The 68,972-nt window shown below is 48.1% G+C and overlaps 7 protein-coding genes across 13 annotated transcripts in view; 2 read left to right on the top strand and 5 right to left on the bottom strand.

The window, feature by feature from the left end:
- LOC120694500 (vacuolar protein sorting-associated protein 27-like) overlaps positions 1–2,306 on the bottom strand; it is a 3,019-nt gene extending 713 nt beyond the window's left edge. Inside the window, exons 1-8 of the mRNA XM_039977640.1 lie at positions 2,034–2,306; positions 1,812–1,868; positions 1,638–1,708; positions 1,305–1,509; positions 1,126–1,229; positions 772–847; positions 602–661; positions 489–539 (exon numbers count right to left, since the gene is read on the bottom strand). Coding sequence (XP_039833574.1) covers positions 489–539; positions 602–661; positions 772–847; positions 1,126–1,229; positions 1,305–1,509; positions 1,638–1,708; positions 1,812–1,868; positions 2,034–2,111 — 702 coding nt within the window. The 5' untranslated portion in view covers positions 2,112–2,306. The remainder of the gene's footprint in view (positions 1–488; positions 540–601; positions 662–771; positions 848–1,125; positions 1,230–1,304; positions 1,510–1,637; positions 1,709–1,811; positions 1,869–2,033) is intronic.
- Positions 2,307–2,698: 392 nt separating this feature from the next.
- LOC120694499 (folate synthesis bifunctional protein, mitochondrial-like) lies at positions 2,699–6,634 on the bottom strand. Of its 4 annotated transcripts, XM_039977638.1 has the most exons (4): positions 6,392–6,634; positions 6,170–6,318; positions 5,147–5,325; positions 2,699–5,063 (listed from the first exon to the last, which is right to left on the bottom strand). In XM_039977638.1, the coding sequence occupies exons 3-4, from the start codon at positions 5,235–5,237 to the stop codon at positions 3,547–3,549; spliced, it is 1,608 nt and encodes a 535-aa protein (XP_039833572.1). In that variant the 5' UTR covers positions 5,238–5,325; positions 6,170–6,318; positions 6,392–6,634; the 3' UTR covers positions 2,699–3,546. The 4 variants fall into 4 exon arrangements, with proteins under 4 accessions (XP_039833572.1, XP_039833570.1, XP_039833573.1 ...); XM_039977636.1 differs by lacking the exon at positions 6,170–6,318; XM_039977639.1 differs by lacking the exon at positions 6,392–6,634 and having other exon boundaries at positions 6,156–6,382.
- A 5,025-nt stretch (positions 6,635–11,659) lies between these two features.
- On the bottom strand, positions 11,660–14,412 carry LOC120694498 (folate synthesis bifunctional protein, mitochondrial-like). Of its 2 annotated transcripts, none has more exons than XM_039977634.1 (3): positions 14,207–14,412; positions 13,381–13,543; positions 11,660–13,292 (listed from the first exon to the last, which is right to left on the bottom strand). In XM_039977634.1, exons 2-3 carry the CDS (start codon positions 13,469–13,471, stop codon positions 11,773–11,775), a joined length of 1,611 nt encoding a protein of 536 aa, XP_039833568.1. In that variant the 5' UTR covers positions 13,472–13,543; positions 14,207–14,412; the 3' UTR covers positions 11,660–11,772. The 2 variants fall into 2 exon arrangements, with proteins under 2 accessions (XP_039833568.1, XP_039833569.1); XM_039977635.1 differs by having other exon boundaries at positions 13,381–13,459; positions 14,207–14,410.
- A 228-nt stretch (positions 14,413–14,640) lies between these two features.
- LOC120694497 (protein STRUBBELIG-RECEPTOR FAMILY 7-like) lies at positions 14,641–19,671 on the bottom strand. 3 transcript variants are annotated; one of them, XM_039977630.1, is made up of 16 exons: positions 19,373–19,671; positions 18,711–18,843; positions 18,545–18,616; positions 18,383–18,451; positions 18,230–18,301; positions 18,073–18,141; positions 17,901–17,972; positions 17,739–17,804; positions 17,599–17,664; positions 17,180–17,514; positions 16,731–17,023; positions 16,150–16,421; positions 15,924–16,059; positions 15,359–15,489; positions 15,047–15,203; positions 14,641–14,952 (listed from the first exon to the last, which is right to left on the bottom strand). In XM_039977630.1, exons 1-16 carry the CDS (start codon positions 19,455–19,457, stop codon positions 14,815–14,817), a joined length of 2,166 nt encoding a protein of 721 aa, XP_039833564.1. In that variant the 5' UTR covers positions 19,458–19,671; the 3' UTR covers positions 14,641–14,814. The 3 variants fall into 3 exon arrangements, with proteins under 3 accessions (XP_039833564.1, XP_039833566.1, XP_039833567.1); XM_039977632.1 differs by having other exon boundaries at positions 17,192–17,514; positions 19,373–19,669; XM_039977633.1 differs by having other exon boundaries at positions 17,192–17,514; positions 18,711–19,136; positions 19,237–19,668.
- Positions 19,672–28,667: 8,996 nt separating this feature from the next.
- On the top strand, positions 28,668–30,033 carry LOC120694496 (E3 ubiquitin-protein ligase EL5-like). Its single transcript, XM_039977629.1, has one exon. The coding sequence runs from the start codon at positions 28,965–28,967 to the stop codon at positions 29,784–29,786; it is 822 nt and encodes a 273-aa protein (XP_039833563.1). The 5' UTR covers positions 28,668–28,964; the 3' UTR covers positions 29,787–30,033.
- A 5,547-nt stretch (positions 30,034–35,580) lies between these two features.
- LOC120694494 (alanine aminotransferase 2-like) lies at positions 35,581–48,110 on the top strand. The gene is made up of 15 exons (XM_039977627.1): positions 35,581–35,925; positions 36,303–36,353; positions 36,606–36,656; positions 36,750–36,815; positions 36,912–36,973; positions 43,499–43,577; positions 43,662–43,766; positions 43,850–43,960; positions 44,204–44,341; positions 46,344–46,418; positions 46,534–46,654; positions 46,750–46,904; positions 46,979–47,053; positions 47,334–47,537; positions 47,652–48,110. The coding sequence occupies exons 1-15, from the start codon at positions 35,707–35,709 to the stop codon at positions 47,766–47,768; spliced, it is 1,629 nt and encodes a 542-aa protein (XP_039833561.1). The 5' UTR covers positions 35,581–35,706; the 3' UTR covers positions 47,769–48,110.
- Positions 48,111–50,635: 2,525 nt separating this feature from the next.
- LOC120694495 (F-box only protein 13-like) lies at positions 50,636–52,438 on the bottom strand. The gene has a single exon (XM_039977628.1). The coding sequence runs from the start codon at positions 52,039–52,041 to the stop codon at positions 50,800–50,802; it is 1,242 nt and encodes a 413-aa protein (XP_039833562.1). The 5' UTR covers positions 52,042–52,438; the 3' UTR covers positions 50,636–50,799.
- Between the last annotated feature and the right edge of the window lie 16,534 nt (positions 52,439–68,972).

Raw genomic sequence — 68,972 nt, 5'->3', positions numbered from 1 at the left:
CAAGGAAGTTGGGGTACGCTACAGTTAAAACCCAACAAGCCACTAATCAAGGTTCAGGCACGAAACACAAACAGAATTGCTTGTTTGTACTTTGTACTCATATGTACGTGGAAGACATGAAACACAAAGGAGCTTGTATTGCACAAACTGCTCATGTTGACAAGCAAACAGGTCCTTAAATAGTACGGAGGCGTATAACCTCAATGCCTGACAAATAAGTAAACAATTAAACCACAGACAACGACTGGTTTCCCTTGTTTGTGCTCTTTTGGATATTTCGTAGATATTCAGATTTCTTCAGTGATATAGTGCACATATATAATGTATACTATTCTAGTGCATCTTCAGGTGTTGTAGTCCTTTCAGTGCAAATGTGTAACTTCAATAATCTTGTATGATCAGACATTTGTACACAAACTATCAAGAAAATCATACAAAAATGCATGAATATAACTCAACCAAAAACAATATATCAAAGGGACACATACCAAATGTAGCAACGTAAATCCTTGTTTGTCACAGTAGTTAGAATCCACTCCCTGGACAATGTTAAATGTAAGAATCATGCTGGCTAAGATGAGATGAAAAAGAGAAATTATACCTGGCTAAGAAGTTTCTTTACACCATTAACATCCCCACTTTTAATTGCTTCTCTCAGTCCCTATAAGAAGTAAAGACTAGGTTACATAAAATTTTACTTTTCCAAACCAGGTGAATGATTGAAAAGAAAATGAGAATATTTGAGTTCTTCTACAGAAGAAAAGAACCTACCTCCCCACTGACTTCGTAGTCAGAAAGACCCTTATCATTGCTATCGTTTGTCATCAAGCCAATATTCAAGAATGAGCTTCAACAACAACAATGAGGACAAGAGGAGATCAAATGATCAGTTCAAAAATCAAACATTTGGTTAATGGTGCTTACTGCAGATACATTCAATCTATATATTGCATAAGTACAAAAGATAAGGGAGTAAGTTAATGGCCAAACTTCAAGTATAGTTTAAGTTCTTGCTGGAAAAAGTTGGCTCATAAATACTACAACAAAAATGCGTACAGGTAATAGATATGACCAAAAGGTTAAGCATTCCTCTTTAAACAGCAGGAAGTGAGAAGTCCAACCAACCTTGAGTTGCTACTAGAAGTAGCTGAAGCCTTCTGTTGGCTGCTAGCAGACTTCTTGGGTTTTGGGTTTGATTGTGTGGTCGAGATGGGAATGGTGCTGATATTCTGTAGCCTAGGATCATTAGATTGATGCAAACATCAACAAATTGTCGATTATAATTAAAATGGATTGCCACCTACCTTTACAGGCGCAGGCTCCGGTTTCGGTGCTTCGCATATACACAAAGGCATCCCACATTTGCACTCAATAACGGGTGCTGAACTCTGAAATGTTGAATTCTTCGTAGGCGACGAAGCATCCTCCTTACCCAAACTTAGCCCTGAAAAAGAATCAGCTGCTCCAGAAATGCTCCCAGCCGATCCCGAATTACCAGCTCCTCCTTGGCTGCAACATCACAGGACAATGCCAGTTATGTATGTACCCAAACCAAGCTGCGTGCTTCTAAATAACATAAGTGACTGCGAGTATAAAGCCAAATTCCACCACAAGATAACTGCTAAGAGGATGGATACCTCGAGGATTTTTTGCTGAAGCAACTGTAGCAGACTCTGACGTCAGTATATATCCCATACTGCGGTAGAGCCTGAAACAAGTTGAAGCTCAGGGTCAAACAGGCACTTCCAGTCTGCCAGAGCTAGACTAGGCATAGTTTTGATATGAAGAACCCATGATCTCGGGTTCCTTACCATGTAGTACGAAGAATGCTCGTGACAGAGCGTCCTTCCGCAGCTGCGGCAATGATGCTGTTAGGGGGGAAAAAAGTCAGTCATTCATGGTGTCTTCAGTCTACTGCTACAATTAGCTGCGGACGATACATGATCCGATTCGTAGCAACAGAGCGGAGAAATTTACAGAAGAACGAGATCGATTCAGGGGTTAGAGACAGATGTGGAGGATGGGATTCGTACACGGCAGCGGAAGGTGCTGAAGGTGCAGCGGCAGATGTCGCAGTGGGCCGACTCCTGGAAAGGCGGCGGCGTCTCCATGGCCTTCCGCTTCGGATGCGGCGGCGGATCTGGTCCCGAGCTGCTCCTGCTTATCTCGCTTCGCCGATCTGACGCGCAGGGATCCGATTGATTTTGGAGCTTGCGAGACCGGGAGGGACAGGGGGAATCGGTGAGGAACGGGGGATCCTCTCAGGCATCGACGTCAGGGTTGCAGACCACCACCGTCTCGGCCGTCCGAGCGAGATCGAACGGCTCAATGGCTTGCGTCGTTTCACGGCGTATTGCCTGAGTTTTTTTTTGAAATACACTATACTTACCGTCTTGTCACTGTTGCGATTTTGCCCGTCCTTTTTTCCCTCAAAAAACTTTATAAATACCTGAAACTTTCACATTACTGGATTTGTCATGAAACTTTCACCCATCTTTTGAGTATTTGTAGCATTTTTTTAGAAAACAGATTGTCAAATTTGCTGCAGTAAAAAGGCTCGTCATCTCCAAAACCAAGGAGGATGGCTTTCTCGTGATCTTTACTGTTTGTACGACTCGAACAAACACTGTCGCCTCCGCAGATGAACCTATTTCCCCGAGCACAAACTCCAGTGTGCCAAGTGCAACAGACAAGAATAAATCACATGAGGTTTTGTATATACTCAAATGTTTTGCACAGACGTGAGCGAGAAGAAAAATCCAGAGAGAGGTCCTCCCAAACTGAGTTGATATCATGGACAAATAACCATCTTGATCACAGTTTAATCATCCTGCACCTGCAGTTCTCATAATTTCATTAGTGGACAGAGATAGCAAAGTTTAGGAAGCACCAACAGAGTTTCTTAGAGCTAAAATTGCAATCAACAGCAGCTCAAAATGAAAATAAATCCATAGGAGAGATGTCCGAAAATTGTTTAGCAGCGAACAATTTGGCTTTCATAATTGGATGGTAGAAAAACCCTCAGAAACCAAGGCAAATCATAAACCAAGTCTTGAAACTTGGCACCTCATACGGCACTTGCAATACATAAGGTTTCCTCATCGGGTATACCAAGATCCAAAATGTGAAGTTACATGGAGACACAGGCGAGCAGCCGAGCAGGTGTAACTCCAATATATACAATAGATTCGAACTAGTAGAAAAAGTTACAAAAAGAAATCAAACTTGAAAACAACTTGAATTACCAAAAGGCCAAAAAATCCTTCTTATGTAGTTTTATTGGAAAAAAATTGACCTGGAATTATGTAAGATGGAACCTAAAGGTTAACTACCTGCAACTTACAAGCAGCTTTCAAAACCTCATTCTTGGCTATTCTTTCAGAGTCGTCCGACTTCAACCAATGCTTCATTGAAGATTTTAGAAAGGAAATAACATAAGAAAAGCTCATCTCTATTCTCTGGGTTAATACAACAATGATACTCAACCGATGGTGTAGCTACCCTATATCACAAAAGTGGAATTTTGTATCTGTTCGATCAGCCAGTTCAGTTTTCCCATCTTCTGCGCTTATGCAGGGCATCACAAACCTTTGCAGCATCTGCACAATATCCAGCATTATGGACCCTTACTATGTTAGCACCATTCAAAATCCCAATGGTCACAGCTGCAACAGTAGCAGCATCTAAATCAACTGGATTGGCACGATCACATATTTCACGCAGAAAACTTTTCCTTGAGGGTCCCAGTAATATTGGCACACGTGAAGCACCTATACTCATTTTACTCATCTCTCTCCTAATGGATTTCAATCCAGCAATTAATTCAAAGTTATCCCCAGATTTCTTGGAGAACCCAATGCCAGGATCAAGAACTATCCTCCATAATGGAATCCCAGATAGCTCTGCTTCTCTCAACTGTGTATATAGCTCAGAAGCAATTTCCTGGCAGACATCACCATACTGTAAATTCTTTTCACTTTGCATAGTTGATGGATCGCCCCTCATATGCATTATAACATATGGAACTCCCAGTTCAGCTGCAACTTTAAGAATTCTTGGGTCAAGCTGTCCACCTGATACATCATTGATCATGTGAACTCCTCTCTTCACAGCTTCAGCGGCAACTTCCGCGTAGAATGTATCCACTGAGAGCAACTTGCCCTCTATCTCGGGAATTTTTGTGATCTCATCCAGGATAGGAATCAACCTCTCAAGCTCCTCCTTTGGAGATAGTCTCTTTGCATATGGCCTGGTTGATTGAGCACCAATGTCAATGATATCTGCACCTTGTGAGATTAATAACTTGGCCTGAGAAATGGCAGCTTCCACTTGTTGAAACTTACCCCCATCGCTAAAGCTGTCTGGTGTCACATTAAGGATCCCCATGATTAGGGCTCTCTCGCACCAATCAAGCAGACGATTCCCAACTGGCAGTACCCTTTTAATACCTTCTGTTCCAATTGTGGATTCACCCCCAAGTTTATTCCATAATTCAAAGAACCCCCCACTGCACTTTGACAGCGAGTGCCAACTTGTTTCAATACCATCATCACGGGATGTACCCAGAAGGTCGACAAGAGGTGCTAAGACAAATGGCCTCTCATGAATGCGTTCATGCGGCACAATTAGAGTCTCACTATGGATCTGGGAATCACCATACAGAAGTATGTCTAGATCGATTGGTCTCGGGCCATACCTTATTCCACCAGTGCGTCCGATATCCTTCTCGATTTCCTTTAGTTTCTTAAGCAACTCGTAAGGTCCCAGCCTGGTCGTACCACGAATGGCAGAGTTCAGGAACCGTGGCTGATCAGTCACATAAGCAGGAGCAGTCTCATACAGACAGGCATGCCTAGTGATGTTCACGCCTGAGCTTTTCATCATCTGTAGCGCCCTATCAAATGTACTGACTCTATCACCCACGTTGCTTCCCATAGCAATCACAATCTCTTGGTCCGCAGAACTGCCCCCACATGAAAATTGCGACAATGAACGAGCCTTGGATGGAATAAAATGTCTGGAAGCTTCAATGGAGGAGCCGAGAGAATGCCTAAGACCATATGCTGTCAAACAAAATATACATGGGGGTGGAGTTGGAGTTAGTCTCGATTGGGAAATAGATAATCTGAAAAGTGAGTCGGAATACCTGAAAGTGAATATGATTGCACCAGGCCTCCATAGTAGCCCGTAGCAGCTGAAAGCATCTTCCTAAGGGACTCCTTAGCCTTGAGGAGCATTGTTCAGCATAGAGAATCAATAAAGGCAATGGCTGAAACCAATTTATAAGCTTGTTGGATCTTTCATGGGCGCATCAATCCTTCAAATCTGGTCAGTAACAGATAAAGTTTGAGAAGAGATATTAAGGTGGAGGAAAAGGACCTCTTCAATTATACGTGGGTCTTTATATAAGGTTGTAAAGATGAATTATACTTAAATATGCAACCTTCTTTTTGTAGTTGATGTATTGTTATTTGGCTACGGAATAGAGAGCTTACTTTGTAGTTCTCTAGTTATCATAAACTTGACAAATGCATATTTTTTTCTATTTGGAACAAAGACACATGTTTCTGTAATTGGCAAGTTAGGTGTTTGGAGGGTAATCTCCAGCTACATGACTTATATATGCAAGCCTCATAAATATTGTCAAATGAAATATGCATTGTGCTCTTTTTGCATGACAGGGTCAAATACGGTGCCTTGGAGTGTATTATACATTTCTTGAACCAACTTTGAAACTATACATTTCTTGAACCAACTTTGAAATTGAACATATACATGAATGTTCCCATTTCATGAATGATGGTATATGAGAAGATATGAAGCCAAAAGGTTGGATTATTTTCGTTTCTAAAGTAGCACATGCATTTAAATCCTGAATATTGATTTGGGTGGGTGTGGGGGTGTCTCTGCATATGAAGAGGCCATGAGTGTTCCCATATCTGCCTATACAATTGGTTTCAAAAGGTAATCGATTGAACTCTGAAACAATGGGATTCATCTTTTGTATCATAACTAACTCATTTTGCACAAATTCTACTCAGCTCCATGGCAATTGAAAAAAAAAAATCCCCATTCCCAAACCGTACATCTTGGTGACCTTAAAATCTATTGAAGGAGGGAGAGGAGAATGTATCTAGCCATCTAGGGGGCATTACAGAGGAGACCGCACCACCCATGGGATTGCTTGCAATGGAGTTGTAGCACCCCCTTCCGATCTTCCTGTGCGAGAGAGGGTAGGAGCAGTAGGTGTGCCGCGTTTGTTGAGAAGGAACAGAAAGGACCGCCCATGGGATTGGTTGGAACGGAGCTGTAGCTGATCTGCTTTGTACGAGAGAGGGAAGGATGGGCAGCTGTGCTGCATCAATTGAGGAAGAAAGAAGAGGCGCCTTACCGACGACCGACGACGTGGACCTCGGTGGTGCGGAAATTAGAGGGGCCCTTGCTCGCGGCGGTCAAGGAGCCGCTGCCAGATTAGCCCAGGGTGAGGATAGCAGCGGCATGCCAATGATGACATGCGGAGGGGGGTGTGGGCGGCGTAGTAGGCGGCGGACGGCTCGGCCTCACACGGCGGCGGCGGCGGCTTCCGTGCTGGCTTCTTCTGTTCGTCTCTGATGGCTGCGATGGCCGGGAGGCGGTTTTTATCTTTTTTTTTCTTTTTTTTTAAGGACAAGCGGTAGGTGGATGTCCGCGCGTCCCGCCGACCGGGCCGAGCGAGAAGGAGATCAGGTCTGGGCCGGGGCCGTTCTATAGGGTGACACCCTACTTGCGGGCCGAAAGCCATCGTGCGGGGCTAATGTGCCTGGGCCTTGGCTGACGAGCGTGCGGGTGCGGGTGCGGTGGGCGGCCTCACCGAACTTGGCGTTTTTTTTATTTTTATATTTTTCAAAAAAAATTACAAAAATATATTTTTGGTTTTAGAGAAATATATTTTTGGTTTTAGATTTTACAGTTCTGTACCCCGGCAGGGGGGCGGCAGGGTGCCTACCGCCCGGCAGGGGGCGGTAGGGACCTATATGTAAATAAAAATAAATTTTGTTTGCGTAGAGGTCTTTGGCGGGGGCCTGCCGCCCGGCAGGGGGCGGCAGGCTCCCGCCCCAAATATAAAACTCCGCCCCTTCCCTCTGCGCCCTCATTTTCTGCCCACGAGATCCAGAGAGGAGAGAGGGAGAGAGGAGGGGTGGGGGAGGTAATTCCAACGGCGAAGCCCTGCCGTATTTTGGATCCGAACCGCAGGTAACCAATATTTCTCAACTATTATATACTTGTTTCTAAAATAATTATGAATTAGAATAGATTTAGTTTTTGGATAGTGAAATATAGAATAGTAAACTTAGAATGACAGTACCTTATTGTTATTGCAGCATAAGACAATGGCTGTCTCCAATTCTGTTGGATTTTCATGGACCGAAGAAAAATCTAGTATATTTCTTGAGATCATGACACATCTTGTAATCAGTAAGAAGTTGGATCCATTAGCGGATGGTACGATAGAGATGGTGTTGTCCAAATTAGTTGAGTTTAAAGATTTGACATTGTTTCGAGGTATTACAATGCAAGATTTAAAGGAACACCTGCTAAAACATCGGAAGATATACATGAGGGTATGTGAACTAGCGAATCATCCTTATGTTATTGGATTCTTACAAACTACTTATAAGATATGGATGCGGTCAGAGGTGTATGAGATGTACATTAAGATAACTCTTATTCAGTTCTAATCTCGTTCGTCATTTGTAATTCATATTTACAAAATAGTAAAATTATTGTGTAATTATATGCTATGATTACCCCGAGGACACGGAGTTGATTAACAAATTGATACCAAATTTTCGTAAATTGGTATGTATCTTCGGTGGAGTTATGCCGCAAACTAGACGAAGAAGGTGGAAAAGATCTTCGGGTGATAGTTCTTGGCCTCCGCAAGAACAGATGACCGGAGGTTCGTCAAGTCATGCTGCACCACCTCGAGCACCTAGTTGTGTTAACTGGGATGAAGATATGTATGACTTCATGCCCCCCAAATCATGGCCTCGAACACCTGATGTTCCTCCCCCTGTACATGAACCTAGAACCAGAAAAAAGAGAAAAGGAAAGTCGAGAGGTTCGTCAAGTAATGGTGCACCACCTACAGCACCACCATCTGTCAACTGGGATGACGACTTAGATGATTTCATGACATTATCTGTAACATATGATGGACATCGGTTTTAGATTGTGATGTAAATTGTGACGGGACGCCTGTACCTTTAATTGCAATACTTATATGTTGGCTATGTTTGATTGTAATGATTATATTTATGATACAATACCACATAAGATACAATGAACGAAATATAAATAGAACGTTAAATAAAATACCACATAACATATTACATTGAAGGTTTCATTCGTTACAACCAAATTCGAGACAAATACATAATATACTTAGTTTCGTACACACAAATACATTGCAAGCTGTTACGTGCACAACTAGATGCGGCGAATTCTTGTAGGTGGAGCTGATCCATCCGTCGGATTCCCGGAAGGTCCAGCCTCGGCAGCAGCAGTAGGTACTGAAAGCTGTTGGCACTTCTTGTATGTGTGACCGTCCGCTCCACACAAGTTGCAACGTTTTTTCTTCTTTCTAGCCTCGGACTCGTTCATTCAGTTCCGGATACGACGTGTCTGCCGTCGGCCTATGCCCCGCTTCGTAGCTGCAGCAGGGATGAGCATTGGATGGAGATTTTTTTTGAGTGAATGGGCCTAGAATACCGATGTCGTATATCTCATGACACCAAGTCTATGCTGCGGCTTCTTTTGTAAAATATTGAGAAACATATGACGCAGCATCTAACCCAAATACAGAACAAGCCGCGATGACATAGGAGCATGGTAAGTGATGCACCTTTGGCTTCTGACATCGGCAGAACACCTCCCGTCAATGGTTATCAAAACTTCTTGAATTACCCTTTGTATGCGGACACCCTGTCCGGTCCTGTCCCTGTATGATACCTCAAATCTTTGCTCCTTTGTGCCCATCGATATGACTGAGTGAAATCGAGCCTTTTCAAAAAAATTTCTCCATGTACTCATTGACCCTTCTGCAAAAATGCACTCCTGGATCATTAAGTAAGGAAGCGGCTGATGCGTATCGCTCCCTAAAATACCTTATACATCCATACATGATGAACTCAACAATGCCAACAAGATGAAATCCACGAACACGACGCATTACCATATTGTAACATTCAGCATGGTTGGTTGTCTCGATCCCATAACGTCTCCCATCTGTGTCATACAGAAGTGACCACTTCTCTTTAGTCGCACCATCAATCCACTGTGAAAATGGCTTAGCATGTCCAACTAATGAATCTGTAGAACATCTCCTGCTGGATGATGAGGCCTGACTCTTAAGCAATTCAACGCTCATGTCATCAATTATACCCCACAAAGCAACGAACTTTCTCTGCTGATTCTGAGTGCACAATCGCTTGAACAAATTCATCAGATTCTTATTCTTGAACCGCTCATAAAAGTTAGCAGCCATATGTCTCACACACACCTATTGACAACATCTGGCCATATAGGAGGTGAAAATTGACTACCTTCTTGGAGTTGCCTTATAGCTGCAAGTAGACATGCATGCCTATCACTGATAAGGCAAACATTAGGCCTTCCAGCAACAACGTGAATCTTCAGACGTTCAAGAAACCAGTACCAGCTTTCTGTGTTCTCATTCTCAACAAAGGCAAAGGCGATGGGAACTATCTGTTTGTTGCAATCAATTCCGATTGCCGTCAATATTGTTCCCTTATATTTCCCTGTCAGGAAAGTGCCGTCAATACACAGAACAGGAAGGCAGTAAATGAATGCCCTCACACATGCTCCAATGCAGAAGAAAGCTCGCAACAGAATGCTTGGCCCCCCTGACAAGCTCGGTACCCTGTATGTATCAAAAGCACTTCCAGGATTTCTGTGCAAAATTGCTTCAAGCATACGAGGTAGGTTGTCATATGATGCTTCATAAGTGCCAAACCCCATCTCAAATACTTTTTGTTTAGCCCGCCAAGCCTTTGCATAGCTGATCACATACTGAAAATTCTGTTCAATGTCCCTAATTATCAATGCAGGCTCATAATCCATTTTGTCAAGAATCACCCCATACATCTTCTTAGCCACGAAAGTTGATGTGATATTACGATGATGTCCCACAACACCTGTCAATCTACAAGTATGTGGTGTAACAATTGAACATTCCCAGTGTGTCTTGAACTTTCCCTTGTATGCATGCACTCGCCATGTACAGTCTCTATCTGCACACCTCACCTCGTATTCTTTGCTGCTAGACTTCAGTACTCTGAATTCCTTTCTCAGAGATACAGCCCAGAGCTTCACAGCATCCTTCACATCCTCAATGGTACGATACTTTGCCCCTTATACAACCTCATTCACTCTGTATTTAAACTCCGAACTCAAATATCTTATACCACTGGATTCCCAAAACCCTCTTCACGCCATTCACCTAGCACTGGGAAGCGCTCATCGTCCTCATCGTCTGATGAGTCCCCACATTGCTCCATTATTCGCGCATCTTGGTCTTCTTTCTCCATTTCCTCCACAATTCCAGGTATCCGCTCGCCTTCATCTGCCAAACCTTGTGGTTCTGGTTCTGGTTCTGGAGCTTGCATGTTCTCTTCTTATTTATGCTCTTCCATCTCTTCATTGCAGTCAGATGTTGTGTGTGTTGACCCTTCACCTAAATCACCGGTTTTCTGGTGAATCTGAATTACCATTGCGAGAGGACACCCACTTTCAAGAGTTGCGTGCATGTAATGTTGTCATTCTTCCGTACTATTTATATGCGTCAACTCCCAGAAATCCCCATTAGTTTCCCAGAAAGTCAAGGTATGAACCGTAAACAAATGAGTCTTTGGATTCACATTGAACATCCTGTGAAGACATTTTCGTATGGACTCAAAACTCCTCTCTAGGGGTTTATCTAGACTGCACTATCTTCTTTCCAATGCTGATAGATTTACTCCATAGGAATTATGAGTAATTCTATAGAAGTCACCGTAATGAACTTGAAACGCCACTTTGCTCGACATATCTGGCCATGCAAAGACTTCATTTTAATTAATCTAATATATAGAAATATGCTATGGCTTTAATTATAACCACTAATCCGAACCCTAAGTGCTTACAATAATAAAAAATAATAATCATAAAATTAAACATACAAAAATTCTGGAATGACAAAGTTGAGAAATATTGGTTACCTGCGGTTCGGATCCAAAATCCGGCAGGGCTTCGCCGTTGGAATTACCTCTCTCTCCTCTCTGGATCTCGTGGGCAGAAAATAAAGGCGCAGAGGAAAGGAGCGGAGTTTTATATTTGGGGCGGGAGCCTGCCGGGCGGCAGGCCCCTGCCAAGGACCTCTGCGCAAACAAAATTTATTTTTATTTACATATAGGTCCCTACCGCCCCCCTGCCGGGTGGTAGGCACCCTGCCGCCCCCCTGCCGGGTGGTAGGGGTATAGAACTGTAAATTCTAAAACCAAAAATATATTTCTGTAAATTTTTTTTGAAAAATATAAAAATAAAAAAAACGCCCGAACTTGCAGTCGTGCGGACGACGTCACGTCCGTCCACCGGCACGGTGACGCCATGGCACGGTAAGTCGGTAACAATGATTTTCTTTTTATATTAAGGCAAAGCCGGCCTCTACAAGTCGGTAACAATGATACTGAGAAATAATTCAAAGAAAAAAAACAATGATACTGAGAATTCCACTCATGCTTGTACAAATCCAGAGCTTTTACGGAATGCATCACCAAGTTTTGCACCATCTGCACCATACCTAGCATTATGGACCCTTACTATGTTAGCACCACACCAAACCCCAACTGTAACACATCCAAGAGTAACATGATCTCTCTCAGCTGGATTAGCATGATGGCATATATCACCCAAGAAACTTTTCCTCGAGGTCCCCAGTAAAATTGGCGCATGTGAAGCGCCTATACTCGTTTTACCCATCCCTCTCCTGATGGATCTCAATCCAGCAATTACTTCAAGGTTATCTCCAGATTTCTTGGAGAACCCAATGCCAGGATCAACAATGATTCTCCACAATGGAATCCCGGATAATTCTGCTTCTCTCACCTTTGTATACAGCTCAGAAGCAATTTCGCTGAAGAGATCAACATACTGTAAATTTTCCTCACTTTGCATAGTTGATGGATCTCCCCTCGTGTGCATTACAACATACGGAACTCCCAGCTCAGCTACAACTTTAAGAATTCTCGGATCAAGCTGTCCACCTGATACATCGTTGATCATGTGAACTCCTCTTTTCACAGCTTCAGTGGCGACTTCCGCATAGAATGTATCCACTGAGAGCAACTTGCCCTCTATCTCTGGAATTTTTGTGACCTCATCCAGAACAGGAATCAACCTCGCAAGCTCTTCATTTGGAGATAATCTCTTTGCAAAGGGCTTGGTAGATTGAGCACCAATATCAATGATATCTGCACCTTGTGAGATTAATAACTTGGCCTGAGAAATGGCAGCTTCCACTTGTTGAAACTTACCCCCATCGCTAAAGCTGTCTGGTGTCACATTAAGGATCCCCATGATTAGGGCTCTCTCGCACCAATCAAGCAGACGATTCCCAACTGGCAGTACCCTTTTAATACCTTCTGTTCCAATTAAAGATTCACCCCCAAGTTTATTCCATAATTCAAAGAAACCACCACTGCACTTTGAGAGCGACTGCCAACTTGTTTCAATACCATCATCACGGGATGTACCCAGAAGGTCGACAAGAGGTGCTAAGACAAATGGCCTCTCATGAATGCGTTCATGAGGCACAATTAGAGTCTCACTATGGATCTGGGAATTACCATACAGAAGTATGTCTAGATCGATTGGTCTCGGGCCATACCTTATTCCACCAGTGCGTCCGATATCCTTCTCGATTTCCTTTAGTTTCTTAAGCAACTCGTAAGGTCCCAGCCTGGTCGTACCACGAATGGCAGAGTTCAGGAACCGTGGTTGATCAGTCACATAAGCAGGGGCAGTCTCATACAGACAGGCATGCCTAGTGATGTTCACGCCTGAGCTTTTCATCATCTGCAGCGCCCTATCAAAAGTACTGACTCTATCACCCACGTTGCTTCCCATAGCAATCACAATCTCTTGGTCTGCAGAACTGCCCCCACACGAAAATTGCGACAATGAACGAGCCTTGCATGGAATAACACATTTGGAAGTTTTGTTATAGGAGCTGAGATAATGCCTAAGATCAAATGCTGTCAAAGAGAACATAAAAGGGGGTGGAGTTAGAGTCAGTCTTGATTGAGAAATAGATGACCTGAAAACCGCAAGTTGCAACAGTACCTGAAGGTGCATGTGATTGCACTAGTCCTCCATAGTAGCTCGTACCAGCTGAAAACATCTTCCCAAGTGACTCTTTAGCCTGGAGGAGCATGAAGAAAGGAAGTGATGGAAACCATATAAGCTTACTGGATGTTTCATGGTGGCCTTAATCCTTTAAAACTGGCTGGTAACAGATAAAGGACAAATATGAGGCCTCGGTGCGTAACCAAAGTTAAAAATAACAAATGAGCTAATGTATGCAATATGCACATAAAGCCGTCAAGGACACATTCTAAACAAAAAGTAGGTATCATACAGGGACGGGGAAAAGCAAAAAGATGCCAGATATCACAATATGTACATGACTATCAAAGCTTCGGCACCAAATGTCCACTACACAAAAAAGTAAGATAAAAATATGTGCATTAATCCAAACACTGCAATCCTAAGTACAAAATTTGGCGTTGAAAAATCATGAAAGGTTCCACTAAAGAATGGTGCTTATCACGCCTACGACAGAACTCATCAAGTACTCCAAACAGCTCTCCTGTCAGACCAAAATCTCCTCATACAAAATAGCTACCAATGCCCAAATTTAGACTAAGAAAATTAATTCACACAGTACTCAAATTAGCACATCTCTCTCATGCATGAATATCAACTCTCCATGTTAAATTTGTCACACGCAATATGCAGAACACATTTATCTCAATGAGTCAACTCGCGTCTCACTTTATCCGCCTTATATAATTGAACCGAGAACATGAAACACAGCTATAGCTGTACAGGGATATAAATCCGAATTGGCAACGCTCTATCTCCCCGGCTCGGTTGGAAGGACGCGTACCCGGCGACGTCGTCGGTGCCCGTGCCGGTCCGCCCAGAACAGCGGTGGAAGGACGAGCCGACGAGGTGCGGTGCGGTGTTGCTGCGGGCTTGCTCGCTCGTGAGCAGGGAGAGGAGGAGGAGGGCGGCGGCGGCGGCGGGTTCCGCGCTGATACGATGCGAGAGGAGGTGATCAGCTTTTGGGCCGGGCCCTCTCTATCGGGTGCAGTGGGCCGTGGGCTGTGGGCCGAGGCGCCTTAACGAACGTGCGGACGAGGACGACGGGGCGCGCCTCTCGGCGGCGTGGCGTGACGGTTCCCAGCCGCCGCCGCCGTCCCTTCCGGGTCCGGCCGCCGGCACGGTGGCACGGGCGCACTGTCCACATGCCGACATGCGAGAGGCGAATGCAAGGTGCGCAGCTCTCTCCAAATTATCGCACGATAGAGAAGACCAGGATGGACGCAGTTTGATCTCTCTCTTCCAACTGCGATCAACGCGAAGCAGTAGGCGGCGATGCCGTTCCGAAACACCACAGGATTTACAGCAACGCCGCCGGTGAAGCACGGTCGGCACGGCAGAGAATGTTCTCTCCGAATACGTTTTGCCTTTCACACTACAATTCCGCCTCGCTCAAAACTCGTAGTCCCCGCCGGACTCGCCGTGGCGCCGCGGGTGGCCCTCGTGCGCCCTCGCCAGGCCCGCCCTCTGCACGAGCCGCACCAGCGACTGCACGACCTCCGACATTGGCGGCCGGAACTCCGGCTCGGGCTGCGTCGAGGTAGCATTTCAGCAGCGTCAGAAACGTTCTAGCACATCTGTTGGGGGCAGTGAGAGAGCTGCATGAACTGAAGGCGATTTTCACCTGGACACACAGGGCGATGGCGTCGGCGAAGCGGGAGAGGGATTTCGACGGGTACAGCCCCTGCAGCGCGGGGTCGACCATCTGGTCCAGCGCGTCGATGTCGTGAAGCTGCGGCGTGGCCCACCGGACCAGCGACTGCTCGGGCCGCGGCCGAGTCCTGCAGTAAGTTCAGAGGGCAGGTGCTGGTTCAGAATTCAGATGACTGGCTATGTGTGTGCGCTGCAACAATTAGTTGTCTCAGAATGTTCTTGTGGAAGTTGAGAACATATGTGAGAGAAAATAGTGTACTGCAGTGCCTTCATCTATCTTCACCTGTCAAACGGTTTCCGACCAGTCAGGAGCTCCAGCATGACGACTCCGAAGCTGTACACATCACTCTTCAGGGAGTACTGCCCAGACATGGACACCTCAGGTGCCCTGTATCCTGAGTTCTCATCTGATTCCTGAAATTGTTGGTTTTGTAAGTACTTCTGGGCAGGAAATCTCCAGGCTGATGTTTTTACTAATTTGAGTTTGCAATATAAAATACATAGAGCAAAGCTTTGTGTCATGTAGGTTGTTGATCAAATTGTAGTTTTCATCTAGCTGCGGAGTACTACTGTGCTAGTTGTCTGATCCTGACTCGCTTGGATTTGTCACTAATGATAATTCACGCTTCCTGTTCAGACTTCTTGATGACTTGATGTAACATTTGGTAATTCAATACTATGCACTTCATACATATCACTAAAAAACACTAGGTGCTTTCACAAAGAAAATAATAGCCCAAAGCATTTCAGCTGTAGAAAAGGCACGAGCTCCAAGTCATGTTTGATCACAGATGTGTTAAAAAATTTCTTGAAAATGGTTGGACAGAAGCGGAATTCTTATGCCCTACCTGGAATTCCTGGTTGGGAATAAGGTCTGTAAACCCAGAATCAGAAAGGTGAGGGTTCAGCTCACTGTCCAATAAGATGTTGGATGACTTGAAGTTCTTGTGGACCATGGATGGCGAACAAGTTTCATGTAGGTACCTGAAAATTCATTGGGTTGCCTTGTCGGTCCAAAAAGAAAGGTTGACTAGCCTGCTTGATATTCATTGAAAAAAAGGATGCTTCACTTACTCTAATGCCCTTGCAGATCCAAGGGCAATCTTCACACGATTGTTCCAAGACAATGGTTTGCTGTGCTCATCCTTCATGTGAAGAAAGTCATGCAGAGAACCATTCTGGTAGAATTCATATACCAGCAAGCACTGACCATGCTCTGAGCAGTAACCAGCTAGCTCAGCAAGGTTTGGATGATTTAGGCTTGAAATGTTTGCCACCAACTCAATGAACACATCTGAAGGATGGCTTGAAAATGCGGAAAAATTGATTTTCTTTAAGGCCCGGACCTGAAATTTGCAACCATAAAACGATAATAACTAAATAGTATGGAATATGGATAATAACTGGAAAACAATGAAAGGAGAAAATTAGTTTTTTGAACCTACTGCACATGCTCCAATGAAGGATATCATCAAGATATTAGCCAAATATCTTGACATGTTCAAACTTTAGTATATCCACTTAAAATGAAAAAAAACTAATACTGATGATTTGTGTTGCCAACAACACATTTCAAATATGGATGATGCTGGATTCATATATATGATGATGCTGCATGCGGGAGATAAAAAGATATCTTATAATTAGGTAAGCACCTTCTGATCACTGAATTTTGCCCGGTAAACACGACCAAACGATCCCTCACCAACAAGGCTGTCAGGATTGAAGCTGCCTGTTGCCACCTGAAGATCCGCCACTGTGTATACAGGTATTGTGATGGAAGTCAAACTTACTTTCCTTGTAATAGACTTGCTACTAGTATCACTTTCATCAAAGGACTTGTGCAGGTCAATTTTCGTTGGAGGCTTCAAACTCATTGAAACGGTCTTCTGCAATTCTTCCTTGCCGATTGTCGATACGATCTTAATAGATTTAATAGATTTCATCTCTGAAATACAGTTTTGAGAAAGAAAGCACATTATTTAGCCATCTTCCACGTTGATATGTCATACAGAAGAAAGAAGCAGCACAATTGCCTGTAGAAAAGAAGAGCTTGCAATTCTTTCCTACAACAGCAGCAATATTAAGGTGAAAACATAACTACCTTGAACCTTACGTTTAAGTCCAGAAGCAAGAGGGCTGAGAGGTTCATTCTGTTCAGGGTCTTGTCCCCTTGACAATCTCCATGATTTCCTTTTGATCACAAGGAATGCAACTAACGCGCCAACAACCAGCAAACATATTACAATTCCTGCTACAGCACCACCTCCCAGTTTAGAGTGTTTGCCTTTGCCAGCGTCTTCAGCTGGGCTATTGTTACCATTGGTACTTGGAACAGGAGCCTGCTGAGAAGCTGGTGATGGTGGCGGTGTGTATGATGACGATGGTGATGGTGGCGGTGGTGGAGCGGGACCATTGTTAAATGAGTTTCCACTTGTCCTGTAAAAGGAGGGCTAAATTATTGAATCCATCCCATATGCCAACAATTGCAATCACCGCAACAGTTGCAATAAAATTACTTACTGGAGATTGTTGATTCCCTTTAGTTTATCAGGTACCCAACCGGTGAATTGGTTGTTTTCAACATTTCTGTAAGGATTGTTAAATATTACATTAAGAAGCTCAACTTGTAATTAGAGTGGGTGATAAATATTTCAACTTACAAGTCAGTAAGAGGAAGCTCGGCAAGAACATCTATTGTGCCACTAAATTCGTTGTTCTGAAGATAACTGACAAGAGGATAAATTGGATTTGTAAGTAACCATGTGACCTTTTATCACTGATAAAATGAAGTGAAACAGAGCGTATGGAAAATGAACACTCACAGTGCTTTCAAACTTGTCAAGGAGTCAAAGCTCTGTGGAAGATTACCAGAAAAGTTGTTTTGTGACAAATCCCTGGGAAATTGAAATTTTGTTCAGGTTCACTGCTGGTTTTGTGGAACAATGAAGGCAACAAACAAGCATAAGCAGTAGGGGAGGACGGGAAATCACTCACAATGTTGTTAAATTTGTGAGCTGATTGAACATATCATTGATGTTTGAGAGCTGATTATGACCAAGATTTCTACAACAAAGAGACAATTACAATTTGGTCAAATCTCATCAAAGTGCTCGAGCAAAACAGCATGGACAAAACTCTGAAGGCCACGTACAAATTCTTAAATGCAACCATCTGGGAGATGGAGTAAGGTACAGTCCCAGTGAAGTTATTGCTGGCAAGATTTCTGCATGCCAAAGGTGTATATAAGACCTAAAATTATTTTATACATAAATCAGAAGGATGATCTACAAGAGGCGTGACTCACAAACTCTCGAGATTTGGAGGAAGATTGTAAGGGATGTCACTGCCTCCAAGATTGTTGTTGCTCATATCGCTGCAGAAAATTAAGTTAGATCACATAAATAATCACTTGTTCAGTTTAACCATTGGTGCACTGAGAGTCGAGAGCATGAAGGATCTCACTAACAGTTGAACTAGTGCAGTTAGTTGATTCATGTTGTACCCCAAGGTCCCATTAAGCCGCATTCCAGATAACTTTCTGCCAAGGATTCAGGAGAAAGAAAAATCAGATGATATGGATAAGTTGCTCTGATGCAGAAACACAGCCCTTCTAAAGGTTTCAGCTAGCTTACATTGTTGTCACTCTGGAACCGGAGCATGTGACCCCAAGCCACGACTCTCCACAGGGATCCCCATTTTGGGACACCCAGTTCGTCAGCTGGGGTGGCGAATTCATGGTTGTGTAGAAGACATTGAGGGCGTTTACTGCATACGCAAGAACAGAGATTTGGGGTAAATCAGTAACAATGGAGGAATAATTTTTCAGGTACCATAATGTTTCGTTTATACTTCGCTGTTATAGAGAAAACTAAGATGTTCGCATGCAGCAAACTGGAGGAATAGCATTCCCTTGGTCAACTTAACTGATAATAACAAGGAAAAGTTCCTATACAGTTCTGGATACAATACATGCATCTAAACCGAAATTTCAGAAATCAGCCATTTATACAAACCGAAACTTCAGAACTCATGCTTAATGCTTCGCAATTGCGCCACTCCTCCGCCGCCCCAAAAAAAATGAAAAGAAAAACTCATGCTTCTGCAATCGAAATGAACTGACGGGAACGAGAGGGAAACGCCACAAGAACAAGAACACACCTCCCGCATCCCTTTACGGCTGCGCAAACCAAACTGAAAACGAAGAAGTTGCATCGTTTTTTGACGTGCGGAAGCGAAACATATGCTTCGAGAATCGAGATAATAGAACCGACTAAAAGGAGCAGAACTCACTCACCATCGTTCGAGTCGGTGTTGGCATTAGCCCCAAATGGAGCTGCAGCCAAGAACAGGACCACCACCCCAATGGCCGCCCCAGCCATGTCTGCGCCAGACTGCGGCTTCAGCAGCTCCTCCCCTCCTAACCCTCCCCCTTCGTGCCTCCCTTTCACCGCTGCACCATTTCTCTGCAGGCTCCAAGAAACAGACCAGCTTATATGGCAAGAGAATTTTTTTTTAAAAAAAAGAGGGGTCTCCTTTCTTGTTCCACTCTTTTTGTATGCTAGTATAGCTGCTTTTCTCTCTCTGGTGTCAGCAAGCTAGAAATTAGAAGTGGGAAAAGAGTGTCTATTAAATATCTTACTGACTGCTTTTTTTTTCTTTCGTGTATCAAACTAAAGGCAAATTTTTGATGGTTGATGATGATTGTGAGGTTGTTAGGGCAGCTTAATTAGAGTCGTAATCTTCTAGATAATTGAGATTTGCCTCCAGTTTTTTTAGCAAAGAGGAAATGCACTACACTGAAAAAATGTTTAATGAAAAGGATCAGTAGTTCAGTACGGAATACATGAATAAGTATTTAACCTAAAGCCTCTCAAACAATTCCAATTTTTGCGGCAAGAAAGCAAAAACCAAAAAAATAATTTGCTTAGTCAAACGAATCGCACTATTTTTCTGTAGGAAAAAGAAAAAAACACCTGCAGTTCTGGTTGATGCGTGTACGGAGTACTACTTCAGAAGGCACAAACATTTAATATGAATTATTCTTTCTCGGTTAACATTTTAATGCCGATCCTTCTTTAGCAAAAGAATGCGTGTGCCGTGACACGTTGAAGAAGCTAGTGGAAGATATTGCCTCTCGCTTTTTGTTTTTCAGCTGCCCGGGCATCGTGGCTCCCATAACGAAGCATTGCCGTCCATCTGCAGGGTCGCTTTTGCTGATTGGCAATGATGCAGTGCGCGCGTGTGGCGGTATGCGCTCGAACTCCTCTTTTGACCACCATCGGTATGGCTACAGTCGAAAGCCCCATCGATCTCGTTATGGCCTCTCACGATTGCTTGCAGTGACGTGACGACGAGGCAGAGAGCTTTGCCTGACTGAAATGGTTCTGTGCCCAGTTGTTGAAATGGTTCTGTGCCCAGTTGTTATTATGTCGAATAATTAAGCAGTTTACTACACTGTACAGATGCCCATTCCAAATAATTTGAAACACGAGAGCCTTTCCCAAATCTGTGAAATCTGAACTATTTTTGCAGTGAAATTTCTGTTTAAAAAATCCATATATAATATGAAGTTCTCTCGTTCCAAATAACCTCTGCTGCCTGGGCCTAGGAGACAGCCAAATCTGATCACACTCGAGCAAAAAGGAGGGGAGCGTGTTGGTTGTGCACCCTTGGTTGAAATCAAAAGTGAGCGATTTGATTTAATTCTCTGCATGATGGCACCCTGCCATGATGACGGCCATACCTTGTATCTAGCATCCCCTTCATCTTGGCTCTCATCCTTCCCTTATATATATATATATATATATATATATATATATATATATATATATATATATATATATATATATATATATATATATATAAGTAGTTATAGAAGGGAGAGGGCGATTGTAATGGGCGATAACAGGTGGCCAAACTCGCCCAATCCGAAGGTTCCATGACGCTGCTTCTGCACCCATAAAACTTGTCATTCTCGCGAGCTGTTTTCGCGACACCATGGATTAGTTTTCCTGCCATCTTCTCGCATTCGTCCACCTGTGCCATTCCAGTTTCGCCGTTTCGACACGCAACATACGATCGAGGAGAGGGATTACCTCGCGCGGGGGGCGAAACTGGGAGCTGTACACATCACTGCACTGTGCCTAGATCGAAAGCAACAGCTTCCAAGGACAGGGCTGGTGAAATATTTGCACCTGTCGTGATCCGGAACTGGGGGTAGGCATGTTTAGCTTTCGTCGCTCGTCATCCAGATCGCCTTGTTTAATCGGAAGGACGGGAACGGTTGGTTGGTGGCGGTCGCCAGCTCGATTTCGTCGCAACTGTCTGTTCATTCAGGAATCACGGCGTTCCGAGTGGCTAAGAATGGAATGTTTGAGAGCCAAGAACGTGGCGTTCTTTGTGTTAGATGAGCAGGCCAACGGCAAGGGTGGTGCACCACATGTTGACACATTTCATCATGCTCTCCCTAAATAAACCCAAAATATAACTGGGCTTGTGGTTTGCGATGGGTGTCAGACTTGATACTGTATCGATTAGTAGAAGTTCTAGGTAGGTTGAGATGATGGGACTAGTAACGAAGTTAGACCACCAACACCAACTGGCAGAGTTAGCTCTGACTCTGACGACAAGAGCATGGAGGAAAGGAAGAGGAAGCAGCCCGATTTTGGCAGTCCTCTGAACCTAACTGAAAACAAGAGCAGGTAATCTGGTTAGCCAACCCCTAGAGTGGCTCCAAAGTCACGGTCAAGGGGATCGCCAAGGCCCACCCACGGCTCTGAAATCTGAATACCATGTCAGAATGCCATGCATACATGTCAAGGCAGATGAGGTTCGATTCAGGCATCCATAGTTCCAGATCACGGGCTGTGTTCTGAATTCTGTCTGATGGTGCGTATTACAGCAGACGCCTCCCTTCCAAACGAGGGTGTTGCAGGAAAATCTCCATTGACTAACAGGATAGTGTAATTTATCTTTCACGGAACATGACTGCCGTGAGGTAAACTAAATCTTCTTCTTATTATCTCAATGTACAGCTAGCATTTACAATACGGAAGGTTCCGTGCAGTGTTTACACCTCTTGGAGTGTTAACCTGAGCTGTGGCTTGAATGATTGCAACCAGTTCTGCATTCAGTGAGGATGAATAACGATCCAGAGGACAGTGTTACAATCACCAAACACAGACGAATTCGATGTCATCTTCAGAGGATCAAATTAGCCTAGCGTCTGAAAGGCACGTGCTTGCTGCAAATGTCTCCGCAAACACACCAAGCAGATAGACAGACCACCCATCTTCCATCTACAGAGAAAGCAGATGGGCCACGCTACGTGGGCCCAATTCTATACCTTCCCGGGCCTGATCCAGGGATGCGTGGCTACTATGTGGCCCGAATTGTCACCAGGGCCGGGTCGTGAAGGTTGAAAAAAGAAAAAAGTCTGAATCCGTTTTTCCTCCCTAGACCACAAAACCGGTTATTTAGACTCCTCGAATTTCCGAAACCATTCGTGCGACCTCCTTTGAGCGGTTTCAGGGTGATGTGGCAGCAGTTTTCTCTTTTTTTATATTTATTTTTACTGAATTTTTGAAAAATCACATTAAATCACAAAAAAATCATAAAATAGAAAATCCAATTTTGTTAGACTCCACATGAGTAGATCTACACAGTGAATATATTATATGGTATACTTTAGTATAAATTTTTTTCTGTAATTTTTTATATATACTTTTCTGTAATTAATTTATAGATACAGTTTTCGTTGTCTAATTATGGTAAAAATTTTATAGTGGGCTAATCATTATATGGTGGATCTTAGTAAAAATATTATAATTATGGGGATCATGTATGACTGAGATATAGATTTATCTATATAAACTTAGATAAATTTAGACGAATCAATAGATAAACTTAGATAAATCCATATCTCAGTCATACATGATCCTATAATCATAAAATTTTTACTACAGATCCACCATATAATGATTAGCCCACCATAAAAATTTCATCATAATTAGACAACAAAAATTGTATCTATAAATTAATTACAGAAAAGTATATATATAAAATTACAGCAAAAAATTTATACTAAATTATACTATATAATATATTCACTGCATAGATCTACTCATGTGGAGTCCAACAAAATTGGATTTTCTATTTTATGTTTTTTTTATAATTTAATATGATTTTTAAAAAAATTAGTCAAAATAAATATAAAAAAAAAGAGAAAACCGCTGCCACGTCACCTTGAAACCGCTCAAAGGAGGTCGCGCGAACGGTTTCGGAAGTTTGAGGAGTTTAAATAACCGGTTTTGTGGTCTAGAGAGGAAAAACGAATTCGGTCTAAAGTTGAGGGAGGCGGAAATGACTTTTTTCCTTGAAAAAACGTCACATGCACTAAAAAAAAGACGTCATGAAATGGCCAGTTTGATCGAACTTTTTTTTTGAAAACTAGTTTGTTCGAACATCCATGCTAAAACGGCCGAGGTTGCTGAATGCGTTTCGGGGGCTTTGGCATTTTTCACGTTGAAGCAAGACGCAACAAAGGCACAGTTTAGCGCTGCAACCGCTGAAAAGGCTCTTGATTTGATGCTGACCTGCCATCCGTTAACACTTAACACGTCGCTCCGCCCGTTCGCTCCCATCAGAGATAAAATTTGGACCTCTTGTCAGTCCAGACAAGCAGATTTTGCAAGCATGGGGCAGGACAAAAGGGTCGGTAAGATCACTGGCTGCACCCTGTGCACGAACGAGACTACGAGAGAGCACAGAGGCGCTGCTCATGCTGCTCCTGATTGTAGCCCGGCCGGATCGCTCATGGCAAATCATGTCGCCCCCAGATTTCATGGAAATTCATGCTGGCCCACCAGATTTCATGGCTCGGCCCCAACTCGGGCAAAATTTAGTAGTACCAATGCTAATGTGTGGACGGTCAATGGCGCTTGCAGGGAGAAAAAAAATTGTAGCCGACCGGACACGCGCCTGCCCGGTCTCTGGTCCCGGGGATGTCGGCCGCTGGAGCACTGAAAACCAAAAGGCCCTGATTGCCCAACCCGTGCTGGACTGGGATTGCCGCCACTATCCGTACCGCCAGATTCCGGAGATCCACAAGCACAATGCACGGGCTGATCTGGGAACTGAATGGCTTTTGTGTGTGTGTGTGTGTGTGTGTGTTACTGCAGAAGAAGCGGCAAGAACAGATCTACATTATGATCTGCTCGCCCTCGCGCAGAATCTACACAATCGAGTTGGAAGCCACCATCAGGTAGAAGCAGAAGCGACGGATGGATGTCCCGGTTGGCAGCGTGGGCGGCAGAAGCAAACCACGCGCGCACGTGTGGGCCTCAAACGGGACGCAGGCTATCCAGAGTCCAAGCCACGTCAGGTTGATTAAAAGATACTGCCCTTCGGAGCTCTCTCCGGGTTTCACGGAACGCGTGCCGCTCCAGCGAGAGCTCCGTGGCTCCCAGCAGTGCAATAGGAAAAGCTGCACGCCTACAACCAATAGGCAATATAAGCTGCATGTTTTTTATATAAAGAAATAGAAACGGCACGTACACACATGCAGAGACTACGGCCCGTTTAGCTCCGTAAAGTTTTTGAAAATACATCTTTTTATGTTTGAAGTACTAAACATAAATTAATTACAAATAAATTACAGAACTCGTCTGTAAATCGCGAGACGAATGTAATGGGTCTAATTAATCCGTTATTAGAGATTGTTTACTGTAGCATTATTGTAGCAATTTAGCTCCTGATTACGGCCTAATTAGGTTTATTAGATTCGTCTCGCGATTTACAGGCAGCAGTCGCAATGCGTTTTTTATTTCGTCTAGATTTAAGTCTCCATGCAGGTGCCGAATTTTTTTTTTGGAATTTTGATTTTTGCAACTAAACGGGGCCTACATGATGCTAGATACAGAGGCGTGCACACTACTATCCCACGCACCGAAATAGTCTGCTGCGTGAAACTGGTGTAATTTTTTTCAAAATAACATTCCTTATAAAAAAAGGAACAGACATGCAAGGATTGCATGCTGCTAGATATAGTGGACTAGGCATACATACTACAATCACACACACCGAAATGGTCTGCTGCTGCATGGAGCTGGTGTATAATTTTTTTTCTAAAATAACACAAATGTTTATACACACACAAAATCACGCAAATGCTATGCTCATGTAGAGGGGTAAAATGGTCTTTCCAAAATGACACAAATATTTATATACACTTCCATCATAGCAGCAATATTTGATCATGGAAATGCAAATAGGGGTAAAATGGTCTTTTTCACGTGGCTGCTAACACCATTAACACTTAAAATTAACAGAAGGGCTAGATTAAGGTGAAAATGAAGTTAAGGGGTCATATAGAGGGAAGTTTTGAAAAAAAAGGCCAAAAAAGAAAGAGCTAACTTTAAAAGGGTCATATAGGAAATTTTCTCTACTACTATCCCACGCATTGAGACAGTCTGCTGCGTGCAACCAGTGTATTTTTTTCAAAATAACACAAATATTTATACACACGCGTACACTCACTCCTATAGATATACGTGTGCAATTTTATCTCTATGAGCACCTACGAGAGACTGAGTTGACATATCCTCAAAATTGATAAACTCATCGCGCCAGTTAAATTCTAGAATAATCCAAAAAAATATGAGCACCTATGTTAAATTTAAAAAATTTAAATTTGGCCTGACAGGTTCCACCACAAGAAACTTCACTCGTGACCCCCCCCCCAAATCTTGTTCAAGTTAGGTACTACTTGAGTCTATTCTTAAAAGGAAATCTTACATACTTGGCAACGTATGCTATGGAAACCAGCCTACTGTGAAAACTCGTGCAAACCACGGCAAAAAGGTCGTCTAAATTCATCAAAAAAATCACACATGCAGATGATATGATGATACAAAACCTTGTAAAATATTTTGTCCAAACTCGACTTCGTTTGTAAGATATAAAAATAACAAATTTCAACCCAGAAAGCTGTCAGATGATTTGTTAGAAATTTGTTATTTTTATATCTCACAAACGAAGTCGAGTTTGGACAAGATATTTTACAAGATCGTGTGTCATCATATCATCTGCATGTGTAATTATTTTGGTAAATTTAGATGACTTTTTTATCGTGGTTTGCACGGGTTTTCACAGCAGGCTGGTTTCCATAGCATACGTTGCCTACATACTTATGCCTATGTCCAACAGGTTAGATAACATATATTTGAGCATTGTACAGAATGTTGAGTTACCACTTTTTTCTTATACGCAATAAGAAGTAAAACATATGTAATATGTTATTAGACTTGTCTTTGATGTATTTAGTCGACTTGAAAAAAACAAACACCTGCAGCTAATCAACTTGGAAAAAACAAACACCTCCAGCTAAACACTTGCTATATTCTTAGAATATGCTATTATTTTGCTATAGATATTTTTTATATCTAATATTAGAATCATGATATAGGGCGCGCAAAGCGCGCTGAATGTTCCAGTATGATCCAAGCGAGCTGAACAAGCCGGCGACCCTACCACAACCGGCGCACCACGCCGCCTCGCCCTCTCTTGTTTACGAAAAGCGCCGCTCCGCCTTGTGGCCGTCAGCACAGCGGCCGTCCGTCGGCCGGTCAAAAAGGTCCGGCCGGCGCGCCACCGATCGATCGACGGACCCAGCATCCCCCCCGCGGAGGAGCCGAGCGCCGCCCGCTTTGATGGCCCGCGGAGGAGCCGAGCGCCGCCCGCGGAGGACCACAACTCGGCGCGATGATGGCGGCGCGCTTTGATTTGCCCGCCTTCAGCCGACGACCTGATGGCTCCCATCCCATTCAGCCGCAGCGCCCGCGTGGCGCTCCTTCCAAACTTCCAGAAACACACCCGAGTCATGGGCGCGCCACGGTCAACCAACCGCCCGCGCACGGGACGGGAGTACGGGACCCAGGCGCGGGCGGCTCCCGTAGCTGTCCGCGCCGGACCCATCGTCCCCCACGGGCCGCCCCCATGCCCCCGCGTCGCTGCCGAGTGCCGACTGCCGAGACCCCGGGCGCCGGATAAGGGTCGCGCTGCATCGCCCTCGCGGGCCACCCGTTCCGGCGGCTCGGCCCCGTGCGGCCGTCGAGCCAGGCAGCCGCTGGTTCGGCGAAGGCCGCGGTGCTGGTTGCGTCAGGTCGGAGCACTTCGTCGGGCTTGGGCCGGACTGTTGGTTGAAAGCGTCTCCGGCTCGAGATAGCAACGAGGACTTGGCTTGGGTTTATCTGCATTCCGTACAGTGCAGCTGTCAGTACGTACTCGTATGTTCGGCTCTACTTGGACCTGTGTAGAGGACACGGCCGACTGGCCGAGGTCGCCGTCCATCCTCGTACTGGCTACCTGTGGCCCCACGGCTATCCCAAATCCCCAGCACGATAGTTCATGCTGCGGCCGCCCACAATTGCTCCCACAGCAAGTACGCCACCCAGTCACTAGTACTGCGGTCAACACCTGAACGCCATGGTTAAAAGTTAAAACTGAGTCCCCACGCTGCAAACCACGTGACTTTTTTTTTCTGATGTCTGTTTCCCGTGCAGCCACAATTTCCAATCGTCCTCTGGCGACCAAGTAGGTAATCGACTAGCACCAAGTCTCCCTTTTGACACGACTAGAAGGTTGAGTTAGATGAGACCGGGTTGGGCTAACTTGGAAACGCCTGGTCAAACCCTCCCAGACTTTGAACCCAAGTTAGATAGGGCCGCTTACTGAGAATTCGCCGGCCTACCCGCCCGCCCGGGCCCCCTCCTCCTCCTCCTCCAGTTGCTTCCCAGAAAATCCTAGCCGGCGACGTCCACCAGTTGGGGGTCCGGCAGTTGCTTCCCCCCAAATCGCATAACCGGAAGGGAAAGGGACAGGATGCGCGCGAGCACAAACCGCTATACCGAACCTCCCCAACCACGGCAGCCACGGTGGTCCAACCCAACCTCCCGGGGTCCCGGCCGGGGCTTCGTTGCCTTTGCCCGCTGCTGTGATGCTCATTCCACCGGAGGCTCCCCGCGACACGCTCGCGGCATTCTGGCAGCGTGTCATGCACAAACCACGGAAGCAATTGCGATCTGCGGAGCAGGGCCGGACACTTGGATCATGTCGCTGTCAAAATCCGCACTGATAATTGATAACCGCACTGTTCTGACACTAATCGGATCGGATTTCCTGAGAAGCAACTGCAACTCCCTCCCAGTAGCTGTTACAGTTTCACACGACGCAAAGCACACGCTACGGACGCCGGATTCTGTGGAGGCCAGTGGTGTCAGTGGCCGCGCGCGCCAGCCACCGGCTGAGGCCGCGCGGGCGGTCGACGTCGCGTGGTTCGTTGCATCCGGTGCAACCGCGGCGCGAATCGGAACACCGGCGACGCCATCGCCGGGGGATTAGACGGCCACGGCCGTGGGAGGGAGGTCCAACGGAGAGGCCGCCGGCCGCCTCTGGTTCCACGGGCCTCCACCTGCGCTGCGCGTCAACGCTTTCAAAACGGTCGCCGTCCTCGCTTTCCCTCCAGGCCACAGGAGGAGGAGGGCCACGGTTCGCTCACCTTCCCCTCCAAACGGCCAAGCCTCCTCCCGCCCGGGTCTTATCCTCCCCAATGCCGCGCCGCCCTCGTATAAGTAGCGCGCTAATCATTCGAACCCCCCCAACGCCCCAGCACGACACGAGCGCTTAAAACATTTGTGTCATCAAGAGCTTCGGGGCACGGACGCCGAGGAGCCCGCGGCTAGCTGCAGCACCACCAGGGAAAGGGGCGCGGGTACATCGGCAGCAGAGGATCCTGCTCGCGTAAGGGAGGAGCATAATTGAGGTTCTTCTTTGAAGCCAAGCCAGAGGGAGGGGACCAAGGGTGCGTGTGGTTGATCGATCGATCGTCGATGGCGGTGACGGCCACGACGGTCGCTGCGGCGACCACGATGCTGGCGGCCGTCGCGGCGGTCTTCCTCACCTTCGTGCTCTGCTTCTACATCTTCCTCTGTGCCAAGCGCTACGGCGGCAGGGCGCCGCCCCCGCCCGCGGGGCGCGGCGTCGCGGCGTGGCTGCGCTTCATGCTCGGCGGCTGGGGAGGAGGGGGAAGGGGAGTCGCGGACGGCGGCGCCGACGCGTGGTGCTACGAGGGCGGGCTGGATGACAAGTCCCTGGCGAAGCTGCCGCGCCGGGAGGTGGGCAAGTGCGAGGTGCTCGACGACTGCGCCGTCTGCATCACGGAGCTCAAGGCCGGGGACACGGCGCGCGTGCTGCCGCGGTGCGGCCACGGCTTCCACGTCGACTGCGTCGACATGTGGCTCCGCTCCCACTCCACCTGCCCGCTCTGCCGCTGCCCCGCCGTCGACGAGCCGCCCGTGCCCCCCGTGCTGCCCGCCGTGCCCACGCCGGAGGCTGACCCGGAGTCCCCCAACTTCCCCACCAACGTGCTCTTCTTCGGCTCGGAGGACGGCGTCAGCACCGGCCGCTCGCAGTCGCCGGCCCCGTCGTCGACGCCTTCCCCACCGCAGGAACATGTCGCCGCCGAGGCGGCGCGCCCGTGCGGGCTGCGGAGGCTGATTGGGTGTGGTGGCGCGACGCCGCCCACGCAGCCGCCGCACCATTACCACCACCAACAACACGACGAAGCGGACGGGGACATCGAGATGGGCCTCGCCGCCGGCGAGAGCAGCGCGGCGTCGCGGCCGGTGAAGCCGCCGCAGCCCGGTTCCTGAGGCTGCTGCTGGTTTCTTGTGTGCCGTTTCCTTGTGTGACATCGCGAGTTTTTTTATTAAAAAAAAAAGACATCGCGAGTTTTTCTTTTATGCTTCCCTTCTTCGCGTGAGTGTTTCCCGTAGGAAGAGAGAACGGTAAAAGATGTACAGATTCTTATAGCCGCCTGATGTAAATTCCTCGTGCCGGTAGAACATGAACTGGGAAGAGAAATCGAACAGAAAAAAAAGATCGAATCTTCGAACTGCACTTCTGCTGTTCGTTCTTCTTTGCATGCAGCCAGCCAATTGAATTCGGCGGTTATTTTCAGTTTTTCCGTCCGTTGCAGGCTACGGGCTACGGCTACCTGTAACCGAAAGCTGCAGTAGCTGCCATCTTGCGTGTCGATGTTGTTTTGACGACAAGCTGCCGCTGTCAAAGAAGCGAGTCACAGTGTCAGCAGCGTTTTGTCCGGAGCCAGGAGGACCTCACGCCCTGTACCCGCCAAAACTGGAGATTTGACGGCAGATAAGCTGAGAAGAACATGTGTGACTGCATCCTGTTCCTCGAACTCCACGGGCGCCCTGCCATTACCCATAACACAACCGCCGCGGCCACCTGATGCACTAACAAAACACCAGTTCCATTGAAAACCCCTGAACTCCCAATCGGCTAATCAGTCTGAACAACCACTCGGAAAAATCCAGCGCAGCCATCCATAATCGAGCCGGAGCTCCTGCATAATTGCTCTCTTCCTTTTCTTTTCCTTCATAACATTTTTGCAGAGCAATTGCGTCATCGTGCATGACTTGTGGGCGGCTGCTCCAAATCTTCAGCCCAAATCCGAAGGAAGCAGAGTTGACCTGGCCGAGAGACAGTAGAGTTAGCGGCAAGCATGGCCGTGCCGGGCAGGTGTCCGAACAAGCAACAACACCAGCTGCGAATCGGAGACGGCCGATGAGCTCATCGGCCAATCACTCTGCGAATTTCGCAGTATCATATCAAGGTACCAAACATTCCATCGAGAAAACGATAAAAAAGAAAAAAAAACGGGACGATCTGGGCGCCCGTGACGCCACGCGATCGGTGCAGGAAGGAGGCTGGCAATGGGTTTGCTCAACTGAAACCGCCACAACGGATAGGCACCACCACCACTCGACGCGTCGCGCTCATGGAGCCGTAGCCTCTTCGTCAGGCCAATCTCAGTTTCTTTTTTCCTTTCCCCTCTCTTCTCTAGAGAGAAAGAGAGAACAATTTCGCCGTCAGCACGCGCCCGGACAAACGCGCGTACATCAGCAGTGATACTAAAGGCTTTGTGTCCATATACATCGGCGTCACACGCTGCGTTCCCTTGCGTCTCCTTCTCCGCTTGGCTCTCCTGCTCGCAGAGAGACCTGCCTTCTCTGCCCTGGCCCTTCCCCATCCTGCAACACGAATTCTTGCAGTTGCACGCTGATCGATGAACGGCGATGCGTCGTTGCCCTTGTTTTTTTTTTTTGAAAAGATGTCGTTGCCCTTGTTCAACTCCTTGGAGCTCTCTAGATGTTCTCGATTCGACCTGTCAATCTGCCGCGCAGGCATCCCTTCCCTGGCCGGCCATCTGTGTCGCGTCGTAATCCTCCAGGCCGGGGGAGGAAGGTTCTAATTCTGAAGGTGTGGCAGCGGGCGGGATTAGCTTCAGATTCCGGGCGTGCGTGGGATATAATAATATCTCCACGGAGATGATGCGGAGGATTTTCGATAACCCTTATCCCGAAAACGGCGTCGCTGTCCCGAGTTGGGCATGCTTGCACGCGGGAGCCCTGTAGCAGTTGGGGCATTGTTTAAGCCTGTGGGAATTAGTCAAATAGTTGTGGTTCGCGTGGATTTCTTCAGGAACTTTGAACGGCCATTTGAATGGACCGCCATACGGTCGCAGTAAGGCCAATTGAAAACTGAATTTTGTATGTCACTGGCGTCAAGCTGAGATCATTTTTGTTTCCGCCGTGCCTGATCAAGATTCAAATGCTACTTTAGCTTGCTCCGCTTCAGGGGTGATGAATGAATTCATCAGATGTATTCATTCGAGTACGCAAACTTGTCTGTGCTTTCCATCATCATGGCACGACCTCAACCTGACCTTGAATATTCGGTCGAATCCGTCGCATGACGATGGTATATACAGGTCGCGTACGCTTTCGTGTGCACCGCACGCGAGGTTGCCTTTCTTCTTCTCCCTTTTATTTACCCTGAAAGCAGGGTGCAGTTGCAGGCATGTGCAGCGGAACTGAAGAACAACGAACAAACGCTCGGGCGCTCTCGGAGCCAGCAGCCTCCGAATTCTGAAATGATGGCCTCGCCTCATCAGTGGGCATGTACGCTGATGACAGGACGCCTCTTTTCCGGGCGCCGGCGCTGCGCGCAGACAATGATGGGTCAAAGCCCCCCAAAGCCTGTTGTTTAGGGCTTGGTTTGCCTTGACAACGCATTAGACAGCGCAGAACACTGATGCGTCAAGGGGACATTCGAATGCCTGCCTGCCTGCCTGGATTATAGTCTCTGAATCTTTTTTTTTTATCTACTAGAATGGTCTTTGAATCTGTTTGGGTGTTGGGAATTGAATACCTGCGGTCTCGCAGAATATAGAGCGAACACTCTCGCTCGGCGGCGGCGAAGAATTGTTCGTACTCGTCCAGCTACTGCTGCATAATTGAAGTGTTCAAGTACGGAGTATGGAGAAAATAAAACGAACTGACACCCGATGCTGGCTGCTCCTCTGAATTACGTAGAGAATTTTAATTTCCCCTGCTGGCTGCGGGTTCCGAAGCTTCCTTTGGCAAAGCTGGCGTGTGGTGTGTGCCCCGCGATCTTTTCCTGGTAGGAGAGGACGCGAAAGAAGAGCCGTCCACGTGGAGTGGATGGGGTACGCGGCCGGCATGCAGATGCACACCGAGGGGAGCCTGCCGGAGCGTGCAGGGCCACGGACCAGCCGCGTGACAGGTACACGGGTACGGAGAGTGGAATTTGTCCTGGTCCTCCTGATCCAGGTGGCACCGGCGCCCGGCGGTCGCGACGCGCAAGCCCAACCGCTGGTGGAGGTGGAGCGCTCGTGTTGGCGGCGCGGCGTGTGGAAGGAGCGGCCGCCGCAGCGCCGCATGGCCGCCAGGTCGGCGGCGCGGCGTGTGGAAGGAGCGGCCGCCGCAGCGCCGCATGGCCGCCAGGTCGGCGGCGACCGGAAAGGCGACGCCCGCGTCGTGGCGCGATCGGATTCGGGCGCCGGGCGGGATGAGATATCCGCCGCAACCGGCGCCGCTGCCTCTGCCGTCTGCCGATTTGCCGGGCGCGTGGGCCGTGCAAGCGCCACCCGCGTTTGAATTCGCTCCAGACACAACCGGGGCACACGACCGAAAAGCTGAACTAACCATCGCGCGGTACGGCGCCTCCTCGCGCGTGATCCGACAGCTGCGATAAAGCTGCCTTCAGCCCTACAGACATGTGACAACTGATTACCCACATATTCCGTTGTTTCTTTTTTTTTATTTCTATTTTCCCCCGTTATGTGGTGCAAGTGTTATAATTTATTTTCCTTTTCGGATTTTCTCTTCTTTTTTTACGTTCTATTTTATGTGCTAAAGTTCTCTTCACAAATATTTTGTAAAAATCGTACTAAAAAGTATATCGAGAATTATACTCATAAGTTGTGAGATGAACTTATGTGTAAAAAATTGTACAAGAAATCTTTATCATACAAGTTGTGCTAAAAAATTATCCTCCCCTAATTATCTGAAAAATCTATGCATTAAAATTATATATATCGTGAAAGTTGTGCTAAAATATTTTTCAAAACGTTGTTAAGAAAGAGAGTTATATGCAAAAGTTGTATGTATTATAAAGTTATGATGCAAATTTATCTCCCAGAAAACGTGTGTAAAAAGTTATACAAAAAAATTGTATTTACAAGTTATATCTTTTAAAAAAAATTACAAAGAAAAAGTCTTCCCGAAAAAAAATCTACTATCGATATCGATAGGGAATGTCACGGATTCCCGAAATGGAAAGATTTTGCTGTGTCCGAAATCGTTTGTTACTTTTCCTCCCGGCGCGCGAGCGCTAACTAGCCAGCCCCGCACACGACGGGGCCTCCTATACATCTTATGCAAAGTAGATAAATTATTCATCTTTAAAGTATATTTAATCCAATTAACTACTGCAGACTATTCAACATTTTCTTTAAATATGTTTAACATTTTTCTTAAACACGTTCAACATTTGACGTTCGAAATGTTGAAACAATATAGATAAAATGTTGAAATTGTAGATGTCAAATGTTGAAATAATAAATTTAAAATATTGAACTCCTTCAAGGCGCGCACGGCGGCCTGGTCAGGGCGCGGCGGCGGCCCGGCGGCGCGCCCATGGCGTGGAGGCGGCCGAAGGCGGCATCACACGGCCGCCATGGCACGGCCGCGGGCGAGAGGGTGGCGGCCGGCGGTGGCGACAGCGCGCGGCGGTCGGGGCCCCACAGCAGCACCCCCGCAGCGGAAGCAGCCGCACGCCGCAGCAAGCAGCCGCGGCCACGCACACGCAGCAGCACGCGGCACGAGGCAGAGAGAAGCAGCAGCACGCGGCGCATGGCGCGAGCAGCAGCAGCACGCGGCGCGAGGCGAGCAGTGGACGTGCAGGATCAAGGGGCGGCGGCGGCGCGTGATGAGGAAGGGAGCACAAGGAGGAAGAAGATTAGAGTTGAAGATTCAATGAATAAGATAGTTTGCACGAATCTCAAATAGTGGAAGATGGAGAAGAAAAAATTTTCCGGAAGATATATAGGATTGCCGGCACACAACGCGCCAGAGGCCCATCTGGCTAGGGCCGCAGGAGGGTCCATGGGCCTGCGATTCAGCCTTCCTTGTTGTTTGGGCCTCTTTTTGGGCTGAGGGTGAAGGGAAGTTGCGGGCCTTTTATTTATTGGTCGGCCCTGCTGGGTGATCGATCCAAAGAATAGTTGAGAGTTACTGGGTCAAAGCAGGCCTCTAGATTCTGTACTTCATCTTGCACAAAACTCGTTCATGAGGTTTTGCGCTAAATTGTGTGGAAGTAGCTGTCAAAATAATGTGTGGGAGTAGAGCGAATTATGCAGTATTTGTGACATTTTCAGTTGAATATGCGCTAAACTTTCAGGGAACGAACGAATCAACCATAGAAGCAAGCAAGAAATTTTAACGATCTCACTTTCCAGTTGAATATGCGCTAAACTTTCAAGGAACGAACGAATCAACCATAGAGGGAAGCAAGAAATTTTAACGATCTCACATTGTCTGAAAGCAACGATTTTACAGATGACAAGCACCTGAAAATATTAGCTGGAGCTTTGCCAAAAAAAAAACGCTGCTGCACTGCTGATCTTTCACCATGTACTGTACCTGCATACAAACATCAGCCCTAAGCCTTCAAGCTTAGCTCAGATACTTTCTCCATCCTGAAATATAATATATTTTACTCTATTCCAAATTAAATTATTTAAGTTCCATTAATTAATAGAGAAGAATATTAATATCTAATGCATCAAATAAGTAAATTAAAAAAAAATATTTCATAATGGACCTAATTAGTCTCACTTGACATTTGAAATATTATCACTCTCTATAATTTTGATTAAATTTATAAATATTTAATTTGGAATAAATTAAAACTTCTTTCCGAGTGGAGTATTTAAGAACGGAGGAAGTAGCTGTTGCAAGATTTAACCGTCTTGTCTTTTTGGTCAAGCAAAATTGAACGCGAGCGTCTCGGTTTCTTTCTTGCCGGAGACGTAAAACACGCGAGCGAAAAAACGGAAGCCGTGTCGCGAAAGAAAAATTCGCACTAGCGCCTCCCCACCCCACCTGCCCACATCAGCACCACGCCATCGCGCCCCGCCCGAGCGCCAGCGACGGTCGCCATCCCTGCTTCGCCGCCGCCGCCGCCATGCGCCGGTTCGCAGCCGACAGGGCGCGCCGCGCGGTGGCCGCGTCCCTGCGGGGCGCCGCCTCCTCCAGATCAGCCGCTCCGTCGCCCCTCGCTCCGGCGCCGCGCTATCCAGCTCCTCCCGTGGGGGCGGCGGCGATGGCGGCGGCCCTCGCCAGGACCATGTCCACGGCCGCCGCGGGAACGCCCCCAGTGTCGATGGATACCATCAACCCCAAGGTGCTGCTTTTGCGCCACTTATTCGATTCGTTGGGCTTGTTTGGGTTTGGGTTCGGTGGCAGACTGGCAGTCATGTGACCGATTAGCGCGAGCATGAAAAGTTTCGATCCCTGTTCGAGCGCTGTTGCCTTGCTACCTTTGTGTTGCTCTGTTCTGTTCCTACCCTACTGGACTGCTGGGTTTATACGCACGCAATGGGAGCCCACTATCTATCGATGTGTACCGGAGAGTTTGATCGAAGTCAAATGCTTACTTACACGCAGTACTAGGAGCGTGCTAGTAGTAATGCGGCTTCTGAAATGGAATCTGTTTGCTTTAACCCGCAAACGGTATCATCCCCAGCTGATGCGATTTGTTTTATTTTTTTCCCCCTCCAGGTCTTGAAGTGTGAATATGCAGTTCGAGGAGAGATTGTTACACATGCTCAGGTGCGTCCATTATGTAAAGCATTCTAAAATTCAGTAAATAACAGTAACTTTTGCTGTCTCGAATAATTTGGAGATGTTCATAGTCCACATCAGGAGAGCACAAGGAACTAGCTAGCCCACGGTCATGGTGGATGTTGATGTTTCATATTCTCATATTATGGCCTTATCTTATATGAAAGAGGACTGCACTATCTAGAAGTGTTTAGTATGATTCTGTTGGACTCAGTTTATGATCATGATTTCCTTCTACAGAACTTACAACAAGAATTACAGAAAAATCCAGATTCACTTCCTTTTGATGAGGTTTGTATTTGGATTCCATCAACAACCACATATCTAATCTTACTTGTTTCGATGACCAATGGAGTTGGTTACATTTATCTACTTCAATGGCAGATACTTTACTGCAATATTGGGAATCCCCAATCCCTTGGCCAACAGCCAGTTACATATTTCAGAGAAGTGAGTTTGCATTCCTTGTATTTTCTGTTATTTGATGCAATGATGGATGAAAGTTTGGTTCCTGGTTCCTTACTAGCTCATGTTGCTCTTTTACAGGTCCTCTCTTTATGTGATCATCCAGGTCTCTTGGACAAAAGTGAAACTCATGCTCTATACAGGTACATCAAAGCATTCAGTATTAGATCAGCACAAGTAAATGTTGGAAATATTGGAACGTCTAGGAGTAGATCCAGTGGGGAAGAACTTTACAGAGGGAAAAACCTTGCCGATTTCCATGACTTCGTGGAAGTCGAAGTCCGTCGGGGTAGTGGAAGCAGTGGCGGCGATGAGCTGCGACGGTCGGTGTGGTGGTCGCCACGAGTTGCCGGCGTCGTACAGGATGACGGCGGCGGAGTCGTGGACGAGCCGGAGAGGTTCAAGGTCGAGGGCGTTGGCGACGTGGCGCAGGGGCGGCGACGTCGCGGTGGTGACGGCTCTCCGGCGATGGCGTGGTGGCGCTTCCCGACGCTGTCAGCCCTCCCTCTCGATCAGTCTAGGGTTTGAAGTGGGGAACGGTGGCGGCAGCGACGAACCTCATACCCCGAGCTGCCAGTCCCCACCTTCTCTTTATAGGACTGCGCGATGGGGGCCCACCAGCCTCTTCTTGGGCTGGGCGCCCCTGATCAGGGCGCGAGTCAAGGGCCCAAACATGGCTGTTGGGCCAAGTCTGGTGGAGATCAACCTAACATTCCCCCCCTTGATCTCCTCTTATATTTTCAACTTTATATCTTTTACTTTTTTTCATATTTCATCACAGATTAATGCATAGAGCAGCTTCATCGTCATGGTCAGTTGCCGATAGATTCAACAGCTACAATACATGTCTCTGTTCTGAAATAGATACTTTAACTTTGGGGCCCTTTATTATCCGGAAAATATAGGCTATACCATAAACCCATGTTGACTGTGTGTTCTCTGTACACACTGGGCGGCAAGCCTTCAATAAGTGGATCCAAAAACACATGTCTGTCATTCTTTTACTCAATGCATTTCAACATAATTCCGGACTTTCTCCTTTACAACGTATAACTTTGTGTCAATGTGTTTGGCACCACACTTGACTCGTTTTCATAGGAGCAAACTACTTAAATGGTTATCGCTGTTGTCAACCATTATCAACTCCGGGTGTAGGTTCCCTTGACCATTTTGCCTGTCCCTTGGCCTCGTATCATGCTATACCAATGTCTTTGCATCACATTGATGTTAATTGTTTTATTTTGGAGATTTTCAACACAAAAACTCCAAGTGTGAAAGTTAGCGACAATTGTGGATTTCACTACATATTTCACAAGCTCTACTTTCGTACTCACAACCCTTTTGAGAGCACTAGTTATTTCCTTCTTAGCATGAGGTCGATATTCTCAATTTCATTCCAGTGATCTATATTTGGATTGAACTTTTGCCAAAATGACCCGGATACACGAACTATGTCAAGGTAAATTCTTTACTTGCGCGCTGATAAAGCTTCCAACAGCTGAAGCATATGGAACTATTTCCATCTCACATTGGTTCCTGGAACACTAAAGTTCCCAAAACTATTACCCTTGACGATAGGAACAGGCGTAGGTTTACTCATATGCATACTTCATCTCTTTAGAATCTTTTCTAAGTATGTCTTTGTTGTAACTATAATACCCCTTTCTTTTTATCTTGATGAGTTTCAGTTCTTAGAACGAAAACCAACCACCGAGATCAAAAACTTGAGGACAAAAATTCTTTATCTGAAAAAGCATATTAACACCACCACTAGTGGGTAGGGTGTTATCTTTAAGTTGTGGAAATAAAATTTCCCATTCTTTAACTTTCCTTAAAACTATTATCCTCCTCAATCTCTTTAAACCCAAATTTTCTTACTATTTCTATGAACTTTAGACACCACCATCTCAAGGCTTTAAATGGGTTTCTTCTTGTGGTATCTTATATATTCCTTCTTTCCACGACAAAACGTCAAGTAGTGTCATGTAAATATTTCTTCTCTTTGTGTGAAACTTTTGTCACAAGCCTTGCGTTATATCTTTCACCATTCCCTCTAGAGTCACATTTCTCTTTGTAGGTCCATTACAACCTACTGTGATGACTCTTTTAGGAATCATTTTCCTTTTCCATGGACTTAGCCCATAGAATTCTCGTGACTTCTTCAAATGAGGTGGAATCAACCTCCATTTCGTTTCTTGGCACATTGTTTTCTGTATAGGGCTGTTGTTGCTCTTTGCCAAAAGGCAATGGACTCTATAGTCTCTTGCATAACAAGATCCTTCTTTATATTATTCATCTTCTTTAAAAAACTAACAACAGGTGTTGTATACAACATCAACAAGTATGAGAAACTTATTGCTCCTGAATCATCGAAGTGGACACGCATTCCTACTTCTCTTCAAGGCTTAGGTCTCTACATACCATGCTCCCCCATCTTCTGTAAAGATGGCATATCAGTAAATCTCTTGTTTGGGTTCCATCTGTTAGACTTTATATATGCTCTGAAGCACCGTCTTACTATCTTTGAGGGTTGTCCAGTATGAATACTTAGGGCTAACTCACTATCTTCCTTTTAGAACTGTAAAAAGGTCCTGGAATTTAGCTATTTCTTTACATAGGGGTATCAATATAGTGACCGTTGTACTTCCACTGGCGGTCACATTTATCTTTGATAGATCATCTTTTGCTTTTAATGCATAGTACGCATCATAAGTGCAGGGAAGTATCTTTCTTAACTGTTTCACATTTCTCCCCCTTGAAATGTGGTATGAACTTTTCTGCCACAATTTCGAAATCTATTCATAACTCTTGTGAATGAGGGAACTTTTATTACTTCATCCACATGATTACGTCATGCAGGACAAAGTAATTTCTTAATTCGTATGGGAGCACTTTTTCCACATTTCACTTCGAGAACTCAACAGCGTCCTTTATGACCAGTAATTTAGCGAGTCATGCTCGCGTATCATCCTTATCTTGAGGTTCATATGTAACTTTCCATTCTCTTTAAACTCATTAAGTGCTTAATCACTGTGACAAGTGTCCGATCAATTTTAGAATAGCATAAGAGCTACTCCAAAAATTCTCTCCCAGTATGGGATGCACCAAAAGCACATGAGTCATCACAACTTTCTCCTGCCATGCAGGATAAAACTATGCCAATTTTAACCGCAATGCGGGCATTATTCCATACTCTTTCTGGACATAAATGCCAAGATTAGATCGTGTTCAATCATTAATTTAGAAATTAATCCGAATATTCCATGACACACATGCTTAGTCTTACGTTGGTCAAATTAGCCGTGCATGCCTTATTACATCTCTGACTAAACTCAAAATAATTTTTTTTTTGATAGAAAGTACATAAGAGACATTTCTCAAACTAAACTCTTATTACTCTATCTTCTTTTCTTGGATCAATATCCATGAGTACTTTTTCTTTTAAGCCATTCTTTTATAGAGAATACATTTTCTGATGCAATGACTTTCTTTCTTTCTTTCTAAGTCACAAGTACCCCGTTCATTTTCTTTTGTCCCTTCAAGAAGGACTACATGCAAAACTTTGTCTGAAAAGACAATAATCACAACTTTAAGTTCTGCTCTATATCACCGTTAGGCAGAAATAGAATAAAACATCTTTCCTCTACATCAAAATTGCATCACCGTTGGGCAGAAACAGAATTAATGTATAGAAAACACAATTATCTTTAAAACCATATATATGTTCCTCAAAATTAAATTCTTCCGATGGTTCGAATTTAATTAGAGGATGATTAACTTTATTGCAGCAGAAACAAAACAAAAAAAACATTTCTTTAGTTTAACATCAATTCTTTATGTATTCTCTCAAAAAGGTCACTTTGACGCAACATTTACAAAAGACTTTAAATTTTAAACTATGACTCATGAAATTATAATATTGTTATCATCAACGTTGGTAAGAAAATAACAATACCATAATTAACTTTAAATTTCTCTTCTTTGAGAATTTTCTTTATGATTCCTGTTGTAAGGACAAACCAATGCTCAACCTTGAGACTTCAATTGGCGAAATGATGCCAAAACTTAACTTTAATTTAAGACAGCAGAAGCTTTTTTTGAGACTTTAATCTTTAAATGTGTCTTTGACCCACACGGAAAAACTCATTTAAGACCTTTAAACTATTCTTTCAATTAAATCTTCTCGTTGGTTCCGACTTAATTGAAAGATAACATCATTGTGGCAGCGAAAACCTTTTCTTTACAGATACAATACTTTGTACTCATTTTCTTTCTAAACAATTTATCTCGTTGGTTCAAAATTGAATAGAGAAAGTTGTACAAAACTTACACAAAGTAAGATCTTTAATCATGCCCTTAAAAATAATTCTCCCGTTGGTTTGAATTAAAATTAAGGGTAACAACTTTAAAACTTTGCAGCGGAAACATGTAAACATACTCATGTTCAGAAGCAATATCACTTTAAAACTTTACTATTCTCTATGACAAATTATCTCGTTGGTTCAAATTTGAATAGAGAGTCAAAACTATACAAGAAACCATCAAGGAATTGCTTCTGAAAAAAATGAAAAACTCTTTACTGTGCTCTTGGCCCGGCCTGCAAAACCGGCCTGAGGCCCATGCGCGCGCCCCTCCCCCGTGCCCAGGCCGCAACCTGGGCCTGGGCCGGGAAAATGGCCCACGCTCGGTTCCCACCTTGGCCGGATCTGGCCTGTTTGGGCGCCGGCCGTCCCTAGCCGTCGAATCTGCAACCAACGGCCGGCCGCAATCGTCGCAGGAACAAAACCGGCGAGCGCCGGTTCGCCCCAAACCCTAGCATCATTTTCCCCTCCCCTTTCTCTCTCCACGCAATGGCGGCGGCCACTGAGCAGAGGAGGCGGCGACCGATGGTTGCCGGCGGAGGAGGTGACTGCGCTGCCGCAGAGCCAATCGCCGGCGTGCGTGTTCGCCCTCGCGCGAGCGCGCCGCCGTCAAGCGGCTTTGCGACGGTGCTCGAGCACGCGCGCGCGCCCCCGGCGTCCCGGCGATCGAGCGGCGGCTCCTGTGTCCATCCCGCGTGGCGGCGGTCGTGTGCCGGCACCTCTGGGTACGGATACGCGCGGCGATGGCCGGTAGTAGTCCCGGCAGCGAAACCCTGGTAAGTCCCAGCCGCCTCTTTGCTTTACTAGGGTTAGGATTTGCCATTTTCGATTCAAGATCGATGTTCTTTTCTCTGATTCTTTCGATTCGAAGTCACTTCGAATCCTGCTTTCCCCATCTCAATCTACACTCTAGTGTAGGCTCTTGATACCATTGTTGGAAATATTGGAACGTCTAGGAGTAGATCCAGTGGGGAAGAACTTTACAGAGGGAAAAACCTTGCCGATTTCCATGACTTCGTGGAAGTCGAAGTCCGTCGGGGTAGTGGAAGCAGTGGCGGCGATGAGCTGCGACGGTCGGTGAGGTGGTCGCCACGAGTTGCCGGCGTCGTACAGGATGACGGCGGCGGAGTCGTGGACGAGCCGGAGAGGTTCAAGGTCGAGGGCGTTGGCGACGTGGCGCAGGGGCGGCGACGTCGCGGTGGTGACGACTCTCCGGCGATGGCGTGGTGGCGCTTCCCGACGCTGTCAGCCCTCCCTCTCGATCAGTCTAGGGTTTGAAGTGGGGAACGGTGGCGGCAGCGACGAACCTCATACCCCGAGCTGCCAGTCCCCACCTCCTCTTTATAGGGCTGCGCGACGGGGGCCCACCAGCCTCTTCTTGGGCTGGGCGCCCCTGATCAGGGCGCGAGTCAAGGGCCCAAACATGGCCGTTGGGCCAAGTCTGGTGGAGATCAACCTAACAGTAAATTAATACGAAATTGGCCAACTGACTTTACTGTAATTGATTTTTGTTGCCTGGTTGACTTACTGCTATATGCTAGGTCACCTGCCTAGTAATAATAAAAAAGGAAGAGGACCAACTTTCTTTATCAGTCATTCGTAACTGTTTCTTAGTGCACATGTCAGTATGTAGAAGATAATCTAAAGTAGAGTAACTGCCCATCACAACCACTTATGTGCCTGCTTTTGATATGGGAAAAAAAGTACTAGCTTGATTTTTTTAGAGACCTTATCTAGCTTTCTTTCATGGTGCACCCATGAAGTTGGGACTCATGACTCATGATAATTGAGAACTCAATCTCTAGAGCTGTTTGGCTCACGAGCACTTGATTTTTTCTTTTTTACCTTTGAATCTGTAGCAACTGCCATCTGTATGTCTTGCTAACATAGCGAGGTAATGGAATATTCACATATTTTTTTCGCGACCGTGCCTGAGCACGTTTTTCATTAAGAAGAAGAGAGTTACAACGACGCAACTACAAGAGAACCCTCATAGTGCCAAGTTACAAAGCACCACTAAACTAGTGGCACGCGACCATACAAGAAACAATGAAGCAAGAAAAAACAGAGGGAGAACACGCTCAGCCTCACAGAACCACTAAGACGACGCTAAACAGCTGGACCTGCTAAACATAAAACATCACCACGGCAGCAGTGGCAAAGCATCCACCAAATGACGTGATTTAAAGGCGGCAAATCATCCGCCCAAACAGCTTTCCCACACAAGATTGTGTGCTAGGTAGTTGTATAACTGCACACGATTTTTGTTTGTGGGCTTTGAATGTTGATTCATATGTTTTCATACAGTTCAGATGCTATAGAGAGAGCATGGCAAATTCTGGAGAAGATAGCAGGAAGAGCGACGGGAGCCTATAGCCATAGTCAGGTACATATATGTACGATTTTGGATGAATGCTTTCATGAATGGACGATGATTGGATGAGCTTGATCATTCATGCTGCTCTTTCAGGGTATAAAAGGTTTGCGTGATGAAATTGCAGCTGGAATTGCTGCCCGTGATGGGTTTCATGCCAGCGGAGACAACATCTTCCTAACAGATGGAGCAAGCCCAGCAGTATGATTTCTCTCTACCTATAATCGGCTGTGAATAAAGCTTTGCCGTCATTACTTATACAGTGTGATTTCTGTTTCAACTAGGTGCACATGATGATGCAATTGTTGATAGGGTCTGAGAAGGATGGCATTCTCTGCCCTATTCCACAGTACCCACTGTATTCTGCATCGATTGCTCTTCATGGGGGTTCCCTTGTATGTTCTTTGACAGATTATGTTCATCATTGCTTGTTGAATCAGATCAAAGTCATCTCAAATTGCAGTTTCAGTCAATAATTTGTGTTAAGCCTTTCATATGATTCCTTAAGTTCAATAAACTCATTTCATAATGATTTGTGAATTGATCATCACCAGTCAGCATTGCTTTGTATATATGACTATTGCAGTGGCATTATCTGTATGTCTGACAATTTTTTTGTGGAACAAATTTTCTTTCAGGTTCCTTATTTCCTTGATGAAGAGACAGGGTGGGGACTTGAGGTTGATGAGCTAAAGAAACAACTGGAGGAGGCTCGATCTAAGGGCATCACTGTCAGGGCACTTGTTGTCATAAATCCTGGAAATCCAACGGGACAGGTAATTGTTTATCTGTTACAGGAAAAAAGACAGATGCTGCATGGTTTCCTCTTTATGAACATTTATACCTCATAATGTATTGCAGGTTATAATTTTTTTAACATTTTGTATTATGTGAGATAAACAATTTTACCTATCCAAACTATTGAAGTATAAGTGAATTGCCCACCTCTCCCTATCAGCTTAGGCTTGAGCTTTTGGGTTGAATTGGTTGGTGCATGCAACTCAATATGGTATCAAGGCAGAAGTCTTGAGTTCGAAGCCCGGCGGGCGCCATTAAATAAAATAATTGCAGCCTACTATTCCACGTTTGAGGCCTAGCGGAGCCTACACGTGAGGGGGAGTATTGAAGTACAAGTGAATTGCCCTTCAGTCGGTGTCCTGACCCGGGGGTCCGGATCCCAACTAGTAAATGCTGCGTGTTTCTTCGTCCCAAATGTTGATGCAAGAGGCAACACAGTAACGCACGGGTTTATCCTGGTTCCGGCCACGGGGCCGTACGTCCAGCAAAGGGGTGTGCGAGGGCACTGTATTATCTTGCACCCGGAGTGCTTGTAGTAGGGGGTACAAGCGAGGCGAGAGAGGGAGGGAAGCTCCCAAGTCCCTGCTAGAAGAGGGGTTGAGCGTGGCGAATAGCGATGTCGGAGCTAGGAGCGAGTGAGTGTGCTCTGGGCAGTGTGTGCCTAGAGAGCTGACCGGCCCCTTTAAGGGATGCCCGCCTCCTCCTTTTATAGACACAAGGAGGGACGGGTACATGCACAGGGGGTCGCGGAGGTTGTCATTTCTCCCCGAGTTGCGGGGATATAATAATCGAGTATTGTGGGAAGTACACTGTGAGGTATGGCGTCGGGCGTGGTGGTCGTCCTGGCCGTCGTCCTTGACCTCGCGGAGATCGCGCCGGCGTCCTGCCAATTCCAGCAGGCGACGTAGTCGTCACTGTAGAATGTTCAATCCTCCCGATGTGGCGTTCCGTGGGCCCTGCGGGTCAGGGTCCTGCGTGCTCCAGCGGTGGCGGGGCACGCGGCGGTCCCGGGCCTCCCTGGATAAAGTGCCGGTGCGCGCACTAAGGAGGTCCGAGGGTTGCGTGGAGGTCCCGAGCCCCTCGAGGGGGCAGGTCCGGGACCCCAGCTGCATGTGCTGAGCGTCCCCCCTGGAGGGGCACGTGGCGTCGCCGGGCCCCTTCCCAAGCAGGGGGTGGGTCCGGGACCATGCGTGTGATGAGGTGGAGTCCGGACGGCCAGAGTTGGCAGAATAGTACGAGAGCAGTGCCGAGCACGCTGCGTCCCGCGTCGTAGGTTCCACAGTGCTGCCACAGCGTCCGGGATGGCGGAGCAGTGACCGGAGTTGGCGGATGGGACTCCGGTCACAGCCACTGTGGGGAATGGCGGCCTGATGCCGTCTGTCCTGAGCGCTGTGGAGGAGTGGTTGTCATTCAATGCCTCCGTACGAGGGGCGGTTGAGCGGCAGGGCCGTTTGTCCCTTACGCCGAGGGGTGGCCTCGAGCGAAGCGGAGATGAGTTACCTGCTCGAGGGAGGCTCGCTGCCCTCGAGCGAGGCGGAGATGATTTGCCCACTCGAGGGTAGGTTCGCTACCCTCGAGCGAGGCGGAGATGCGGGGCGCAGTCAAGAGTCCCGATAGGAGCCCTCGAGCGAGGCGGAGATCGTCCCGTGGGCCCGAGAGGGGTGCGAATGGGCCGTATGCTGGGCTTCTTTGAGTCTTTTCCTTTCTTCCATATTGGAAGGAGGCCGTGGGCCTTCGTGGGCCCAGTTGCCTTAATACGTGTTTGCGTTTTTTAGAATGATCTTAGTACCCCGATTAGGGTGCCCCTAATCGTAGTACCCGACACCTTCTCTCCCTATCAGCTTAAACTGAGTTGAATTTGTTGGTGCATGTAACTCAATGCAAACAATAACTGCTGAAGATGAACCTATGCCCCCTCTCATTTTTTAACAGAAATGCAGTCTGGTTGAGTGATCACTAACACTATTATACTTCCAACAGGTTCTTGCTGAGGAAAACCAAAAGAAAATTGTCGAATTCTGCAAGAATGAAGGGCTTGTTCTTCTTGCAGATGAGGTGAGCCAGAACTTGTACCTGAGGCTTTCACTTAGTCAATACACGAGCTATTGAGCTACTCAAACACCTAAACTTGGTAGGTCTACTAAGACCATTTATTCATCCTTGTTCCTAGGTTTACCAAGAAAATATATATGTTGAAGATAAGCAATTCCACTCATTCAAAAAAGTTGCACGATCATTGGGATACACTGATGACGATCTTCCCTTGGTATCATTCCATTCGGTTTCTAAAGGTAATCAAAATCAGATTAAGGTGTTTCTGTGCCCTGTAGTTATGTTCTTTTTGCATCTCGTAGTTTATGGTAAAACTTACTCTTTGCCATGCTAGGCTACTATGGAGAATGTGGAAAACGAGGTGGTTACATGGAGATAACTGGATTCAGTCCTGAAGTACGGGAACAGATTTACAAGTTGGCATCAGTAAATCTGTGCTCCAATGTCTCAGGCCAAATACTTGCTAGTCTTGTAATGAACCCACCAAAGGTCAGTATATGATACTTAGGAAACTTAAAGTAAAGTAGTGATAGCAGTAACTAAGATGTTTGCTACCGCCACAGGCTGGGGATGAATCCTTTGAATCATTCATGGTAGAGAGGGATGGTATCCTTTCATCATTGGCTCGCCGTGCAAAGGTTTGTGCTACTCCTATCCCTTCCACAGTTGATCAATTATAAACTGAAAGCTAGGCTGGAAGTGCAAGTTTATATGTATTGGTGCTATTTTCCCTTCCAGTTTTCCTAATATAAAAATACCGATAATACTGGAACTGTAATTATAAGAAACAATGGATACAGGATTGCAACCCCTGGTCTAGTAGTCAGTTCACATATGCAAGCCGAGAGGATGACCACCTTAAAAATTTCTTCTGAACATTTAAAGTACCTTACAGTTGCATATTCTTCTTTCTCACAGGCTTTGGAAGAAGCATTCAATAGTTTAGAAGGTATCACATGCAACAAAGCCGAGGGTGCAATGTATCTGTTCCCACGCCTTCATTTGCCCCAGAAGGCAATTGGAGCTGCCCACGCAGCTGGCACTGCCCCAGATGCATACTACGCCAAACGCCTTCTAGAAGCCACTGGAATTGTCATTGTCCCTGGTTCTGGTTTTGGACAGGTTGGTAATCTCAAAAGCCTCGTGAAAGATTTGATGGTCCTTGTCAGTTCCAAGCATAATTGAGTTTGCACTGATACGTTTTCTGTTGGATTTTAACTGTGTGATACTGTGAAGGTCCCTGGAACATGGCACTTCAGATGCACGATCTTGCCGCAGGAGGACAAAATACCAGCAATCATATCTAGTTTCAAGGAGTTTCACGAGAAGTTCATGGATGAGTTCCGTGATTAAATATACAGACTTGTACCAAAACGTGCTGACACTGGGCGTCCACCTCAGACTCGGCATACCATCAGATTTCTGTCAGAGGCATTCTGTAATTGTCTTTCTGATGAAATAATAAGGTCACCCCTGGCATCCCTTCATCCTTTGGATGCTACAACCAAATTTTTCCCAGCTTTTGTTACAGGCAAATGTTAGATGAAACTTTACAGAATCTCGAGCGTGGCAAAACCATGCTTCTGTTTGCCTTGTGATAAGTGTAATTTAGGCTCATGGCCCTGATGTGTACAAACTTACCCGAATTTTGAGGTCAATTGAAATTACTCAGCACATCCCTGAAATTCTACCTTATCTTGCGGAGAATCTCACAGCCCAGCTGATCTGTTTTGTGATGGGAGTTTAATTGAGCTGATTCGGCTCCTTCGACTGTCAGGTAAGCTGGTAAGGCACCAGTAGATGAGTGTCTTCCTGTCAGGTTAGAACATGTGTGTACTCTTCTGTCAGAACTCAGAAATGTGTCTGCTGAGCTGAGTTTCTCAAATCAAGACGCATTTATAGAGTTGGGGAAATTTCAAATCTTTCAATTGTAGCTTCATCTTCGGAGAGGAAATTGTTAATTGTACGTTCACCGATTCATTCTCGTTGCTTGGGACTCGAAGTGGGCTGTCTTGTGCAGGCGGTCCACCTACGGTGATGGGCATGGGCCCTTGAGCACAGTACATTGTTGCCTGTTAAGCATGTACTACCTAGTAGCTTCTGTAAATTCCTCACGATTAGCTTCTGAAGAGCACAGCGAATTCCTCATCACAATTCACTGTGCTCGTCTTGACGACTTGTTCGATCCACGTCGCAGTTGAGCACGCGCAGCTCTAGGCTCCCATAGCGATCCAAAAGCCGGAGAGCATCCTGGCTTTTGCGTTGCCCGGCTGTCCCTGGATTCGGTGGCTGCCAGACGTAAGAGCAATGATAGTAAATAATTCCCCTATCACATTGTCAACCATTCCATCATCGTTCTTTTTTCCCCCTTGCATCCATTCAGCTCATGATTCCCGGTCCCCTTCTCCGTTTCGCCCCCAAAGCAAAGCCTAGTCCCAGCCATGCTCCATCTAGAATAAAGCCAATCTCGGGGCGGATCACAGTCCAGAGTCCAGACACCATGCTCCATGCATGGTGAACTGATGAACGGTGATCGGTCACAATTCATGCTTACCAATTCACAGATCACCATGGAAGAATCGCGTGCGCCAATCTGACGAACACGATGAATTGGGAGGTCAATTCGAAGCATCTCCAAACTCTGCTGTTGCATGAGGCTGATGCTAGTGTTAGAAAAAGAGTTCTTGGCAGGCAGGTCCGTCAGTGTAACAGGAACCCCCAGCATAGGATTACCGATCGCTGCAGTAAAAAAACAACACTGATGCTAGGCTGCTAAAGGAAGCCAAACGGGGCAGGAAAAGCCTCTGCGAGAGGCAGTAGTAACTACTAAAGGCGTAACCCCTCTTTGAGCGAGCTTTGTTTGCACTTGCCAAAGCAGCTCATCCATCCACACACTGGTAGTTGTCCACCTCAAAGCAAAGCCGCAACAACAAAAAAAAATTGGAATATAAGTGAATTGTTCACATCTTCCCATTAGCTTAATCTTTTGGGTTGAACTGGTTGGTGCATGCAACTCAATATAAAAGCCCTTTTACAATGCTTTTAAAAAATTTCAAAAAAAACACCCGAAAAATTAAAGCAGCAGCACGCACGCACACGCACACTAGGCGCTCGCTCGCACGGCTACGGATCCACAGCAACCCAAAGCAGCAGGCGCGACGCGATTCGCACGGCGAAAAGAGAGGAGGAGGACGAAGGAGGCCGAGCACGAGCAGTGGCGAGCACGAGTCCGCAGATGAGACGGACGGCGATATCCCCACAAGGATTGCCCGTGACTGACTTTACCGGCCGTGTCTCGCGGCGAGGCGGACGCGGCCGGCCGGCGTCAGTGGAAGAGCACCAGCCCTCCCTTCCAAAGCGAGGCAAAGGCCGGCAGGAGCCTCCGCTTTCGCTGTTGCATGGGCGAGCACCGGATCATGGCCTTGCACTTGCGCGGAGAAAAGGAAAAGGCACTGGCACTGGCACCGCCGCTGCTGCCGGTTTGCTTCGTTCCGGCCGGTGGGTGTTCCGTTCGGCATCGTGTCTGTTCCTGCACTCTGAACACCCGAGATGATGAAAGGGCGGTCGTTTTAGAGCAGGTCTTGCACGTTTGACTGGCCTTGTTTAGATGACAAAACTTTTGGGTATAAAATATTGTAGTACTTTTATTTGTATTTAGTAATTATTATCATATTATGGATTAAGTAGACTCAAAAAATTCGTCTCGCAAATTATAGACAAACTGTGTAATTAGTTATTTTCTTTAATTACATTTAATATTTTATGCACATGTTAAAACATTCGATGTGATGGAGAATATTGTAAAGTTTTGGAATTTTGAAGGCAACTGAAGAGAGCCTGAATTTTCATTCAACTCTAGATTGTCGCCTGTTTTTCTTCTTGGTGCCCTTCTTGTCACGGCAAATCTTAGGTCAGCTCTGACTCTGCACGCTGCTATCGCAAACGCCGGTGGCGGCGGCTCCGGACTTCAGGTTGGCTCATTGCCATCAGGGCCGTCAAGATCAGTCGATGGCCGTCGGAATGCATATCGCGTAGAATTGGCATTTGCTAATTTTGGAAAGAAAAGTGAGCTCTCGGTTGAGATAGGCTGCAGTTGTTGCAATTGACTGTTGAGTGTTGAGTGCTCTGACATTGACACGAGAATCAAGAAACGACAGTACCCAGCCAGCCAGACAGAATCGGCGGCTAGCGAAGTCTGAAGCCACGGACAGGCTCGGGGATTTGATTCACACGAAATTGAGCGATCTCAAATCACTGAGGAAAGGAAATCGTTAACACGATTGCACGAACAATGACGGATCACTACGTACAATGGGCATCAGGGGATGCCAGATTAAGCGAATCTAACACGAAAGGAACCAGCAAATGCTGAGGCTCCGACGAATCAGACGGCGGCCTCCATTCTTGGCTCGAAGGAGAGGGCGGCCACGAAGCCCGTGGCGGCCTCCCCGTCCCCGTCGGCGCGCCCCGGGAGCTCCTCCCACCGGTTGGTCCTGACGTCGCACAGGAAGCAGCCGCGGGCGGCGGCGTCGCCGGAGCTGACGCAGACCATGAGGCGGTCGCCGTGGCCGACGCAGTTGACGTCGGCCCTGGCACCACGGAAGGCGTGCGACATGGCGGGCGGCATCGCAGCCACCTGCCGCCACGCGCCGCCCGCGTGCTCCCACACGCGCAGGCTCGCCGTGTCGAGGAGCTCCGAGAGGACGACCGCGTAAGCGGCGCCGCCGCACGCCACGACGTCGATGGAGTACTCGTGGTACACGGGGAGGATCCGGGGCAGCTCCGCGAACGCGCGGCGCGCCAGGTCGCAGGCCACCACCGCGCCCGAGCGGCTCAGGAAGTAGGCCACGGCGTCGTCGTCGCCGCTTCCGCGGCAGGCCACGACGGACGAGTACTCCCGCGACGCGCTCCGCTGCATGGTGGTGGCCACGACGTCGCCGGACTTGCTCAGGAAGTAGACCGTGTCGTCGCCGCCCTCGCCTTCTTCCGCGCCGCGCTCGCGCGACGAGGCCTCGTCGTCCTCCGCCTTCCGGGTCAGCGCCACGGGGCCCTCCCACGCGTCTTTGGTGGAGTCGTACGACGCCATGGACAGGTCCGGGAGCTCGCCGAGGATGAGCACCACGCGGTACGGGGAGCCGTACATGGCGACGGCCTGCGGCGCGCCCGACGGCGGCGGCGGCGGGAGCGCGCGGGACGCGCCGGTGAGCGGGTTGACGACGGTGAGCTCCCCCGTGGGCGCGTCGCGGTAGAGCACGAACCCGCCCGCGGCGGCCACCGGCACGGCCCCCGGCGCGCCGCGCCAGCGCGCCCAGGCGCGCTCGGCCGAGTCGAAGACCGCGGCGGGGCGCGCCGGCAGCTGCTTGTTCTCTTCCTCCGGGCCCCGGTGGCCGGAGTCGTCGAGCATGAGGAACCACGGGTCCCGCGCCGGGACGCGCGCGCAGGCGGCGCGGAACGTGTTGGAGTCCGCGGCCGCGCGCCACCGGCGGGAGACGCCCCGGAGGCGGAAGTAGCTCGCCGGCGGGAGGCGCGCGAGCACGCGCTCGAGCATGTCGTCGTGGAGGTCGCCGAGACCGGCCGCCGCGCGCTTGCGCTTCGTCCCGCAGCCGCCGCCACACCTTCCTGCCATGGCCGACGCGCGCGAGGGGCGGAGGCTTAGCAGAGGAACTCAAGGAGAGGCCGCAGCCAGCAGAGGTGAAGCCAGCGGAGGGAATCGGAGCGCCACTAGCGGAGCTGCGGTGCGAGGCCGCTGGCTTTATACGAGTGGAGGCGCCCTCCAGCCCGGGGCGGGGGTGGTGGGAGCGAAGCTTCGTTGCGTGGCGGCGGTGGTGGTGGAGGAGAGGGCTCTTTTTGTTCGCGTTGACATGCGGATGCGGAGCACGGGCGGGAGGGTGGAGCGCGGAGCTGAGGTGGCCGTGGTCGCGTGGCGACCGGCGGCGGTGGTGGAGGACCTTGCCTGTTGCTCCCCCTGCCCCTGCCTGGGTGTGAGGTGAGTCCGGCCGTGTGTTTTTATAGCTGCTGCGTGGCAGCAAGAAATGGTCTCTCGTGCTACGAAAACATGAGCTATTGTTTGTGTAGGGAAACGGGTAGGCTACGCTAGCATCACTACCGCATAAATCTAAGATATTTGCGAGTAGAGGATCATAGATCGTTACCACTAGACGCGCAGCGCAGCGGAAGAAGTCGCGCGTCGATGTAGAGGAAGTAGTCGATCACGTCCCACGAACCAAGCTCCTCGTACTTGATCCCAGCAGTCGCAGCAGCGCCTCCACGTAGTCCACACGTACGGGGATGAAACGCCGGGCGTCGGTGTGCTAGCACCGCACGCACGGCAAGGGCGGCGGCCGAGAGAGAGGGAGGGGCGGCGGCTAGGGAGGTGGCGCGGCTCAGGTCATCGCCCCCCCTAACCCCTCCCTCATATATATAGGGCGTACTAATGGGCTTCTATCTCATAGGCACATTAGTAACCCTAATCCCTCTTGGATCAATATCCACTTGGGCCTTTAAACCGTATTGTGATGATGGGCTCTTGGGCATATCACCAACAATCTCCCACTTGCACTAGAGACAATCATACATGCAAGCTTTCCAACATTCCAAACCCCTTAAGTGTGTGACCCGTTAGGTTCATGTGTAGGTGGTCGTGATCGGAAATCATTTCCGAATCACAAGTCAATAGCGGCACCTAACAGGGCATAGTGACTCACAAATACACATAAAGATCATATCGGCCGAACCATAGATATACTCATACACCGATCCCTTTGCCACACGATACCAGTCAAGCTCAAAGCGAGATGCGTGCCACCTTTGTGATAGCTCGACCATTCTCTCGATCTAATAGTGGATTCTATTAATAACTAACCTTTAGTCATCATGATTAACTCTTTAATCACTTTGGCATGGCCATGCACTTTCAAATCCAACTATCTCGAGGGGCCCAGAGATATCTCTCCCGTTATCTAGGAGGGGCAAATTCCATCTTGATCCGCTCACATCTCATTCCATGTTTCATGACATACCTGTAAGCTGCTTTTGTAACTACCCAGTCACGGAGTAGCGTTTAGCAGCCCCAAGATGCACCACTACACACAGTGAGAAACAATGGCGATCTCAGGTCTAAGGATTCAGTAGGTATAACACTCAAGAACAACTGATGGCACATACAAAATAATTCTTAGTTCTTCTCAAGTACTTAAGGATACTCTTTACAATTGTCCAGTGAGGTTCACCGAAATCTGACTGATACCTGCTCGTAACACTTAGAGCAAAGGAAACATCTGGGCGCGTGCAAAGCATAGCATACATGATCGACCCTATGGCTGAAGCATAAGGAATCGTACTCATCCTCTTTTGCTCATCAGGTGTCGTAGCACACTGACTCTTGCTTAGAGTAATGCCATGTGACATTGGCAAGAAACCTTTCTTGGAATCTTGCATATTGAACCGATTCAATATCTTGTCAATGTACGTGTTTTGGCTCAATCCAATTATCCTTTTTGATCTATCTCTATAGATCCTAATACCCAGAATATAAGCCGCCTCTCCTAAATCCTTCATCGAAAAATTCTTTTTCAATGAGGTTTTAACGGCTTCAAGCATTGGAATATCATTTCCGATCAGTAATATGTCATCCACATATAGGACCAGAAACACAAGTGCACTCCCACTAGCCTTTTTGTAAACACAAGGCTCATCTTCATTCTTGATGAAGCCAAACCCTTTGACTACTTCATCAAAACGAATATTCCAACTCCGAGATGCTTGCTTCAATCCATAGATGGACCTCTGAAGCTTACATATTTTCCCAGCATTTTTAGTATCGACAAAACCTTCAGACTGTGTCATATACACATCCTCACTTAGATGTCCATTAAGAAAAGCAGTTTTGACATCCATTTGCCATATCTCATAGTCATAATATGCGGCAATTGCTAGGAGAATCCGAACAGACTTTAGCATTGCGACAGGCGAAAAGGTTTCCTCATAGTCAACACCTTGAATTTGTCGGAAACCTTTCGCCACCAATCGTGCCTTATAGATGTGAACATTTTCATCCATGTCTAATTTTTTCTTAAAAATCCACTTACAGTTGACAGGTCTTACACTGTCAATCTGATCGACCAAGTTCCAAACTTGATTATCATGCATGGATTTTAACTCGGATTCCATGGCTTCAAGCTATTTGTCGGAGTCGGGTCCCAGCATTGCTTCTTTGTAGGTCAAGGGCTCATCATTTTCCATCAATAATACATGGCGCTCCTCCGTAATATGGAGGTTGAGCTTGTCAGTAGCGCGACGTGCCCTTATAGACCTTCGTGGGGCTGGTGCCTCAACTACGGGTTGTGCAACATCTTGCACATCCCGTGGATCTTCAGTGGGTGCTGAAACAGTTTCGGGTGTTTCCTGAATTTCTTCAAGTTGCACCTTGCTCCCACTAAATCCTTTTGAGAGAAACTCCTTTTCTAAGAAAACACCATTGCGAGCGACAAACACTTTGCCTTCCGCCTTATTGTAAAATAATATCCTTTGGTTTCCCTAGGATACCCCACAAAGAAACATTTGTCTAACTTTGGAGTGAGCTTATCTGACATCAAACGTTTGACATAAGCCTCACATCCCCAAACTTTGAGAAAAAATAATCCGGGATGCTTCCCAGTCCATATCTCATATGGTGTCTTCTCAACAGACTTACTTGGAACCCTATTCAGTGTGAACGCAACAGTTTCAAGAGCATAACCCCCAAAATGACAATGGAAGATCAGCTTGTCTCATCATGGACCTAACCATGTCCAACAAGGTTCGGTTCCTCCGTTCGGATACCCCATTACATTGAGGCGTTCCGGGCGGAGTTAGCTGCGAAATAATTTCACATTACTTCAAATAATCACCAAATTCAAGGCTCAAATATTCTCCTCCACGATCAGATCGCAGAAATTTAATTGTCTTGCCTAATTGATTTTGTACTTCATTCTGAAATTCTTTGAACTTTTCAAACGATTCAGACTTGTGCCTCATTAAGTAGATATAGCCATATCTACTAAAGTCATCAGTGAAAGTAATAAAGTACTGAAAACCACCTCTAGCAATTGAGCTCATTGGTCCACATACATCGGTATGTACAAGTCCCAACAAGTCACTCGCCCTCTCACTCTGACCAGTGAAATGCGCTTTGGTCATCTTTCCAAGCAAACAAGACTCACATGTGTCAAATGATTCAAAATCAAATGAGCTTAACAATCCATCTTTATGGAGTTGTTCAATGCGCTTCTCATTTATATGACCTAAGCGACAATGCCAAATAAAAGTGGGATTCAAATCATTTGGTCTAAGCCTCTTAGTATTAATGTTACAGACAGATTTATCCTCAAGATCAAGAACATATAATCCATTCACCAATGGACAATGAGCATAAAAAATACCATTGCAAAAGATAGAACAACGTTTGTTCTCAATTACAATCTTAAAATCACCAACTTCTTCCAAACATAAAGAAGAAATAATGTTCTTGCTCAAAGCAGGAATGCAATAATAATTATTTAATTCCAAAACTAATCCGTAGGGTAGAGACAAGTGGTAGGTGCCGACCGCCAACACCGCAACCTTTGCGCCATTGCCGACCCGAACGTCCAACTCGCCACTTGCAAATCTTCTAGTCTCACTTAGACCCTGCAACGATTTGCAAGTGTGAATCATCGATCCAGTATCAAATACCCATGATTCACTAGAAGATAATGCAATATTTATTTCTATAACATTTATACCTGAAGTGGAAGTCTCACTTCCCTTCTTCTTTTTCTTTTCTTCCAAGTACTTCTTGCAGTTCTTAGACCAATGTCCCTTTTCATGACAGTGGAAGCATTCATCTTCAGAAGTAGGGCCAGATTTGGCCTTAGGTGCTGGCTTTAGCTTAGAGCCTGAGGACTCACCACCGGAACTCTTTTCCTTGCCTTTACCTTTGGGATTAGGAGGCGTCCAACGCTTCCTCTTTTTGTTCCCCTTCTGAATCATCATCACATGATTGGGATTCTTCTTAATGCTCTCCTCTGCTGTTTTTAGCATCCTATGCAACTCACTCAATGTTTTATCCAAGCCATTCATCTGAAAGTTCATGATAAAAGGCTCATAGCTCGCCGGGAGCGACTGGAGAATAACATCAGTAGCCAAGTCTTGGTGAAGTTCAAAACCAAGTCTATCCAAAGTCTCAATGTAACCAATCATTTTGATCACATGAGGACTGACTGGGCTACCTTCTGCCAGCTTGCACACAAACAAGGATTTTGAGATATTGAACCTCTCAGTCCTGGCTTGGTTCTGAGACATCCCACGCAGCCCCTCGATCATGGTATGAGCATCCGCATGCTCATACTGCTTCTGCAGATCAGGGGACATGGTGGCGAGCATCAGACAGCTGACATCAAGTGAGTCATTGCAGTGCTTCTCATAAGCTCTGCGATCAGCAGCAGTTGCATTGTCAGGGAGATCATCAGGATATGGCTGCTCAAGAACATACTCCTTTTTCTCTTGCCTGAGAACAATTCTCAGGTTGCGGTACCAATCAATAAAGTTTGTTCCATTCAACTTTTCTTTCTCAAGAACAGAACGCAAATTGAAAGCGGAATTGTTACTGGCAGACATGATCACTACATTAAAGTAAAGCAAGATTTCAGCACTAAGTTTATGTAAAGACTTTCATTAACTGATTTAACAAAAGACAACCTACTATATCAAAGTCATCTTCCCTCTAATGACATATAGTGGTTCAAGATCCATAATCACTAAAATTCTAGTGAGCTTTAGCATCACGGCTAGAAAAGTAGTGATACAGGTAAGTAACAAATTACTAATCACATCTCTATGCGACTCTTGTTTGTTGGGTGGCATCCAATGCCCCGGCCCCAACCCTATGCCTTAAAGCCCAAAACTGTTTTGATAGCTTTGCTGAGTAAACCAATACTATACTTGTGAATGTCCGACATCCACCCTATACAAAAGTGATAGCTGAGGGTACTCTACTTTGGTAAACCTACCACACAACGATCAAAATTTATAGGTGCAGCTATTGGTAAAAGGCATCAAAAACTCAAACTTTTCTGAGGGAAGCTATTCTATCATGATTAAAGCATCCACCATATGTAAAAGCATGAAAGAATAGTATGACAGGAAAATAAACATCACATGCATATAATCATATTATATTGTGAATAGTATGGCCTCTTGCATCACAATGGGCTCCATCGCCATGGCTCCAAGGTGACCTCCATTGCCATCCGTCCTGCCTTGTGGTGATCATCATCGCCATCATGATTGAAACCTCCATGAAAAGATACTAAGCTACTACATCTAATAGCTAGTGAAATAATTACATGAGGATTCAAACATCACAAGTCAACACGCAGGTCGTTATACAATAATGGTGCAACCTCAACCCGGTTGTGTTAACTTGCGACACGCAGGTCGCACAAATCATCACATACATCATCACATGACATTGAGGCCATACCATTCACATCACACCCTGCAAAAACAAGTTAGGCGTACGACGTGTTCTACCAAAGTAGCGCTTGGGAAGCCGCTACAGCGAGAAAGCAACCGCGGGTCTCAGGGCAGCGCCCTGAAAACCTCACGGAATTACACAGATCGCATCTATGGAATCCCTATGAAAATCTCATCAAAGTGATCGAATCACCTCAAATCCGAGCCATTCATAATGCCTCAATTTTCACTAGGTCAATCACCTTGACCGTGCAAACTTTGCACTTGAGAAGACTGCATCTACACATGACCTTGATCTGTTGGTTCAATCTACTGACTATGCACACAGTTAGTCCCGATGGTGATTCCAGCCGGTAGGGACATGTCGTATGCATAACAGAGAAAGAACACAAACTAATCTTTTGTCACATGCCGCGCAATCAACTCGCTCCAGTTTTAACCCCTTATGACCAATTGATCTAATCAAACCGTGCAAAAGTAATAGATCCAATCTACTACAACAACATATCACCTATATGCAAAAGATCCAGACCAAAAACTACGCAAGATGGCTCTGGTACCACTGTAGGGAAACGGATAGGCTACGCTAGCATCACTACCGCATAAACCCAAGATACTTGCGAGTAGAGGATCATAGATCGTTACCACTAGACGCGCAGCACAGCGGAAGAAGTCGCGCGTCGATGTAGTGGAAGTAGTCGATCACGTCCCACGAACCGAGCTCCTCGTACTTGATCCCAGCAGCCGATTAGCGCATAAGTCGCAGCAGCGCCTCCACGGAGTCCACACGTACGGGGATGAAACGCCGGGCGTCGGTGTGCTAGCACCGCACGCACGGCAAGGGCGGCGGCCGAGAGAGAGGGAGGGGCGGCGGCTAGGGAGGTGGCGCGGCTCAGGTCATCGCCCCCCTAGCCCCTCCCTCATATATATATATAGGGCGTACTAATGGGCTTCTATCTCATAGGCCCATTAGTAACCCTAATCCCTCTTGGATCAATATCCACTTGGGTCTTTAAACCGTATTGTGATGATGGCCTCTTGGGCATATCACCAACAGTTTGAAGATTGCATTAAAAACGTGAGGTATTGCTTCGACAACGGCGTCTCCGGCAGTCCGGCTGCGGTAATCGGAAGAACGGACACAGCGAGGAGGAAGAAGACCGTCCGCTCGTGAGCCGGTTCCGACGATAGATTCAGATTTCGTCAGCTCAAGTGATTATAGTAGCTTTTTTTTTTGGCATGCGTCCTCTCACGTCTCACTTCTCAGTTCTCACTCATGTCCGGACTGTACGTCGTCTCGTTGAGGTGCCCCCAACTGATCCGCAACATGTCCGGACTCATAGTGCCCCCAACTGATCCGCGTCCGGCGCTCGTACGCACGAGAGATCTTGAGGATGCGGTGCCAGAGAGAGAGAGAGAGAGAGAGCAGAGGGGAGACATGTACTACCGTTGATGACGAAGTAGGAGCAGTGCTATACCTATACAGTAGACCTGGACTCATGGTGGTACGCGAGACGACGACGAGCTGTCTACTCGGGCCGTGTCCCCCTGCGCCGAATCCGAATCATACGTACGCGCCCGCCACAGATTTCCGTCCATGCTACGACTACCCCAGCGCGGCGCCGTACTCGCACACCCGCGACCGCGAGCACGGCAGCAGCCAGCAGGCAGACCGCTACGTACGGCGAGTCCAAGCCCATGCGAACACCGGCCTGGAGAGAGAGGAGGAGAACAGGCTTGCCGCTTGCGGGCTGCGTCAACGGAACCACGACGCCCGGCCGCCTGGCGCACGCGCGCCGCCCGCCTGCGTCCGTGTGGTGGTGCCCCGCGCGGCGCACGGCGCCATGCGAAAGGCCACGCTCCCCAGGCCCGGCCGGGGCCGCCTGGGGAGTGGGCGCGGCTGACCTTGGGCCCGCCGTACCGTTAGGGCCGGGCATTCGGGTTACCCGAAATTTTCGGGTCGGGTAGTTCGGGTTTTAGGAATTTCGGGTTTTCAAAAATGATACCCGAAATCAGTTGGGAAAAAGAAGAACCCGAAAATTCGGGTACCCGAAAATTCGGGTACCCGAAAATTCGGGTTCGGGTTCGGGTTTTACCCGAATTACCCGAAATTTTGGAACTCCACATATGCAGTATAAAATCAAATCAAATACACCCAACCATACATCCAGTTCACACGTCCAAACTGACAGTTCAAACGAAATTAACTAACACTTCACACGTTCAAACCGTGACAGTTCACACTTCACATATCACAATTAATAAACATAGTTTTGAAGCACACAAATCAAATCATAGATGAAAAAACAAATCATTTCGGGTTGTTCGGGTATTTCGGGTACCGTGGCCCAATACCCGAACTACCCGTATTAATTTCGGGTACCGTTGGTTGGAACCCGGATTAGGGTTCGGGTTTTTCGGGTTCGGACTTTTCGGGTTCGGGCTCGGGTTTTTCGGGTTCGGATATCGGGTATCGGGTTTTCTGCCCAGGCATACGTACCGTAAAGCAGGAGCAAGCGACAAGCGCGGGGCACAGCGAGCGAGCTCTCTAGCGGCTCCGCTGCGGACTGCGGCTGCACGTCCCGTCTTGCGGCCTGCGTGCGCGCCTCCTCGTAGGGGAATCACTTCTTCTTTTTCTATACGCTCGCTCGCTAGCCCGGTCTCGTGTCGTGTGGGCCGGCCGGTCCTGTGATGGGTTGGGTGAGCTTTTGCTTTTGCGCAAGTCAAATGGATGCCCCCGGCGAGAGAACACGAGGTGGCCCGCCTTGTTACAGTACAGTTCTTTGTTAGGTCCACAAGTGATGAGATGAGGCTTGCCCGTCCCCCCCCCCCCCCCACCTCTCTCTCCGAGCACAACAGCAACAGTGCTGTACTGGGATTTTCACTGGAATGTACATGTACCTCGAGGGCCCACTGGACGTACGGGTACAGCACCGAGCGTACATACGCACACACCACAGTGTTCTACTCTACGAACTACCACTGGCGATCAAGAGAGAGGGAGACAGAGAGTAGTCGCTCTCACTCTCTGCAGCAGGTCTGTACCAACTGGCTGGTGGGGTGGGAGCCGGTCAAGCAAGCCGCAGGCCTGCCGGACAGCCGGAGGCTGGGAGAGGCTGCGGGTGGGCCCGCTGCATCGTTTGGTTCGGATTCTGAGGCGGCAGCCTGCGAGCGAGGACTGTGGAGCGCCTGCCGCTTTGACTGCGTGAGTCAGACTCGGAGTAAAATAATCCAACTGTCAGTAGTAAACCCTCCTCTCCTCTCTCTCAGCGCAGCGAGTCAGTCAGTCAGGCTCACTGAATGGGTCAGGCAGAGCGACGCCACGTCTGATGCTCCCTCAGGCCGGCTAAAGTTTTCAACGCCGGAATCATGACGCGCCCGCGCTTGCTTGGACGGACCTGCCACCATTGCAACAGGGCACGGTAGCAGCAGCAGCACCGTCAGGACTCCAGGAAGGAGTGTCTTCGCCAAATCTTTTGTTCAAATTCAAATCAAAACCACCTCCTCTTCCTTTGCTTTTGCCGTAGTTCTTTACAGCCTTTGTGGCCGGGAGAGAGCTAGAGCCTTCGCGTCCTTATCCCCTCGTCTACAGTTCAGACCAGGCGAAAAAAGGGCGGTGAAAAGCGCTTTCGCCGCCGATTCCGCTGGCGCCCTCCCTCTCCGGCGGCCGGGATGGCGTCGGAGAGGAAGGGGGCCGGGGGAATCGACGGGCGGACTGTATAGAGTAGTTAGTTTACTAGCTTCTCCTAGGTTTTGCTTGCCGGCGTTGTTGCCGGTGAAGCTAGGGTGCCCGTCAGCGTCGCCGTCGACTGGGGCTTCAGAGATGCCGAGCGTCCCCATCTTCGATGGCTTCGTTTTCGGGGCGGATTTTGTCCTCAGGTGCGTCTCTGTCCGTCCAATAAAGGTTAGGGCGGAAGCTTTTCCCCCGGCTTGCGACTTTTGCGGTCTGATTCGCCGGATCCTTCCTTGGCGAATCTAGACTCTATCTCCGTGTTGTTGATTTCTTCAACGGCGATAGTGGTGTGCCTGTCCGTGCGGTTCTGGGGGACTCCCTGGGGGGGTGCGGTCTGGGCTCCTGTGCTTGACCTCCGCGAAGGGGTGGAAGCTTCCAGCAAACGACGCTGAGCCGGTGCTGCTGTTCTTCTTCTTCGATGCGATGGTTCTGTGCTTTGGATCTCACGGGGGGTGGAGAGAAGGGGTGGTCGGATTGGGAAGCTCAATGGCCGATGCTCTCTTCCCGAGGATTTCATGCGGTTTGCCTCTGAGTGTTAGCTTCCTCGTCTGGAATCGTGGTGAGATCGGCGGAAGTGAGTTCTGGTGGGCAGTATTGAAGCTCGAGAGGAAGAACAGGCGTTCTGGCCTGGGGAAGACGAAAAACAGTAAGGACTTGGTTGTAATTTTGAATTTTCTAAGGGTCTTTACTGTAAGTTTGAGATGTACTATGCTACCTGTGTTTGTTTTAATATAACATGCATCTCTTTTGCCAAATGTCGTGGTGTGGAAAACCACAGCCGGGTGGCGGAATGCACCCGCCTAATCCTAAGTGTAGGATGTGCTTGGGGGCAGTCAAGGAATGCTCGATCTAGAGGCGTAAGAACACGGAAGCACATAAGGATTTAGAGTGGTTCGGGCCGTCGGAGCTTGTGTCCACTTTGTGATGTATTGCCTGAGCTTGTGTGCAAGCTGGGGGAGGAGCTATGCCTGTCTCTGCATGTGTGAAAACTTGTGAGCGGGACCCCGACAGGTGGGCCCGGCGATGTATTATAAACTACACTTTGGCCTTCAATGCCTCAGATCCAGAGATCTTGTCGTCGGCTTCCGTGCGTAGCTTCTGACCAGGGATGGTCTTGAGCTGTCCTGTCGGAGTAGAGTCTAGCCTCTAGAGCCGCGTGTCGAGGTCATGATGAAGCGCAGAACTCCTGACTCAGTCCGCTGTAGCAGCGTGCACTATTGCTCCAGTTAGTAGCTGGTCATCTTGACTCGTCGCCCTCTCGCGCGGCGCTGAGACACTGCTGCGTGCCTCGGTAACAGACGAGCCGCCTTGGAAATAGGCGGGCTTACCGTATTGTCATGTCACGCCTGTCCAACCCGTGAGTGGGTATCTGATGCCCTGTTCTGGCAGCGCACGCCCCAACCACCAGCATTTAATGCGGTAGGAGAGCTGGCTTCAGGCAGAAGACTCGTGCCTGTGGGACACGTGGCGGCACCGGACCCGGGGGTCGGCGGCCGTGCCCACAGGGGCACGTGGGGGTTCCGGACCCTTGCCCAAGCGGGGAACGGAGGTCCGGAGGTCGGCCCTGTGGGACACGTGGCGGCGCCGGACCCTGGGGTCGGCGGCCGCGCCCACAAGGGCTTGCGAGGGCTCCGGACTCCTACCAAAATAGGGTGCTGGGTCCGGGTCCCTTGGCTGGCTCGATGACTCAGGCCTCCTGGAGGTCTGGCTTCCACTTGTAGAGGCCCAGGTCCGGCCCGCGGAGGTTCGGGACCTGTCCGCGGGGGTCCGAACCCGTGGTCCGTGGTTGCCGCTCCTGAGCGCCTTCGTCCTTGTCTTGTAGGAGAGGGTCCTCCTGTCTGAGTGTACCGACAGTGGCCCCCGAGCCCACCTGCGGGTGAGGTATTAACCCACATGGGATCTAGCTCGGGCTCAGAGTACTGCGCCAGCGAAAACATCTCGAACAGGGCCGGTTCCACAGGCAAGGTTGGGTGTAGAACGATAACCCTACTCGGCGTCGTCTGGTACGAAGTCTGGGTCTTCTTCTGTAAAAAGTAAGAATGGGGTGAGTACAAACGTACTCAGCAAGTCCAACCACACCCACAGAGGGGGTTATATCAGAATAACATGCTCAGGTAAAACAAGGATAAGGTTACGGTTTAATTTACGGAAAGCTAAATTTTATGCAGGAGTTCGTTTAGCCGAAACATTTCAGAAACCAGTTTTTGTATTGAGTAACACGGAGTTCAGGTTTTAAACTGCTACCGGACTCCCCGTCCGTCGTAGCACACGGCACAACTGCCGGACACAATTCCAAAACAACTCACGCTAGCCCAACCCAAGGTAAACACTAGTTGTGAGACCACACCGTAACTCGCCCAGTACCGTGGGCACGGCTATTCGAATAGATTCTTAACTCTGCAGAGGTGTGCAACTTTACCCACAAGTGGGGTACCACAACACGATCACCTTAGTGTCGGTGCAGATCCCAACAAAGCCATTACCCACCTTAGCTAGACCTGGCTAGACATCACGGGATGCACCAAGGGGTCATCGACCTTTCACCTAGGTTTAACCGGGGCATAAGTCACTCGGGCTTATCCCTTTTCCTTAGTCACCCGTTGCTCTCAGCTCTCCTGATGGCTATCAGACTAACTAGTGGAATTTATGCTAAGCCGTTGCCCAGACAACGGTCGAGTGGTTTGCACGATAGTGGAGTTAGGTGAGATGTAACACCAACTCGGTCCTTAGGAATGACAAGATGTATATCTCCCTTCCTTGCCCTGCCACACCGGCACGAGCACACCAACCGGGAAATCACACTGAAATGCCATCCATCCCGTCTAGACTCATGTTTCGAAAATCCACTTTTATCCCTTCCCACACACACACCTTTTCTTTATAAAACAAGTTGTATAAAGTAGTAGGTCCTAAGCATTCTAGTATCGATTAACGTCCAAGCAAAATCAGACATTAATCTAGGTGGTCAAGGAATGGTTATCACAAATCAAGGGGTGGCTATCCAACCGTGTTTTCATGCAAGCAAAACATATGCAATTTTGTAAAACAGGCCAATGGGTTGTGTTTATGAAAACTAGGACAAAAGCATGCATCAAAGGATGGGATTGAACTTGCCGTCTTCGAAGCCTTCGGGGAGGTCCTGGTCGAAGCTCTGTCCTTCGGGCTCGGGGTCACGGAACTGGTCCTCGTTCGCAGGCTCATAGTACTGCTCATCAACGGGCTCTCCTTCGTTCACACCGTGGTCTACGACGCATACAAACAAACACACAATCAAGAAAAAGAAATAACAATTTTATCGTTGAGCTCGAATCGGAAATAATTAAGATATGGAGTGCAGAGTAATATTTTTGGGTGGTTTCCTAATGGCACGTTCAAAACTATGTTATGAGAGGCGTGGTAAAGTTTTAGGTTGATCCGGGATTATTTGGCGCATGAAATGATAGGTCATATAAAGGTTTAGGGGTTAAATCAGAGTCCAGGGGTCTATTTGTAATTAGTTTTTGAGAAGGCAGGGGCTCGGTTTGTAATTTAGAAACTATTTGGGTTATTCTAAATAGGGTCAGGGGTTTATTTACAAATATGTTGCACAGTGGAGGGGTTTGTTTGTGAATATCATAAAGGGCAGGGATGTTTTTGCATAATATCCAAAGAGTGGAAGATCTCTTTAATAAATAAAAGAGAGTGGAGGGCGTTTTGGGCTAATATTCCCCCCTCTCCTTCCTCCCGACCGCAGAACAGGGGAGGGAGAGCGGCTCGCCGGCGGCGGCCAGGGCCGGCGGCCTGGGGCTCGGGGGTGGTCGGGATGTGAGGGGAAAGGGGCAGGGAGGTTCAAGGGGTTGATCCCCCCTTGATTTTGAGGGAAGGGGCCCGCGATGAGGGCAGCCATGGCGGCGGGCGGCGGGCGGTTCTGGCCGGCGCGGCGGCGGCGCTGTAGAACCTGGTGACAGCCGGGGTTAGGGGGAGGAGCATGAGGGAGCCTCGGGGAGTTGTTTCCCCCGCTCACCTTGGGTGATGGCGGCCTGTGAGTGGCCCTCCACGGCGGCGGGCGGAGCTCGACGACAATGGTGGTGGCGGCGGTGCTGGGAGCTCGGAGAGAAGGGGCACAGGGGCGGTGTGGATCGTGGTGGTGGTTGTGGAGTTCGGGGGTGCCCTTCGGCCCCTTTTATAGGCGGCCAAGGCGGTGGAGACGGGAGTGCGGAGGTGACGGCCTGGCGGGCTCTGCGGCCGAGTTTAATGGCGGTGGGGGGGGAGGCGGCTCGGCGCTGTGCTGCCCGAGCGTCGAGGCGAGCAGTGGGCCGTGGTGGCGCGTAGCGGGGACGGTGGCAGCTGGGCGGTGGCGAGGCGACCACTGGTGACGTGATGCATCGAGTGGGCGGCGACCGGCGCAGGCGGCGCTGTGCGGGCGTCAACGGCGGTGCGGACGGTGAGGTGACGCGATGCCTCGGGCAGGCGGCGACCGTCACAGGCGGCGCTGTGCCGAGGTCACCGGTGCTGTGCGCCCAGGGATTCAGCGCGTGTGCGCGGGTCGCGGGCGCGTACGTGGGCACGGCGAGGCGCGCGCGTGCGGAAGCAGGGAGCGGCCGTGGTGGCGCGCGGTGCAGCGCAAGGAAGGCGGGGCCGGGCAGCGTGGCTTGGATGCGTGCGGGAGATCGAGGTCGGGGAAGCCGGGCCGGCGCGCGCGTGGCGAGCGGCGCTCGGGGGTGTGCTCGGGAGTGGGGCAGAGCAGAAGGGGGGCCGAGCACGCGAGGAAGGAGAGAGGAGAGGGAAAAAGAAGGAAAAGAAGAAAAGAAAAAGAAAAGAAGGGGAGAGAGAAGGGAAAGAAGACAGAGGGAGAGAGATTCGCGCCGAAAACACGGCGCTCGGTCGGCCACGCACGGCGCCGGACACATGTGAGCGCGACGCGCTGGTCAAGGAAGAATAGGGCGGCGGATTTGGTTGTCGGGGTCGGGTCTAATAGGGATCGGGAGATCGGGCGGAACAGGGAAAAGTTCCCGAAATATTGGGGTTAGGCTTTAGGAAAAACTTGAGCTCAACGACGAAAACTCGATTTGGAAACTAAATAGCGTACGAATCAAATTAGCGAATTTTTGCGATGTTACAAACCTACCCCACTTAAAATGAATCTCGTCCTCGAGATTCGGCTGGTTCCTAAACAGGTGGGGAAACTCCTTCCTTAGTGCGTCCTCGCGTTCCCACATTGCTTCTTCTATTCCGTGTCTGCTCCACTGAACTCTGCATATCCGTACTTCGGAGTTTCTGGTCCTCCTGGTGACAGTGTCTAGAATCTTAACTGGTACCTCCTGGTATCGCAGGTCTGACTGCAGATCTATCATTTCAACTGGCACGTGTTCTGCTTCGGGTACCCTCAAACACCTTCTTAATTGTGAGATGTGAAACACCGGGTGTATATCCGACATTTCTTCTGGTAGCTCTAGGCGGTATGCTACTGCTCCAACTTTCTTCAGAACTCGGTACGGTCCAATGTACCGGGGGGCCAATTTCCCTTGTACCTGGAATCTTCGGGTTCCTCGAATGGGTGACACCTTGAGATACACAAAATCTCCTGGGTTTAAACTTATTTCCCGTTTTTTCTTGTCGGCGTAGCTCTTCTGTCGGGACTGGGCTGCTTTTAGCTTTTCTCTAATCTCTGCCACTCTTTCTTCTGCTTCTTTTATGAGTGCGGGCCCGACTAGGTCACGTTCTCCAACTTCTGACCACATCAGCGGTGTTCTGCACTTCTTTCTATAGAGGGCTTCGAACGGTGACATGCCTAGACTTGCTTGGTACCCGTTGTTGTATGAGAACTCGGCGTAGGGTAAACTCTGCTCCCAATCTTTGCCATAAGTGAGGATACACGCTCTCAGCATGTCGTGGTGTGGCAAACCACAGCCGGGTGGCGGAATGCACCCGCCTAAGCCCAGAGGGTGAGTACTCGGGGGTTAGCTAGGATTAGCCCAATCTAGATGCAAGAACACGATGAACACAACAAGTTTAGAGTGGTTCGGGACGCCGGAGCATAATTCTCTACGTCCACTGTGTGTTGTATTGCTTGTGCTCTCAAGAGGTTGAGAACGGGATTGTTTGGAGTCAATCCGAGCTTGTGTTGTGTCTGCCCCCGCATCGCTTGGCCTGGCTTGTGTTAACCTGTGTTCTAGCGGGCCACCGGAGTGGACTTGGGCGACCGTGGCGAGCGGTCTCCGCCGGAGCGGGCCACCGGAGTGGACTTGGGCGACCGTGGCGAGCGGTCTCCGCCGGAGCGGGGTTCCTCACATGAGTGAGGTATGCTGCAAGCTGGGATTTGTCGCTCCGCCGCTCGCAGCTTGTGAGGGGGCCCTTGACGGGCACCCTGACTCTCCCCGACATGAAGTGTGCGCCGCTGCCGACGGTGGCTGCTCCACGGGCACGGTTGCCCCTGGCGCAGGAAGGCGAGAGGCGCGTGGCGCGGATGACGCCACACCCTCCGTCATCTCCACGTCGTCGTCGTCGTGGTGGGAGTGCTCAACCATCTGAACCATGGAGATGAGCAATAGATGAACTAAAACTAGCTAAAGTGCCCCTACCTGGCGCGCCAAATGTCGTGGTGTGGCAAACCACAGCCGGGTAGCGGAATGCACCCGCCTAAGCCCAGAGGGTGAGTACTCGGGGGTTAGCTAGGATTAGCCCAATCTAGATGCAAGAACACGATGAACACAACAGGTTTAGAGTGGTTCGGGCAGCCGGAGCGTAATACCCTACGTCCACTGTGTGTTGTATTGCTTGTGCTCTCAAGAGGTTGAGAACGGGATTGTTCGGAGTGAATCCGAGCTTGTGTTGTGTCTGCCCTCGCATCGCTTGGCCTGGGTTGTGTTAACCTGTGTTCTAGCGGGCGTGCTCTCCCTTTTATATGTCCAAGGGGAGCACGTACACTGAGCGGGGCCCCGACAGGTGGGCCCGATGATATATTTGATATTGTACACATCGGAGCCTTAAATGCTACAGATCCGGAGATCTTCGTCGTCGGCTTCCGTGCGTAGCTTCTGACTAGTGATGGTCTTGAGCTGTCTTGTCGGAGTAGAGTCTAGTCTCTGGAGCCGCACGTCGAGGTCATGATGAAGCGCCGAACTACTGACTCAGTCCGTTGTAGCAGCGTGAACTGTTGCTCCAGTTAGTAGCTGGTCATCATGACTCATCTCCCACGCACGCGGCGCTGAGACACTGCTGCATGCCTCGGTAACAGACGAGCCGCCTAAGTAACTGGCGATCCACAGTGTGGACTGACAAAAGCTGCCCCGTGCCCAGCGGCAGTAGAGCACGCCTCAACCACTCGCACATAATGCGGGTGGGTGGGGGTG

This window comes from Panicum virgatum, chromosome 2K, assembly GCF_016808335.1.
Source record: "Panicum virgatum strain AP13 chromosome 2K, P.virgatum_v5, whole genome shotgun sequence".
NCBI lineage: Eukaryota > Viridiplantae > Streptophyta > Magnoliopsida > Poales > Poaceae > Panicum > Panicum virgatum.
The sequence above is the reverse complement of the archived record's forward strand: the minus strand, read 5'-3'. Positions and strand labels throughout refer to the sequence as shown.

Bases quoted from the DNA above. Each gene is read 5' to 3' on its own strand.
- LOC120694495 (XM_039977628.1), bottom strand. From the start codon at position 52,041: ATGGCAGGAAGGTGTGGCGGCGGCTGCGGGACGAAGCGCAAGCGCGCG.
- LOC120694496 (XM_039977629.1), top strand. From the start codon at position 28,965: ATGGCGGTGACGGCCACGACGGTCGCTGCGGCGACCACGATGCTGGCG.
- LOC120694497 (XM_039977630.1), bottom strand. From the start codon at position 19,457: ATGGCTGGGGCGGCCATTGGGGTGGTGGTCCTGTTCTTGGCTGCAGCT. The intron at 17,515-17,598 runs GTAAGTAATTTT...CTCCTTTTACAG, and splicing joins AAGGGAATCAACAATCTCCA to GACAAGTGGAAACTCATTTA. The intron at 16,060-16,149 runs GTAAGTGAAGCA...ATGAATTTTCAG, and splicing joins GGATCTGCAAGGGCATTAGA to GTACCTACATGAAACTTGTT.
- LOC120694498 (XM_039977634.1), bottom strand. From the start codon at position 13,471: ATGCTCCTCCAGGCTAAAGAGTCACTTGGGAAGATGTTTTCAGCTGGT. The intron at 13,293-13,380 runs GTACTGTTGCAA...TCTCTTTGACAG, and splicing joins GCAATCACATGCACCTTCAG to CATTTGATCTTAGGCATTAT.
- LOC120694499 (XM_039977638.1), bottom strand. From the start codon at position 5,237: ATGCTCCTCAAGGCTAAGGAGTCCCTTAGGAAGATGCTTTCAGCTGCT. The intron at 5,064-5,146 runs GTATTCCGACTC...TTTGTTTGACAG, and splicing joins GCAATCATATTCACTTTCAG to CATATGGTCTTAGGCATTCT.
- LOC120694494 (XM_039977627.1), top strand. From the start codon at position 35,707: ATGCGCCGGTTCGCAGCCGACAGGGCGCGCCGCGCGGTGGCCGCGTCC. The intron at 35,926-36,302 runs GTGCTGCTTTTG...TTCCCCCTCCAG, and splicing joins TGGATACCATCAACCCCAAG to GTCTTGAAGTGTGAATATGC. The intron at 47,538-47,651 runs GTTGGTAATCTC...GATACTGTGAAG, and splicing joins CTGGTTCTGGTTTTGGACAG to GTCCCTGGAACATGGCACTT.